Below are 72089 nucleotides of genomic sequence, written 5' to 3' on the forward strand. Positions count from 1 at the left end.
AATTACCTTTCCATTCCAGAAGATGTCACACTGGCCCACTTCATTGATGACCCTACACTGATTGGACCTAGCATGGAAAAAGTGCAAATGACCCAGGACTTACTGGTAAAACACTTGCGTGCTAGAAGGTGGGAAATAAATCCCATAAAAATTCAGGCTCCTTCCACCTCAGTGAAATTTCTAGGAGTCCAGTGTTGTGGAGTAGTGGTTTGGCTCAGGCAGGAAGAACCATCCTTGTCGGTAGTCCCCAAGTATCTGTTGACATTCACTGGGCTGTGAGGGAGCCTCACATGTTTTCTACCCCCGTGCCTGACCCTCTCTGCATGTCTCTTCTCTTTTATGAAACAGCACTCAGAAGGGATTAGGACTAGGACCCACCCTTCTCTGGTATTACTTAACTGGTACTCCATTCAAAGAGTGGGAGAAAGATGTGGTAGTCGGCTTCTACTCTGTCGTATACAGTCACTGTGAGTCAGAGTTGTGTCTACCCACTGTGGATTTATTTTCAAAGAAATACTCTATTACCCCATAGAAAGTAACATTCACAGGTATAGGGGTTCAGACTTTGATATTTCCCTTTGGGGGACATGATTCAATCCCTAACACTAGAGGCAGAGAGAATACCATGGCTGATGCCCCTCTTAATGTCGGGGCAAAATCCTGTTTTCATAGCCTGAAGATCCCGAAACAAGTTCTAGTTGAAAAGAAAGTATTTCTTCCAGGGCTCTTAGTGCCCCCATCAGTTTTATCTGATTTTTCTTCAAATGTATTGGTGCCAAGTGTCTTGTCTTTGGTCTGACTATTTCTGACTTCCATTTCCTGAATTCTACTCCTCTGACTTTCTATTGAGTTGTCTAATTCTGAAATTTTATTGTTAATCTTCTGAATTTCTGATTGCTGTCTCTCTATGAATTCTTGCAGCCTATTTGTCATGATGCTCTTCAATAACCTTCTTAATTTTCTTTACTGTGTTATCTGTGTGATACTTGGCTTGTTCTACATTTTGTCTGATCTCCTTCCTGATCTCTTGAAGAGTTCTGTGTATTAATCTATTGTATTCAATCTCTGCTAATTCCAGGAATATATCTTCGTCCAGAAGACTCCTTCATTCTTTGTTTTGGGAGCTTGTTGAAGTGATCATGTTCTGCTTCTTTATGTGACTTGATATTGACTATTGTTTTTGAGCCATCTATAAGTTATTGTCTTAATTTACTGTTTTGTTCTTGAATAGCCACTGGCGCTCTGCTTTTGTCCCACTTCTTGAGGTCTCTGGGCTTCTCCCTCCCCATTGTGCTACACAATAGAAACCATTCTCTCCTCCCCAGCACCTCATCGGAGTCTCTGCAGGGGCCTCCTGGAGATTGCCTTCTCGCCCATGCCTCCCTGCTTTCCTCCCCTCTTCTTCACCATTCCCCATTCCCCACTTATTTTCCACAGTCCCACCCCACAGACCACAACCAGGGCAAGCCTGGAGCCTCCATGGCACTGGCGGGTGGGCAAAGGTGGAGCAGCTGTGTCGTGGGCCCCCTTGGGCAAGGTTGCAGACCTGAGGGTCTCTGGGGTTCGCTGGCACCTGAGGCGGACAAGGAGCAAGGAGGGGTGAAGGCCATTCAGCTGCCCCCCTAGCTTCAGACTCAACCAACGCACTGATTTTAAGGCCATGAACAACATGATGAGTGGTGTCAAATGTCAAAAACCTGCCTCTCCACTGCACAGCTGAAACAGTTGAAGTCAGACCTGGGGCACATACACCCAAGCCGAGCACCAACAAGGGCCTAATCTGCTGAAATGGGCCCACACAGGTCCATGCAGGGGTTAAAGGCATTCAAAGTCCATAGACTGCTTGTGCCTGGATAGGAGCTTCTTCTGCCCTGAGTTCCCAGCATAGGGGAGCCGGCAGATTATTTTTCCCCCATTTGCTAATTTGTTCCTTCTCCAAGTCTGAGAGAATGGTTTGGAGTGCACAGCAGGACCTGTCTCAGGCCCAGGGAAAACAAATTCTACTGAAGCCAGCTTGAGGCCTGGGGCAGAGGAAGGAAGGATCAGATAAAGGGGAATGTTCTTTCGAAAGGGGTGCCTTTTTTAAAAAACTTTTTATTGTGCTTTAAGTGAAAGTTTACAAATCAGGTCAGTCTTTCATACAAAAATTTATACACACCTTGTTATATACTCCTAGTTGCTCTTCCCCTCATGAGACTGCACACTCCTCTCTACTGTCTATTTTTGTGTCCATTGGGCCGATTTATGACCCCTCTGCCCTCTCATCTCCCATCCAGACAGGAGCTGCCCACATAGTCTCATGCCTCTACTTGATAAAAGAAGCTCACTCCTCACCAGTATCATTTTCTATCCCATAGTCCAATCCAATCCCTGTCTGAAGAGTTGGCTTTGGGAATGGTTCCTGTCTTAGGCTAACAGAAGGTCTGGGGACCATGACCTCCAGGGTCCTTCTAGTCTCAGTCAGACCATTCAGTCTGGTCTTTTTATGAGAATTTGAGGTCTGCATTCCAGTGCTGTCCTGCTCCCTCAGGGTTTCTCTGTTGTGTTCCCTGTCCGGGCAGTCATCGGTTGTAGCCAGGCACCATCTAGTTCTTCAGGTCTCAGGCTGATGTAATCTCTGGTTTATGTGGCCCTTTCTGTCTCTGGGGCTCATAATTACCTTGTATCTTTTGTGTTCTTCATTCTCCTTTGCTCTAGTTTGGTTGAGACCAATTGATGCATCTCAGACGGCCGCTTGCTAGTGTTTAAGACCCCAGATGCCACTCTTCAAGGTGGGATGCAGAATATTTTCTTAATAAATATTAGTATGCCAATTGACCTACATTTCCCCTGAAACCATGGCCCAAACTCCTACCCCTGTTATGCTGGCCTTCAAAGTGTTCAGTTTGTTCAGGAAACTTCTTTGCTTTTGGTTTAATGCAGTCGTGCTGACCTCTTGTGTGTTGTGTTTGTCTTTCTCTTCACATAAAATAGTTCTTGTCTACTATCTACTTAGTGAGTACCCCTCTCCCTCCCTCCCTCCCCACTATTCTAACAAGCAAAGAATATTTTCTTGCGTGTTTAAACTTTTTCTTGAGTTCTCATAATATTGGACTCATACAATATTTTCCTTTTGCAACTGACTAATTTCAGTCAGCATAATGTCTTCCTGATTCCTCCACATTATGAAATGTTTCACAGATTCATCATTGTTCTTTGTGGATGCATAGTATTCTATTGTGCGAATGTACCATAATTTATTAATCAATTCATCCGTTGATGGGCATCTTGGTTGCTTTCATCTTTCTTCTATTGTAAACAGTGCTGCAATGAACGTGGGTGTGCACATATCTGTACATATAAAGGCTCTTTATTTCTCTAGATATATTCCAAGGAGTGGGATTGTTGGATCGTATAGTAGTTTTATTTCTTGCCTTTTAAGGAAGTGCCAAGCCGATTTCCAAAGTGGTAGAACCATTTTCCATTCCCACCAGTAGTGTATAAGTGTTCCAGTCTCTCCACAACCTCTCCAACATTTATTATTGTGTGTTTTTTAGATTAATGCCAGCCTTGTTGGGGTCAGATGGAATCTCATTATAATTTCGAATTGCATTTCTCTTTTGGTTTTGGGTAATGCCTAATGATCGTGAGTATTTCCTCATGTATCTGTTAGCTACCTGAATGTCTACTTTAGTGAAGTGCCTGTTTGTATCCTTTGCTCATTTTTTAATTGGGTTATTTGTCTTTTTGTAGTTCAGTTTTTGCAGTATCGTGTAGATTTTAGAGATCAGATGCTGATCAGGAATGTCATAGCTAAAAACTTTTTCCATGTCTGTAGGTAATCTTTTTACTTTTTTTAGTGAAGTCTTTGGATGAGCATAGATGTTTGATTTTTAGGGGCTCCCGGTTATCTACTTTCCCTTCTGGTGTTTGTACATTGTTAATAATGTTTTGTATACTGTTTATGCCATGTATTAGGACTCCTAGCATAGTCCCTACTTTTTCTTCCATGATCTTTATTGTTTTAGATTTTATAGTTTGGTCTTTGATCCACTTTGAGTTCATTTTTGTGCATGGTGTGAGGTATGGGTTTCGTTTCAATTTTTTTAGCAGGTGCGTATCCAGTTATGCCAGCACCATTTGTTAAAGAGACTGTCTTTTCCACATTTAACTGACTTTGGACCTTTGTCAAACATCAGCTGCTCATAGGTGGATGGAATTATGTCTGGATTCTCAATTCTGTTCCATTGGTCTATGTGTCTGTTGTTGTACCAGTAGCAGTCTGTTTTGACTACTGTGGTGGTATAATAGTTTCTGAAATTGGGTAGAATGAGGCCTCCCACTTTGTTCTTCTTTTTCAGCAATGCATTACTTATCCAGGGCGTCTTTGTCTTCCATATGAGTTTGGTGATTTGTTTCTCCATCTCATTAAAAAATGACTTTGGAATTTGGATTAGAAATATTGTAGCTATACATTGCTTTTGGTAGAATGGACATTTTTACAATGCTAAGTCTTTCTATCCATGAGCAAGGTATTTTTTTCCAATTCTGTAGGTGTCTTTTGGTTTCTTGCAGTAGTGTCTTGTAGTTTTCTTTGTACAGGTCTTTTACCTCTCTGGTAAGATTTATTCTTAAGTATTTTATCTTCTTGGGGGCTACTATAAATGGTATTGGTTTGGTGATTTCCTCTTCGATGTTCTTTTTGTTGGTATAGAGGAATCCAACTGATTTGTATATGTTTATCTTGTATTCCAATACTCTGCTGAACTATTAGTTTCAGTAGTTTTGTTGAGGATTCTTTAGGGTTTTCTGTGTATACGATCATGTCATCTGCAAATAGAGATACTTTTTTCTTCCTTACCAATCTAGGTGCCCTTTATTTCTTTATCTAGAGTAATTGCTCTGGCTAGGACCTCCAGGACAACGTTGAATAAGAGTGGTGATAAAGGGAACCATCACTGTCTGATTCCCAGCGTCAAGGGGAATGTTTTTAGACTCCATTTAGGATGATGTTGGCTGTTGGCTTTGTATAAATGCCCTTTATTATGTTGAGAAATATTCATTCTATTCCTGTTTTGCTGAGAGTTTGTATCATGAATGGGTGTTGGACTTTGTCAAATGCCTTTTCTGCATCAATTTATAAGATGATGTGGTTTTTGTCTTTTGTTTTTTTATGTGATGGATTACTTTAATTGTTTTTCTGATGTTGAACCACCCCTGCATACCTGGTATAAATCTCACTTGGTCATGGTGAATTATTTTTTGATATGTTGTTGAATTGCCCTGGCTAGAATTTTGTTGAGGGATTTTCATCTAAGTTAAATAGGTCTATAATTTTCTTTTTTGTGTGGTGTCTTTACCTGGTTTTGGTATCAGGGATATGTGGGCTTCATAGAATAAGTCTGAGAGTTTTCCATCCTTCTCTATGCTCTGAAATACCTTCAGTAGTACTGTGTTAACTCTTCTCTGAAAATTCGGGAGAACTCTGCAGTGACGCTGTCAGGGCCAGGGCTTTTTTTTTTTTGCTATTGTTGTTCACGGTTTTTTAATTACCTTTTCTGTCTCTTGTTATGTGTTTATTTAGTTGTTCTACGTCTGTTTGTGTTAGTTTAGGTAGGTCGTGTGTTTCTAGAAATTCACCCATTTCTTCTAGGTTTTCAGATTTGTTAGAGTACAATTTTTCGTAGTAATCCGATATGATCCTTTTAATTCCATTTGGGTCTGTTATGATATTGCCCATCTCATTTCTTATTCAGGTTCCTTGCTTCCTCTCCAGTTTTTCTTTTTTCAGTTTGACCAATGGCTTATCAATTTTGTTAATTTTTTCAGAGAGCCAGCTTTTGGTCTTGTTAACTCTTTCAATTGTTTTTCTGTTCTCTATTTCATATTATTCTGCTGTAATCTTTACTATTTGCTTTCTTCTGGTGCCTGAGGGTTTCTTTTGTTTCTCTCTTTCTATTTGTTCAAGTTGTAGGGATAATTCCTTCATTTTGGCTCTTTCTACTTTTTGTATGTGTGCATTTATTGATAGAAATTGACCTCCAAGCACTGCTTTTGCTGTGTCCCAGAGGTTCTGATAGGAAGTGTTTCCATTCTCATTGGACTTTATGAATTTCTTTATTCCATTCTTAACGTCTTCTATAACCCAGTCTTTTTTGAGCAGAGTATTTTTCAGATTCCAAGTGTTTGATTTCTCTGCTTTTTCTGTTATTGTTTTCTACTTTTATGGCCTTATGGTCAGAGAAGATGCTTTGTAATATTTCGATGTTTTGTACTCTTCTAAGGCTTGCTTTATGTGGTCTGTTCTAGGGAATGCTCTGTGTGCACTGGGAAAGAACATATACTTGGCTGCCGTTTGGTGGAGTGTTTTCTATATGTCCATGAGTTCAAGTTGGTTGATTGTGGCATTTAGATCTTCCGTGTCTTCAATGAGCTTCTTTCTGGATGTTCTGTCCTTCACCAAAAGTGGTGTGTTGAAGTCTCCTACTATAATTGTGGAGCTGTCTTTCTCACTTTTCAATGCTGTTAGAGTTTATTTTATGTATCTTGCAACACTGTCATTGGGTGCATAAATATTTAACATGGTTATTTCCTCCTGGTATATTATCCCTTTAATGCTTATATAGTGTCCTTCCTTATCCTTTTTGGTGGATTAAACTTGAAAGTCTATATTGTCAGAAATTGATATTGCCATACTGCTCTTTTTTGATTACTGTTTGCTTGATGTATTTCTTTCCATCCTTTGAGTTTTAGTTTGTTTATGTGTCTAATTCTAAGGTGTTTCTCTCGTAGGCAGCATATAGATGGATCGTGTTTTTTTTTTTTTTTTAATCCATTCTCCCACCCTCTTTATTGGTGCATTTAGTCCATTTACATTCTGCATAATTATGAATAGGTATAAGATTTAAAAAAAATTTTTTTTTTATAAGATTAGTGCTGTCATTTTATTCTTGTGTGTGTGTTATTGACAGTTTCTTTTTCCCACGGAAGTTATTGTGCTGAGTAGTTTATATACTGTCTTTTTCTCTCATTCGTTGTTGATTTTGTTTCTGCTGACTCTCTTTTTTTAAATTTTATTTTGATGAGTAAGATTGTTAGTCTCCTTTGTGGTTACCTTATATTTACTCCTATTTTTCTGAGTTTCAACCCAACTTTTATTTCTTTATATCACCTTGTTTTCCTCTCCATATGAAAGATCTATGACTATATTTCTTTAGTCCCCCTTTATTGTTTTAAAGGTGTCTTCTTTTACATAATGACATTGCTGTTTCCCTGTTTTGAGCATTTTTTTTAATCTTGATTTTTTTTGTGATTTCCCTATCTGGATTGACATCTGATCTGTCCAGTGTCTTGGGTTGATATCTGATATTATTGATTTTCTAACCAAAGAACTCCCTTTCATATTTCTTGTGGTTTTGGTTTGGTTTTAATGAGTTCCCTAACCTTCTGTTTTTCTGGAAATGTCCTAATTTTGCCTTCATAGTTGAGAGACAGTTTTGCTGGATATATGATTCTTGGCTGGCATTTTTTTTTCCATCAATGCTTTATATAAGTGATACCATTGCCTTCCTGTCTGCATGGATTCTGCCAAGTAGTCCAGGCTTATTCTTTTTGACTCTCTTTTGTAGGTGACTTTTCATTTATCCCTAGCTGCTTTTAAAATTCTCTTTATCTTTGGTTTTGTCTAGTTTGATTAGTATGTCTTGGTGACTTCCTTTTAAGATCTGCCTTACATGGAGTTCGATGAGCATCTTGGATAGATATCATGTCATCTTTCACTATATCCGGGAAGTTTTCTGCCAACAAATCTTCAACGATTCTCTCTGTATTTTCTGTTATCCCTCCCTGTTCTGGTACTCCAATCACTGGTAGGTTATTTCTCTTGATAGAGTCCCACATGATTCTTACGGTTTCTTCATTTTTTTAAATTCTTTTATCTGATTTTTCTTCAGATATATTGATGTTTAGTGTTTTATCTTCAATCTCATTAATTCTGGCTTCCACTTCCACAATTCTGCTCCTCTGACTTTCTATTGAGTTGTCTAATCCTGTAATTTTATTGTTCATCTTCTAAATTTCTGATTGCTGTCTCTCTATGGATTCTTGCAGCTTATTAAATTTTTTGTTATGTTCCTGAATAGCCTTTTTAATCTTCAGCTGCTTCATGTGTGGGTTCCTTGGCTTGGTCTGCATTTTGCCTGATCTCCTTCCTGATCTCGTTCCTGATGTCTTGAAGAGTTCTGTATATTAATCCTTTGTATTCTGCATCTGCTAATTCCAGGAAGGCACCGTCATCCAGAAGATCCTTTGGTCCTTTGTTTTGAGACCTTGTTGGAGCGATCATGGTCTGCTTCTTTATATGGTTTGATATTGAATCTTGTCTCCGAGACATCTTTAAGTTATTGTATTAGCTTATTTTTTGTTGGCTTACTTTATCCTAGCTTCTTGCTTTGTTTTGTTTTGATATGCCCAGATGGGTTGCTTGAGTGAACTAGCTGAATTATTTTTGCCTTTGAAGCTCTGACATCCTACCACAAGAGGGGTAGAGCTGTTATCAGGTACATCAGCCTAGGAGTCCATTCACTTTTCTTGTAGGGATTCAGCTGAGGTATCCAGGTAGTTGGCCATCAAGTGTGGGGTACAGGCTCAGTCCTACAGTCTTAGAGGTTCAGGGGTAATTGGTGTAGGTACTGGTATCTGGTTGCAGCAGGGGGTCACGCTCTGAACAAAGCATGGGGCTGACAACTGCCCCTCCGAGTGTCTGTGAGGAAAGCTTGTCCCTGTTCCCTAGAGCACACAGGTGGATGGGTTCTGTAGATGGACCATGCTTTTGGTTGTAAGGACCGGGACGTACCAGTTATTCTTGACCCCTGTTGAGGGTGGCTGGGTGACATGGGTGGAGCCACCAGTCCTTAGGCCCCTGATGTGTGTAGGTGAGGACCCTGTTTAATAGGCAAAGCAGTGTCAAACATCAAACACCCACCTCTCCACCACACAGCTCAAACACTTGCAGTCTGCCAATGAGGGCCTATTCTCCTGAAATAGGCCCACACGCGTCCATGCAGGGGGGGATGGTATTCAAAGTCCACAGACAGTTTATGCCTGGACGGGAGCTGCTTCTGTCCTCAGCTCCCCCAGGTTAGTGGAGCTGGCAGGTTATCTTTTTCACCAATTGTGTATTTATTCCTTCTTCAGTGTTGGGAGAATGGCTCAGGAATCTCAGCAGGCCCTATCTCAGGCCCAGAGAAATTGACAGCCACTGAAGCCAGCTTGGGAGCTGGGGGCATGGTAAAATATACGCAAGTACTTAGCTTTTGCCGAAAGCGCAATTCTTCTCTGGTTGTGGAGGTGTGAGTAGGCAGTGTGGCTGGCTGTTTCTCCCTGAGGAAACTGTAGCTGAATGCTACCACCAGCCCACCGCAGTCACTTCCAGGACTGGTTTCTGAGGCTTCCAGGCAATTCAGGTCTGGCAACTTCTCTCCGCTTCTGAATCATCTCTCCCCCTGCCACTCAGTCTGATTTCATAACTTTGACTTTGATGTTCAGGGCTGCTAGCTTGTCATAAATATAAGTGTTTCACTTGTTTTTTCAGGTCTTTGTTGTAAGAGGGATCGCCGGAATGGTCTGAATACTCCGCGCCATCTTGGTCCCACCTCCAAGGTGTGCTTTTTGATCCACAGGGTAAATTAGACAAAAGCGCTTATCTTTTGCTGAGAGCGCTGTTCTTCGCTGATTTTGGAGGCGTGAGTAGACTCTCTGCCAGTTGCGCTCTCTCTCTCTCACTGTGGAAAACGTATCTCAGATGTTACCACCAACCCGCTGCGGTCCTACCAGGGGATCACGGTTGAGGGGTGCTGGTGTCCACTGAGTCATGTCTGGCAACTCCTCACTGCTTCTGAACTGTCGCTCTTTCTCCATGTTGCTCAGTCTGATTTCTTAACTTTGCCTTTGATGTTCAGGGCTCTTAGCTTGTCATATATATTATTGACTCACTTGTTTTTTGGGGTCTTTGTTGTAAGAGGGACCACCAGAAGCATCTGACTACTCCACCATCCTGGCCTCGCCTCCCCCTTTCAGTTTTAGACATACCTTTTGCAGGGGAATGGCTCTGCCATGGTGTTCCGGCCATCTCCTACATATCTGCATAGGCCATGCGGGTCAGAACCCATGTCTTGGTGGAATACCCTGCCCTACGCCCAGGAATATAAGATAGATGGTCTTGTGAGGAGCTTGACACTTTTACATCTGCTTCTCTTTCTTGTGGGAGGCTGCCACTAGACAGTTTTTACGTCCACCTCCCTGTTTCTAGTGACGTGTGGAATTTTTCACCTAGCTCTCCTTAGGGCACTGCCACAGGATATAAAACAGCTTAGCTGAAGCAAGGCATTGACTCCTCTGCAAGAGTGACCAAATAATTGCGTTACACTCATCTGGCCCACTTTTAGTGTCGTCTGATGAGACAGTCATGAGGGGTTGGCACCTTTGACAATTTTTCCTTTTACTGCTTGTGTAAGTAATAAAGTATCTAAATCCAAAAAAGAATTTTTTTTAACCGTCTGAATCTGTTATGCTTTGACTTTACTTTCCCTTGTGCTTGTCATCTTCTACTCACTTTGATTCTTGCTGAACCTCCATGCATTGTCAGTTTACTTTAATTCTGCGCTCATGGGGTTATCAAGAATGTGGTATGCAACAAGCCAGCAAGGAACTGCAGCAGACACATGTATTGTGCACATTTCCTCTTCTTGCATGCACGCTTCCTTTTCCCATTGAATTTCACTTACGAAACATATGTTCAAAGTTAAAATCATAAATAATTCCAAGATGATGACAGCAGAACATTAAATCGAGTGTGATAATTCTGAGCGTAGGGCCATCTGTGTGTGCACAGGTCACATGCCTATGAAGTTGGCCCTGCATAGGGTCCAAGGCCAATTGTAAATAAGAGTTCAAACACCCTCAGGGAGTAGAGAAGCCACCACACAGCACAACTATCCAGAGAAGAACCAGAGCCTATGGGAGATGACAGGTTGATAATACCTTCGCATACAGCTTTCACTCTCTTTCAGAGTTCTCATTCACTACTAATTGAGACATGTGGTCTCTGACTTTATCCATTATTTCAATCCACACTTAGTCCGTGACTTTGGGGCTTCTATTTTTTTAATTAACCTGGGACCACAGTCCTCAGTAGTAGGAAGAGATTCATTCTTCATAAGATTTCTAGCCTCAATAACTCTAGCTCCTGTTGACTTAAATTCCAGACCCCCAAGTCACATGAAGACACCCAGAGATTGGTGGTCAGTTTCTTGACAGTCGAAGCATTTTGTTTTCTTGTGAGACTTCTATTCCATTAAAGTCCTGCAATTTATGCCCATTTCTAGATTGCTTAGCTATTCTTTTCCACAGAGAAATTGATATTGATATTGCTATGGAGTTGCAGCCTACCCAAAAAACCCTGTCACCATCGATTCGATTCCAATTCATAGTGACCCTATAGGACAGAGTAGAACTGCTCCCTAGAGTTTCCAAAGAGCTCCTGGGAGATTCAAACTGCCGACCTTCTGGTTAGCAGCTGTATCACTTAACCGTTATGCCACCAGGGTTTCAGCCTACAGTCAGGCAAAAAGATACAGAAAGAAAAGAAAAGAATGTGGATCCCAACCAGCCTGTGAAGACATCAGCTGAATTCAATCGATGTAGAAGTAAATTAGCTGCACTCCCTTTATGCTTGAGAATTTCACATACCAAAATCAGCTTAAAAACCTAATGAAAGAGGTGTGAGGTAGGAAAAATGCCAGGATTTGGAGATTGGAATACCAAACTTAGTAAAAGGATAAAGACCTGGAATTCCTCATTGACCTAAGAGTATAACAATGGACTTTCTGGTAGGATCACTCTGGAAATACATAGCCCTGGGCTTCATTCACATGTCCCACCAGTAGGCTATCATGTTGTGGCCTTGTCCTGAGTGTATTCATGTGCCTCTGAGCTACATCTTCCCAGACTCTGGGGGACCAAGAACCTGCTCCATCTGCGTCACCCTTGACACATGTCTTGGGGTAGAGTTGGACCTCAACTCAGAGCCATGTTCTCTGTCTGTAAATAAGAGGGTGTCTGCCATAGTTTCTAGAGATTCCTCAGGCTCTCTAATAATTCTCTGAAGAACTATGATTGGCTGTGTTTCCTTGGGACTTAGTGTGTTTTTGTGCCCTTGGCCTGAGAGATTGCATTAGGAGATTCCATCACAACAAATAAGTTTTTACCCCCAGGTGGGGCTCCTTTTTTACTTTTCAATAGGCAGTTTCCCTGTATGTGGTATGGGTAGCACTGGTAGTACTTGAGATAATTTTAGGTGGTACAACGATGAGTGATGAGTATTTTAATATGAATAAGTATGTATCTAATTCCATACTCATACCCAACATGCATAACAAGCACATCAAGCCCACTTTGATGCCTTGTTTGTAGAGATGAGAAAGAGCGTTGGTATCACAAGCCTGGTGGCAACACTTCATCAGATGCCCTTTCCACATCTAAACTCTCCTCAGACTTCTTTCCTTGGATGACAGCTGTCCTGCTTGTTGTCTTACTCCCGAGTCCTACATCTATTGCCATACAACTTCCCCAGATACCACCCCAACACACCTGTGCTGACATGAGATCCTTTAAGTGACCTTTTGCCTTGGTTCTTTGGTAAAAGAGCTTGGGAGATTTTTTCCCCCTAAAGCCTGAGGCATTATCCCCAAAGGGTTTGTTACTTTTTTTCAGGCTGATTGACATTTCCTGAGTAAGCTGTAAACAAGTTGATGTTTGATACTTTTTGTCTGGCCCTGACCTGCTTGCAGTCTGCCCTGTAATTAGTATGCACCTTGCTGGATTGGTCAATACACCAGGCAAATGCAGTGACTATAGGCTATGCAAATAGAATATCTGTATGTTACTATGCAAATGGAGTAGCTGTAGGCTACTATGCAAATGAAGTGTCTGTGGCCTACCAAGAGGGGATTGTTCAATTCATGGCCTTGGTGGGAGGGCCACGCCTTGAAACTGATGAAGAATTTGTATATATACATATATATATATACAGTAGACCCCCCAGAGGTTTTTTGGACAGGAAGAAGCAGAAGGAAGAAAGAAGAGAGAAGGAGCAGAGAGAGAGAGAGAAGAGGTAAAGAAGTTCTTAAAAGAGCTGTAACACAGGTCAAGGGTTGTAACACTGAAGGTGGTGACAGGCCTGGAAGGGGCCCAGTGGCAGAATCAGTGGTGATACACAGCAGAGCCAAGAGGAGCCTGTCCTGAGGGGGCCGAGAGGATCCTTGAATGGCTGAGAGGAGCTGAGAGAGATCTCCTACACTGAAGAAGGGAGACTTGCCTACATGGTTCCTGATCTTGACCCTGAATTGCAGCCTGTTGATCCTGATCCTGAGTTGTACCCTGTTACTTCCTTAATAAACCACTAAAGTGTAAGTGTGGTTCTATGCGGCCATGGGAACAGATCACTGACCCCAGAAGAGAAGTAGAGCGTGCCGTGGGAGGGATGGCTGGTGTCAGAATTGGTGAAAAGTTTGGAGGGTGGAGGTATATCTGCCTGCCACTTCATGGGAATCAGCTTTGGGCTGCTCCTGCTCATTATCCCCCTGGAATTCTGAAAAGTTCTGATGCTGATGCTAGTATTCCCACCTTTTTACAACATCCGTGGCCCCTAAAACAGCCTCTTTTTTTTTTCTGGCTCCAGTTTTGAAACAGGCAGTCATGGAAGGGTTATTAAGGGTTATTAACCATCCCATAATAGTTGTTTTTCAGAAACGCCTACCTTTGCTACATTTTTGTTAAAACTTTTACAGCACTTCACCATGATTAGTCAAATTCCCAGATTTCTTGTCTTCTTTTGGCAGGAGACCAAGGTGCAGGCGCACTGACTCTGAATCTATCCACTATATGACCTTCCCGGGGTGGCAGTAGCCAGCCATTGCCATTTTTTCAGGGCTATGCGCAGTATTTTTAGAGCCCTGTGCAAAAACCAATTCACTAAAATTATGTGGACTGAGCATGCATGGAAAGACTGAGGATCCTCCCCTCACTGTTCGTACATATGTATGTCACTCCCTATAAGAGGAACAAATCTGCCCTGGGTCAGGGAGCTGGCAGCCTTAGGTCAGGAGACTCTGCCTATCTCCCAGTTTGCAACTGTGAAGAAAACTTTCTGTTCTTTCAACCCTGTGTCTGGCTGACTTCAATTCGCTAGTCTGCTTGACAAGAAGCTATGAATTGGTGGCTTCAGTTTCCTCTTCCCCCACCCCTTTCCTCAAGGCCTCCCTTACCTCCTTCATGGGCAGACAGCATTAGCTCTCTCTCTGCCTTGGATTTGCACCTGACATGCATGAGGAGATTGGAAAATTAGGAAGATCCCTTCAGCTGCCCTCTCTTTCAATGCTGGTGGAGACTGTAAATGCTGTTGTTGCTAGTTGCTGTCAAGTCGATTCCTACTCATCACGACCCCCTGTGTGCAGAGTGGAACTGCTCCATAGAGTTTTCAAAGCTGTGATCTTTAGGAAGCAGGTGGCCAGGTGTGTCTTCCAAGATGCCTCTGGGTGGATTTGAAACACCAACTTTTGGGCTAGTAGTCAAGCGTTTAACTGCTTTTGCCACCCAGGGCCTCGGGGAATTTAAATAAATAGGACATTATCTTCTCACTGTCAGAAATAAGTTTAGATTTTTTACTTCTCTGAAAATGCTGAATATTAAACTATAGAAGAAAACCCTAGGTCTTGTGTTGGCAGGTGTGGGCGGTTTGCCACCACTTCCCAGGGTGTGTCCTCACCTCACTCTCCTTCTGAGCCACAGTGTCCTAGTAAATTGAAATACCCTGGAATCCTTCTTCACAGACTAAACTGAGAAAAGGAAAGAGGGGCCATGGCGCCCCCTGGTGGCTACTGCGGGCACAGCACAGAGAGATCTGCAAGACCCCAGTAGATGCTAGGGAGTGTAGGGCTGGGAGACAGGGGAGAAGACAAGGGCAGGGTCAAAGAAAACCAGCTAAAACGTGAAGGATGCCAAGTGATTGTTCACGACATTGAACTACAAGCCGTGCATCCTACAGAGTGATACAGCTCGATGAAGAAGAGCTGTGAACTTTTCTCCCCAGAGCAATAGTTTTCCTTGCCCAAATATAAAATACCTGAATTAAGACCGAAGTCCATTTTCTGTGCCATTCCAATGAAAAAAAAAAAAAGGCTTTGCAGAGAGTTTAAGGGCTTTCCTGAGTCAGAGCTTAAGGTCTAAGTTATGCTGTGGCTCCCTGAGGGAGGAGTTTCCAACCAAAAGGAGTCTATCGACACAGTGGCTAGGAGCTCCTTGGATACTGGATTCCAGGCATATCAGATATTCCAAGGTTATTACAAAGATCTTTGATCTGGTCTGTGGCTAGGGGCACTATCTCTGGGAAGGCCTCCCTTCCAGTCCTGGCACCACTACTTGCCTTCTGTTTGACCTTGGGCCAGCTCCTTCAATGTTTCAAGTCTCATATGAAAATAATAGTATTAACTGTCTCGTAGAGTTATTGTATAGATTAATGGGATGATATAATAATACACATAACATAGTGTATGGCACATACTAGGTATACCAAAGAAAATCCAAACCTATTGCCATCAAGTCGATTCCAGCTCATAGTGACCCTATAGGACAGAGTAGAACTTTTGCATAAAGTTCCTAGGGAACACCTGGTGGATTTGAACTGTGGACCCTTTTGTGAGGAGCCTTAGCACTTCAGCACTACGCCACCACACTTTGAATATCAGGTATGGGAGATAGGAAATAACATCGAAGATAAGTTTTTCCCCCTTAATTGTTCAAATATAAGAAAAAAGTACATGTTTCTGCTTTGGGCCATAATGGAGTAACAGAGATGGTATTTACTTTTCTACCTTAAACCACTATAAGACCAGATAAAATATATGTGAAAGAGCTCTCTGGAGAAACTGAACCACAGGAAGTGTAGGACAGAGCTCAGACTGAGCCTCTAGGAGTGTGTGCTCCCACCAGCCTGAATGGAAAGAGCATCTAACACATGTGGTATGAAGGAGAGTCTTCAGAGGGTTAATACCTCAACACTGTGTCCACATTAGCCTTAGACTAAGGATTTTCTGACCCCACCAAACAAAGCTTAAAAACAGCCTGGAAAGAATCAAACTGTTTCCAAGCAACTTAATGGCATCCTAGAGCAGAGTCCAAAAATATTTAAAGGATTATACAAAAATATTTTTTTAATACTTAACATAAAATTCACAATGTCTGGCATCTAATAAAAATTTTTAGGTATGCCAATACTGGAGTCCTTGTGCCAGATGATACGATCCATAACCATGAGAAAAGCCAACAGAAACAGACACAGAAATAACCTTGTTGATAGAATCAATAGACAAAATATTTAAAAAGCTATTGTGAACAGACTGTATTCATTCAGAAAAACGGAGGAAAGCATGAGCTTGATGAGGAGAGAAATGAAAGACATACATATATATATATATATATATGACTCAAATAGAACTTCTAGAATTGAAAAATACACTAAATGACTTTATCAGTTAATTGGACATTGTAGACCATAAATTATCTGAAATGAAACCCAAAGGGAAAAAAGAACTAACAATGAAAAGAACAGAGCATCACTGACCTGCGAGAAAACATCAAGTGGTCTAATGTCCATGTAACTAGAGTCCTCCCAACAGAGCAGCTGGAGTGACAGAAAAAGAGTTTGAAGAGATTACAATAGTCCCAAGGGGAAAGGTCCTGGCCCCTCCTTGTGGCCGCTGTGGAGACAGCAGGTAAGGATCTATCAGTACAACCTGAGGGGCCACCCCATACCAAAGAGGATAGCAAAGAGGTGGATCAAGGGTAGATAGAAAGAAAACGAGGCAATGTGCAGGACCTTAAAATGAGAAGTTTGCAATGCCTATGGCCTGAGCTACTTCATGATTAAGAGCTGAGAGCTTCTCTTCTCCTTAGCATGGAATATTGCCCAGTTACAGCTGAGCCAACACTGAAGGCAACGTTTGGTGTGTTGCTGATGAGGAAGCTGAGATTTGCAGAGGTTAATGGATTTCCTTGGTCTCAGGACTGTTTAGCACTAAATCACGTCCAGTCCTCTCAGTTGCTGATGCTTCAGAGCATGAGCCATAGAGACGGTTACACGTGGGAGGATCTTCAAGTCTGTTAGTCCATCTGCTCAGCTCATGAAAAGGGGAACAATGGTTGGTCATTTGCTTCAAAATTGCCCCAATAACATTTTTATAATCTTACAGTGAAAGGACTGTAGAATGTGACTCAAACTCCAGAATCTTTAAAGAGTGATGGTAGAGAGGAGTACCTCAAAATTTAAATTCAAATAAAAAACATTCTACATAACAAAGAAGTTATTTTTATTTTGTATGTATTTTTTAGCAAAGTACTCTACTATATGCCCAATAGTTTGTTCTGAAAAACAGTAGTGCCCTGATCATTTTCTACATTCTCTGTTTTCCAGAGATAACCAGCTTCAACCCATATAACCAATTATCTGTCTCGATCTCTCTTTACCTCTAAAGAAACATTGTTAAGCCTTGATATTCCAGTTTTCCACTCCAGGCCCTGCAGACAGCCTGCAAAGGGAAAAACGCTGTGCATATGGGTGCACCCAAGGAAGTCCACAAGGCCCTTCACTTGGCTTCCACTCACTTGCCAATCAACTTAATCCACTTCACCAGTCCACACAGTGAAAGGAAACTTAGCAAGAACAAATGCCAGGCAAGCAGCTTTGAGGTTTATCGGTGGAACCGGCTTCTCGGGTGGGACAGGAAGCGATGGGAGCGCTCCTGAGTGAGGAGCAGCGGTGGTCCACACACAGCAACTGAAACCGCTGCTGTGAACGCCCAGTTCCTCTGCCTACCATTCCGTACTTCCTCCCTGTTTCTTTCCAGTTCTCTTCTCTGTTCTTTCCAGTCTCTCCTCCTTCCTCAGGTATTTTCTGAGGGTTTCTGGGACCTCAGTTCCTGAGGAGGAGACGTGAGGAAAAGGGTGCCGGGCCGCGAGGGCCTTTAGAGCAGGAGGAGAGCAGGGATCTGCAGCAGCTCAGGATTCCTCCTTGGGGGCCTGAAACCTTTCTAGCTCCTAAATGAGGATCAGAGGCGGGACACAGAAAGGGGAGTAACAAGTTTCATTCACAATTTAAGGTGTTTTTCCAATCCTTCACTTAAAGGAAACACTAAGATTCCACGGAGACTTGAACTCGGATCGTTGGATTCAGAGTCCAGAGTGCTCACCATTACACCATGGGACCACAAGCCTTTGCAATGGTATGGCGGTAGGAATCCCCAAATCCACTGCCCTGGGGCAGTAGATTCTGACTCATATCTATGATCATTTGTGTTAAAAAGAAGAAAAAACCTCTTGCTGTCCAATGGATTCTGACTTCTAGGGACCCTGTATGAGCATCTCAATAGAGGTGTGTGAATACTCATGTAGCATCCATAGTTTCCACGACTAATCTCAAGGCAGTCCTCTATCAGACGGGACTTGATGACCATTGACCTGTGTGAGTGGACTCATCCATCTTGCTTTCTCTCTGCACCTCTCTTTTTATTACTTCTATCGTTTCATTTGTATCTTAGGAAACTGAGGTAAAATCCACTTTGGGTTTAGAGCTATAGCACAGCTCTTTAAGTCTGTGTCATAAATCACACAGTGGCCTCATTTACCAGCATTTTCTGCCCCAAGGTGAAATTTCTGCAAACAACAGTGTTATTTTCCTTTTCATTGCCTTCACCCATTACTCATTGCCCAAGGAGGGCAGATAATTGTCAGGACACGTCTTGGGACTTCCGGGGTATCTTGTCCAAATAGCATCTACTACACTCCAAAGCCACCACGGCTTCCCATGTATAATGTAGAAAGGTGTCTCAGCAGTGTTTTATCTGGGGAGTGAGTTCTGCAGGCAGGAGAATTCTCATTTTCTTCTTTATAGATTTCTTTTTTTGGTAAGCTTTTCTTACGAAAATCATGTATTTGTTAGATAAATATACAACAAAAAACAATTAACCTTGTTTAACATTTATACACTCTGACAAACCAGACTAACGTCATCTGCTGTGACTCAAAATCGACCACGTGCTGTTGAGGCTATAAGACAGGGCTCTGACACTTATTCAGCCCCAGTCTGTTTTCTGAGAGCTTGGCCATGTCCATTACATTCCAATTTCTATATATATCATGACCTAGAAACTTCACAGTTTTTTATTTGTTTTTTGAAGTGCAGTAAAGATTTAACTCCATCCAAAGAAATTCATCTTTGTCCTTTGTTTCTCAGAGATAACTCAGAAAAAAAAAAAAAAAAAAACCAAAACACTAAGCCCCTTGGCTCTCAGGTTGATTCTGACTCCTAGTATCTATAGGACAGGGTAGAACAGCCCAGTAGGGCTTCCAAGGATGAAATCTTTACGGACACCCATTCCTACATCTTTCTCCCTTGGAGTGGCTGGTGGGTCAAAGCATCAAGCTTTTGCTTTGAAGCCTAGCACTTAAAAACCCTGTCTCCAGTCCTCCTTGAGATAAATCTAAATGCTTGGAACTTGCTGAGTAATAGAGGTGCCTTTGTTTTCTATAGGCCTCCAGACCACACTTGAGGGTTTATGCTAATAAGATGACTCAAGTGGGGGCTGGCAAGGCTAGAAAGAGGACCTTCTGATGTAGGCCAACCTAGGGCGAGAGGTACAGAGGTTGGGGAAAACTTCATTCAGTCATGCCTAAGAAATGAGGCTCAGAAAAAGGCTCTGAACAGAAGAGCTCCACAGGCTTCCTTGTTCTTGGAGACAACTATGCACATGGAAGGGTAATTCAGCCCTTTTTGAGACAAGGACTCGCCATGTTTAGAACCTTCCCAGTCCTTGCCCTATGTGTCTCCTCATTTGTATTCTTTATGCTTTAAAACTGTAATTGTAAGTATAGGACTTTCTGTGAGTCACTCCAGTCAATTATGAAACCCAAGGGACTAGTGAGAACCAGCAGTGAGGGGAATGAGCATCTCCGAGCTTATGGCTGGTATCCTGAAGGGGTAGAGGGAACTTCTGAGTATGTAGCCAGCAGCTCAGAAGTGAGTGGGTCACAAGGACTCCCAAGGTTGCAGCTGGTGTCTGTGCCCTTTACTTGTGAGGTCTGCTCTAACTCCAGAAGTTTAGGGTCAGTGGAAGATGCTGCATGTGCACCTGGTGTCAGAACAAGAGTGGAAGAGAATTGGATCGATGTAGGTAGATTTGGGTTGATCAATAAATATTTGGTGTTAGAGAAGTTGGAATTGATTTGGGCTTTTCCATCATGTAAATATATCAAGATATCCAGGGACACCCATTTCTGTCACAGGGTAGGTGTATCCAAGTTGCCTTATAGTATTGTCTCATTATTTCATTTATGTGCACAAAATACCACAACACTAAATATGTGTATAATAGATGTAAACTTAGTCTTTAAATTATACACATAGTTTCCTACCTTACGAAGAGATTATTATCATACATTCCTTTGGCACTCAAAATTACCTCTTCTTCCTAAGGCTAGTTTGTGCCTTTGAAAAGTGAGTTGAATCACTTGGGCTAATGATTTCAAAATGGTTAGACTGCATATAAGACATTAAAGAATGACCTGGTCATGCATACACATAATGGAGTTCTACGTGGCCAAAATGTGAGGGTCTCTATGGACTGCTGCTGAGGTATTGATAGGATAGTTTACGTGAAAAAAAGGAAAGCAAGAAGTGAAAAAATGTATACAGTATTCTACCTTTTCTCTAAGAAAGGAGAGGATAGACGTGTTTGTACTCATTATTAATACTTGCTGATTTTCAGGAAGGATAAGCCAGAAGGTAATAAAAATGTTTTCATCTAGGGAATGTGGTTTAAGCGATAGAAATGATGGTGAGACTTTGCTAAGTATTACCTTTTTTATATAGTTTTGATTTTAAACAATGTGATGTTTTGCATTTTCCAAAAAAGAAGAAAAAGAAAACACTACAATTGATGAAAAGAAGTAGAAAATTTTAAATTGAACCATATGTCAAAATGATAATACAATCACACAGAAAATATTCATATGAATTTTAAATGCAGTCCTCTGTGATCCATAGAGGGGTATGTTCTTATGTCAGAAGCATCTGCAAAGAAATTTTGAACTTAACTTTGTAGATTTGTTGTTGGTAGTCATATTGATGGAATAATTCGGAAACAATTCTGTATTATAAAATAGAGCACATGAGTAAATGTATTAAAAATTGTTTGGAATCAGGGTTATCAACACGAGAGAGAAGAGATAAAAATATGGACTAGGGGAAGTGGAAGAAGAACCTCTTGGTGTTGGATTGGGATTGAAAGTGTCAGTATAAGCTCATGAATTAAAAATGAATATCTGCTCACTATGTCCATTTACAGAGCCTAGAAGCAATGCTACCTAGTGGCTACATCTTTGTTGCGAATGCCATTCTCCACCAAAAGAACCAGATTCCTAGGAGAAATGACTGATTTTGGAAAAGGAAATCACAAGTTGAGCTTGGAACTTCTTGTGCCAGAAAGGAAGAATGTGCTTCTTGATTCTTGGAAGCAAGTCAAAAGATCATAGGAACCAACTTGAACAGATCCAAACTGGTCCAAATTGAGACAATTTGAGCATCAAAAACAATAACGGTAATGGATAACAACACATTGAAGTAAAAAAAAGAAAGCACGAGTTCAGAGAATCTAAGATTGGGGAGGGAAGTGCTATAATAAAATAAGAATGCGGACGGAAGCTCTAAATAAAAAGCCCTGCCTAGAGAAAAATGCACTTCCACTGATGAAAACTAGTTCCTCATCCTCTCAGATCGTGGCAGTGTATTCAGATATTCCGGTGGCTTGCACTAGTGTGTGGAGAAGACTAGCCAGAGAAGGAAGTAGGAGGAGCAGCAGGGAGGAAAGAAGAAAAGAAAGAGAGAAACCAGGAAAAGTTTAAGAACGATGTAGTGGGGAGAGAGGCAGCTGGACCCACTCACTTAGCAGTTTATGTCTATCGTTCCATTAACATATGATAACTGAAGTCTCATTCAAGTCAGTGTTTGAATACCTGAAGGTATAGGGTTAAAGGGGAGTCCATCTATAACTAAGGTATTAGTTTGCTGATAGACTTATTTCTATGTATTTGATGGGTTTTCTTTTTATTCTTTGAATTTTTTGGCTTTTCTATGACTGTATCTAGGAAAGACTTAGGGAGTAGTAGCTTTATTTTGGAGCCCTGGTGGTGCAGAGGTTCAGAGCTCGGCTGCTAAACAGAGGATGGCACTTCAAGTCCACCTGCTGCTCCTTGGAAACCCCTCTGGGCAGTTCTACTCTGTCCTACAGAGTAGTTATGAGTCGGAATTGACTCGACAGAAACATGTTTTGTTTTTTTTATTTTATATTTATTTCTAGAAGGCAAAAACATGGTTAATTTTCCTCAAACAATATTATTGTCTATTATGCAATTTTCAATAAAAGCAGCTTCTCAATTTAATTAAAAAAATAATTATTATATTTAGTCACACATGAATCAATTGCCTAAAGCACTGTTTTTTCAAACTCCTCTGCTGTCTACATGCATCACAATCACCAGATAGCTTGGTAAAAAGTAAAGATTCCAGGCAGAAGGATTGGTCTTTATTTGTCTGCAGCAACAAAGGAAAAAGGAGAGTTAGGAATAAGAGGACAAAACAGAATGTGTTGCTAATTCCCTCCATGAATATACTGCCTCCTTTGTACTGAGACCAGAAGAAAAGGATTGTGCCTATGTATACTGTACATTTTGATCAAAGATTGTATAAAAGAATTCTGATCAAAGGGGAAAAATGCATGTCATGGATTGAATTATGTCCCCACAAAAATGTGTGTATCAATTTGGATGGGCCATGATTCCCAGTATTCTGTGGTTGTCCTCCATTTTGTGATTGTACTTTTATGTTGAGAGGAATAGGATGGGATTATAACACTCCCCTTACCCAGGACTCACCCCTGATCCAGTGCAAAGGGAGTTTCCCTGGGGTGTGGTCCGCACCACCTTTTATCTCTCAAGAGAGAAAAGGAAAGGGAAGCAAGCGGAGAGTTGGGGACCTCATACCACCAAGAAAGCAGCACCAAGAGAAGAGCACGTCCTTTGGGCACCGGGTCCCTGTGTCTGAGAAGCTTCTTGACCAGGGGAAGATTGAGGACAAGGACCTTCCTCCAGAACCAACAATGAGAGAAAGCCTCCCCCTGGAGCCGAGGCCTTGAATTTGAACTTGGAACCTACTAGACTGTGAGAAAATTAATTTCTTTTTGTTAAAGCCATCCACTTGTGATATTTCTATTATGGTAGCACTAGATGACTGAGAGAACGAGGAACAGAATTTCAGATTCTCATGGGTCAGATTTTCTGGAACCGAGGAGACTAGATAAACCCCTGAAACTATTGCCCACAGATCATCTTTAAAACTTGGATAAAAATATCCCCTGAAGACTTCTTAAAACCAAAAAATAGTTTAGCTTAACCAGTAAGAATGTCTGCCTTGAGCATTATGCTCTTTTAAGATCCATTTCTACAGAAACAAATTGACAACAGCAACTTAAAAGATTAGATAGGAAACTTGGCAGGCAGTGAGTTAACGTTAATGAGGAAGGAACGACTCCTAAAGGAGGGCTGCACACCTGAAAGAATGTAACCCGTTTCACTAAATTGTACATGTAGAAACTGTGGAATTGGTATATGTTTGGCTGTATATATTCTCACCACCAAGAAATTAAATTAAAAGAAAATGCAGATTCTATGGCCTCACAGCTATGAAATCACTGGAAGTGGAGCCCAGGAATTTCTCCAAAAAACACTCTGGTAATTCCAGAGCACACATGAATTAAAGAATCGTGTGGAGTTTTGTATAATAAATGGTTTAGGGAACAAAGATCACATTCTTCAACTTACAGCTCAATCACTAGAGTGTGACCTTTTTGAAGGCACAGATTGTAGTGTCATCTTTGTACCCTCAGACCAGAATCTGGCTCAGAACTAGAAAACTAGATGGCGGGTGGTGGAAAAAAACACAATTACTTACTTACAAATAGTTTTCCTTAAAGCCAGTGAAAGGGCTAAACTATTTACCTAGTTCCGTTCCATGTTGAACATATCACTAAAGCGATAAGTGCAATAACCACCCCTGCAGCATGTCTTACAAGCTGGGAAGTAAGTTCTGCTGTGTTACAGTGGTATGGAACATTTAGAAATAATATTCTTGTCACACTTCCCTATTTTTCTGGCATATGTGAGGAGCCCAGGCAAAGAATCATAACATCACTGTTGATCTGTGATATGCATGCTGGGCCTTGGACTGGGCACTGTGCTCACCACACAGTGGGGAATCAAGCAACTGAACCTGCAGGAAAAAGAGTAGCTCTGAGGTGGTATAGATACCCAGTGGTGGTAAAGATGTTAGCGACCATGGCCTTAGGGTCCCGGGAAGGGTGAGGATTGTGGGTAATAATCCAAATGGAGTTGGCAGGAAGCAGTCAGTAGGACCCTTAGGCCAGAGCCTGGATAAATCAAGATCCTGTGATCTTCAACTACACCAGCTTCGTGTGCTCAGCTGCCCTCAGCAGCGTCATTTGATGCCAGAGAGGAGTGGGACATCCAAGTAGGTGTGAAGCTGAGCAAAGCAATGGCAGCTGCAGTGGCCGGGATCTAGACAGAAATAAGAATGTACAGAGACAAAGCGGGAGAGAAGGGTGGACAGAAGCAGTGAGAATCTGCCTTGATCCGTACACCACATACCATAAATGCATTATTTAAATTGTCAGTTCATGTTTGTAGGTAGAAATCTAAATTAGGCTTTTAATGGGAGTAAATGTAAATATTGACTTTAAGTACGGTGTTTATTAGTTGCTGTGGAGTTGATTATGACTCGTGGCGACCCCATGTGTGCAGAGCAGAACAGCTCCATAGGGTTTTCAATGCTGTGACCTTTGGGAAGCAGATCACCTGTGTTCTGAGGTGCTTCTGGCTGGGTTCAAACTGCCTAGTTGAACACTTAGCTCTTTGCTCCAACCGAGGAGTCCTTTAAAAAAGAATAAAATGATGGAGGTAGATCAAAGAGACACAGGAGTCAATTGAAAGAGCTCCTAATGTCCAAACTAACATAATTTTAGCAACAATATGAACACAGTAATATTAGATTAACCCAAAGTACAAAATACACATTCACAGGTTCATATTAATATAAAAAAATGATTGAATAAATGAATATAAATGCCCCCTGTTGTCATAAGAATAGATTAACGTCCCTTGCAGAAGAATCCCAAATAATTTTGGTACTCCGGGCTCAAAGAGGTGTGGTAAAAAACCCACTACTTAAATGTGGCTACTCATACTGACTTCCTTCCAAAGAAACAGCCTGGAAGGGGAGGGTGGCGGAAGAGCACCTTTACAACAAAGACCTGAGGAACACTACCTCAACCAGGTGACCAAGATTAACATCAACAGTGCTAAGTCCCGATGATATCATTTTACCTCCCCAAACCCATACCCCAGTCTAATCATGAGAAAAACATCAGACAAATCCCATTGGAGGGACATTCTTCAAAATACCTGACCAGTACTCCTCAGAATTGCCAAGCCATCACACACAAGGGAAGTTTGAGGAATTGTCACAGTTAAGAGGCGCTTAAGGAGACATGACAACTAAATACGACGATGTATCCTGGAAGAGAAAAACGATATCAAGCAAAAGCTAAGGATACCTGAATAAAATATGTACTTGAGTTAATAATAAAGTATCCACATCAGTTCATTCATTGCGTCAAATGTACCATCTAAGATATTAATAATAGGGGAAAATAGTTGTGAAATTTAAGTGAAATTTCAGTGGTATCATCTCAACTTTTCTGTACATATAAATGTATTGTAAGATAAAATGTTTATTTAAAAAGTTAAAAAAATAAAAGTTAAGTCAATTAAAATTGAAGAGGCTCTCTTTACAAAAGAGGATTTTTTTTTTTTATGAGATGAGAAATTTATTCTTTCACAGTTCTGGAGCCTAAGAGCCCAAATTCAGAATGTCAGCAGAGCCAAGCTCTCTGAAGGCTCTAGTAAAAAATCATCTTTGTCTCTCTTTCAGTTTCGGGTAGCCCTAAGTATTTATTGATATTCCTTGGCTTCTGGATGCGTCTTCACATGACCTTCTTCCCAAAAGAGGATTTTTTGATACCCCCCCCAAAAAAAAACCCAAAAGGCATAAGAAAAAATCTCCAACATCATTACTCATAACGGAAACAAAAATTTAGGTCACCATGTGTCTTAGTCATCTAGTGCTGCCATAAAAGAAATACTACAAGTGGATGGCTTTCACAAAGAGAAATTTATTTTCTCACAGTCTAGTAGATTATAAGTCCAAGTTCAGGGCATCGGCTCCAGGGGAAGGCTTTCTCTTTCTCTCTCAGCTCTGGAGGAAGGTCCACGTCCTCAATCTTCCCCTCCTCGAGGAGCTTCTCAGGCGAAGGGACTCCCTGACCAAAGGATGCGCTCTGCTCCCGGTGCTGCTTTCCTGGTGGTATGAGGTCCCCAGCTGTCTGCTTGCTTCGCTTTCCTTTTATCTCTTGAGAGATGAAAGATGGTGCAGGCCTCACCCCAGGGAAAGTCCCTTTACCTTGGATCAGGGAGGTGACCTGAGTAAGGGTGGTGTTACAATCCCACCCTAATCCTCTCAACATAAAATTACAATCACAAAATGAAGGACAACCACACAATACTGGGAATCATGACCTAACCAAGTTGACATAAATACTTTTTGGGGGGACACAATTCAATCCATGACATTCCACCCTTTGAGCCCCTAAAAATCACATTGTTGCAGCAAACAAATCATATCTATTCCAACATATCATAGCAAAAGTCTTAACTCCAAGTCTAAAATCCAAACATTCCTTTTCATCTGTGAAATCTAGAATACTAATTATCTGCTTCCAAAGGTACAAGGGCAGAACAGGCACAAGCTAGACATTTCCATTACAAATGGAGGAAACTGGAGGAAAGAAGGGATAACAGGCACCAAGTAAGTCGCAGAAACACTACATTAGCCCTCAAAGCTTTGAAAATGATCCTCCATTCTCCAAGACAATTTCCACAATAACCGTGCCCTCCTGCCTCTAGGTATTGGCCACACTCTCCGGATTCTGAATGGAGACCCCTCGACCCTGGTCTTCAACTCTGCCTTCCAGGCCCACTGGGACAGCAACTCTGCTCCCTCGGCTGTAGGCGCACACTTTTCCTCAACCATCTGAGTGGCAACTCTACCCTTAAAAAACACCAGAGGCCATGGGTCCACCCTTTGAAACCTCTGAGGTCATGGCCATACCTTTTGAGACTGAGGCAGTTCAAATTCTTGTGTTGTCTCTTCAGCTTCTGCTTCTTAGTTTCTTGGCCTCTTGGCTCCTGGGCCTCACATTCGCATCTGCCCTGCTGGGGCAAGTGTTCCAAAGCTCTGTAGCTTCACCTATAAGTGCCTGGAGGCACCCCACTCCACCAGGAAGCCTCCTGTTCCCAGGCGCTCAGCTCTCTGGCTCCGTGGGTTGGCTCCAGCACCCTCTCGTGCTGGTCTCCAGGTTCTGCTGCTGTTGGTTCTCTGCTGTTGCCCCTTCCTGCTGCTGCAGGTTCTCTGCTGTCCTGGTCCTCTGCTGCTTTCACAACTTGATCTATTCACAGTTTCAAAACCGCTTCCACATTTTCGGTATCTGAAAGAGCTGCATCCCACTCTCTCAGTACAAAATTCTGTCTTAGTTATCTAGTGCTGCCATAACAGAAATACCACAAGTGGATGGCTTTAACAAAGAGAAGTGCATTCTCTCACAGTCTAGCAGGTTACAAGTCCCAATCCAGGGTATCAGCTCCAGGAGGTGGCTTTCACTCTCTGTGGGCTCTGGAGGAAGATTCCTTGTCCTCAACCTTCCCCTGGTCGAGGAGCTTCTCGGGCAACGAGACCCTGTGTCCATAGGACGCGTTCTATACCTAGTGCTGCTTTGTTGGTGGTATGAGGTCCCCAACTCTCTGCTTGCTTCCCTTTCCTTTTATCTCTTGAATGATAAAAGGTGGTGGAGATCACACCCCAGGGAAACTCCCTTTACCTTTGGTCAGGGAGGTGACCTGAGTAACGGTGGTGTTACAATCCCACCCTAATCCTCTCAACATAAAATTACAATCACAAAATAGAGGACACCCACACAATACTGCGAATCATGGCCTAATCAAGTTGATACACACATTTAAAAAAAAAAGGATACAATTCAACCTATGACACCGTGGTATACCATCATACACCCATCAGAATGGGTAAAACGTAAAACACAGAAAGAAATAGAGAAAATATATTTCCTTTGGAGTTTTAGTATTGGAATAGAGAAAATATATTTTTCTAGTGTCTTAGTATAGCTGTATAAACTGTGATTAATTTCTAGTTTTTGAAACATAATTCCTTCTTCTAAAGTCTGTTTCATGATTGGTCCTTTAAACAAAAATAAGGTAATCAATTTTTAGCTGCTGATTAAGCTATGTTCCTCTCCCAAGGAAAAAAATACCCAAAACCGAGGTAGCTGAACAAAGCTTACATCATCTTGTAAGAGAAACCAGGACGGCATGAAGAGACTTGCAGGACTCCAGGATGGCATGAAGAGACTTGCAGAACTTCAATAATAGATCACTTTATCATCGTGTCTACATAAAAGAAAAACCAGCATTCCTGAAAACCTCTAAACCCTGACCTTCCCCCTATAAAAACCCTCCAATTAGTTGTCTAGGCTTAGACAGAATTTGAGAGAAATTTAATCCCCTCTTTCTCTCGTATGCCAGTGTTCATTAAAGGCCTCTTGCTGCTTACCTCCACCTGTCTCAGTATTGGCTTTGGGGCCGCCGGCTCGAATCCACGATTTACGGTAACAAAACCACCAACTGCTGACAAGAATGTAGATCGATGTATCTCTCGTTCACGTTGAGGCAGTAAAATAGCTCAACCATTCTGGAAAACTCCAAAACCCAGTGATTCCAATAATAAGGACATACCTGAAAGAAATGAATTCACATATCCACAAAAAGACTTGTACAAGAATTTTCATACTAGTCTTAGTCACAGTAGCCAAAACTAGAAATGACCCAATTCTTCGTCAACTGTCTCTTGTTCACACATTGAAATTACACTCATCAATAACACCAAAACAACACACACACACGCATGCAGTGATATATCTCAAAAAACTTAGGTTGAATTAAAAAAAAAAGACAAACACAAAAAAGTGTAGTCATTTATAAGTCAAAACTTATCTATGGACAGAGAAAACAGAATGGTGATTGCCTAAGAGGGAGTGAGGTAGGGATTGACTGGAAAAGTGTTCAAAGGATCTTTGTGAGTTGATGGAAACCTTCTATAACTTGATTGAGGTAATGGTTATGTTTATCAAAATTCATTGGACTGTGTACATAAGATTTGTGCATTTTACTAAGCTCATACCTATCCATAATAATACTAAATGTAAATGGATTAATGTACCAATAAAGAGACAGAGAGTGAAAGAATGGATTAAAAAGTAACATGAGTCTCTATGCTGCATATAAGAGACACACCTTAGACTTAGAGACACAAACAAACTAAAATTCAAAGGATGGAAAAAAATATATGGAGCAAACAACAATCAAAAGAGAGCAGGTGTGGCAGTATTAATTTCTGAAACAATAGACTTTGAAGTTAAATCTACCACAAAGAATGAGGAAGGACACTATATCATTATTAAAAGGACAATATACCAGGAGGATATAGCCATATTACATATTTATGCACCCAATGACAGGGCTGCAAGATACATAAAACTCGCTCCAACGGCGTTGAAAAGTGAGATAGACAGCTCCACAATTATAGTAGGAGACTTCAACACGCCACTCTCGGTGAAGGACAGAACATCCAGAAAGAAGCTCAATAAAGACACAAAAGATCTAAATGCCACAATCAACCGATCTGACCTCATAGACACATACAGAACACTCCACTAAACAGCAGCCAAGTATACTTTTCTTTCTACTGCACATGGAACATTCTCTAGAATACGCCACATATTAGGTCATAAAGCAAGCCTTAGCAGAATCCAAAATATCGAAATATTACAAAGCATCTTCTCTGACCATAAGGCCATAAAAGTAGACATCAATAACAGAAAAAGCAAGGAAAAGAAATCAAACACTTGCAAACTGAACAATACCCAGCTCAAAAACAACTGGGTTATAGAAGACGTTACGGATGGAATAAAGAAATTTATGGAATCCAATGAGAATGAAAATATTTCCTATCAGAAACTTTGGGACACAGCAAAAGAAGTGCTCAGAGGTCAATTTATATCAATAAAGGCACACATACAAAAAAAGATGAAAGAGCTGAAGTCAAGGAACTGTCCCTACAACTTGAATAAATAGAAAGAGAGAAGCAAAAGAAACTCTCAGGCAGCAGAAGAAAGCAAATAATAAAACTTAGAGCAGAATTAAATGAAATAGACAACAGAAAAACAATTGAAAGGGTTAACAAGACCAAAATATGGTTCTTTGAAAAAAATCAACAAAATTGATAAACCACTGGCCAGACTCACAAAAGAAAAACAGGAGAGGAAGGAAATAACCCGAATAAGACATGAGATCGGCGATATTACAATAGACCCAACTGAAATTAAAAGAATGATATCAAATTACTTCAAAAAATTGTACTCTAGGAAATTTGAAAACCTCGAAGAGATGGATTAATTTCTGGAAATATACTACCTACCGAAACTAATACAACCAGAGGTTGAACAATTAAATAAACCCATAACAAAAGAAGAGATTGAAAAGGTAAAAAAAAAAAAAACTCCCAAAGAATAAAAGCCCTGGCCCGAACGGCTTCACTACAGAGTTCTACCAAACTTTCAGAGAAGAGTTAACACCACTACTACTCAAGGTATTTCAGAGCATAAAGAAGGACGGTATACTCCCAAGCTCATTCTATAGAGCCAGCATATCCTTGATACCAAAACCAAGGAAAGACACACACACACACACGCACACACACGCACACACACAAAATTACACACCTATATCCCTCATGAACTTAGATGCAAAAATCCTCAACAAATTCTAGCCAACAGAATTCAGCCACATATTAGAAAAATAATTCACCATGACCACGTGAGATTCATACAAGGTGTGCAGGGATGGTTCAACAGAAGAAAAACAATTAATGCAAAGAATCATACCAAAAAAAAGAAAAAGAATCATACAAATAAAACAAAAGAGAAGAACCACATGATCTTATCAATTAATGCAGATGCATTTGACAAAGTCCAACACCCATTCATGATACAAACTCTCAGAAAAATAGGAATAAAAGAAAACTTCCTCAACATAATAAAGAGCATTTATACAAACCCAACACCCAACATCACCCTAAATGCAGAGAGTCTGTAGCATTCCCCTTGCAACTGGGAACCAGACAAGGATGCCCTTTATCACCAGTCTTATTCAACAGTGTGCTGCAGGTCCTAGCCAGAGCAATTAGGCTAGCTACAGAAATAAAGGCATCCAGATTGGTAAGGAAGAAGAAAAAGTATCTCTATTTGCAGATGGCATGATCTTATACACAGAAAACCCTAAAGAATCCTCAAGAAAACTACTGAAGCTGAGAGTTCAGCAGATTGTCAGGATACAAGATAAACATACAAGAATTAGGTGGATTCCTTTACACCAACAAAAAGAACATCCAACAGAAAATCACCAAATCAATACCATTTAAAGTAGCCTCCAAAAAGATAAAATGCTTAGGAATAAATCATACCAGAGACGTAAAAGACCTATACCAAGAAAAGTTCTAGACGCTACTGCAAGACGAAAAGAGATCTACAAGTGGAAAAACATACCACGATCATGGATAGGAAGGCTTAACATTGTACAATTATCTATTCTACCAAAAGCGATGTATACACACAATGCAATTCCCATCCAAATTCCAATGAAGTTTTTTAATGAGATGGAGAAGCAAATCACCAGCTTCATATGGAAGGGAAAGAGGCCCTGGATAAGGAAAGCATTACTGAAAAAAAAAGAGCAAAGTGAGAGGCCTTACTCTACCTGATTTTAGAAACTATTTAACCGCCACAATGGTCAAAACAGCCTGCTACTGGTACAACAGATACACAGACCAATGGAACAGAATTGAGATTCCGAACAGAAATTCAACCACGTATGAGCACCTGATATTTGACAACGGCCCAAGATCAGTTAAATGGGGGAAAGACAGTCTCTTTAACAGTCATGCTGGCATAACTGGATATCCACCTGCAAAAAATGAAACAAGACCCATACCTCACACCATGCACAAAAACTAACTACAAATGGATCAAAGACGTAAATGTAAAATCTACAACGATAAAGATCATGGAAGAATAAAATAGGGACAGCACTAGGAGTTCTAATACACAGCATAAACAGTATACAAAACATTACTAACAATGCACAAAGCCCAGAAAAGAAATTAGATAACTGGGAGCTCCTAAAACTCAAACACCTATGCTCATACAAAGACTTCAACAAAAGTGTAAAAAGATTACATAAAGATTGGGAAAAAGTTTTTAGCTATGGCATTCCCAATCATCATCTGATCTCTAAAATCTACATGATACTGCAAAAATTCAACTACAAACAGACAAATAACTCTATTAAAAAATGGACAAATGATATGAACAGGCACATCTGTAAAGAAGACATTCAGGTAGCTAACAGATACATGAGGAAATGCTCACAATCATTAGCCATTTGAGAAATGCAAATCAAAACTACAGTGAGATTACCACTCCAACAAGGCTGGTATTAATAAAAAAAAACACAAAATAATGAATGTTGGAGAGGTTGTGGAGAGACTGGGATACTTGTACACTGCTGGTGGGAATGGAAAATGGTACAACCATGTAGGAAATCCTTTTGGCGTTTCCTTAAAAAGCTAGAAATAGAATTGGACATATAGAAATGATTGAGGTAGTGTTTATTTTGTTATGTACATTTTCATCACAATAAAATAAAAAAAATCCTCAACTGAAAAACCAAAAAAAAAAAAAGCTAGAAATAGAACTACTGTATGATCCAGCAATCCCATACCTTGAAATATAGCCTAGAGAAATAAGACCCTTTATATGAACAGATATATGCACACCCATGTTCGTTGCACCACTGTTTACAATAGCAAAAAGATGGAATCAACCAAGGTGCCCATCAACGGATGAATGGATAAATAAATTATGGTATATTCACATAGTGGAATACTATGCATTGGTCAGAACCATGATGAATCTGTGAAACATTTCATAACATGGAGGAATCTGGAAGGCATTATGCTGAGTGAAAGTATTCAGTTGCAAAGGGACAAATATTGTATGAGACCACTATTACAGGAGCTCAAGAAAAAGTTTACATACAGAAGAGGATATTCTTTGATGCTTATGAGAGTGTGGAGGGAGAGGGGTATTCACTAATTAGACAATAGACAAGAACTATTTTAGGTGAAAGAAAAGATACTACGCAACAGGAGAGGTCAGCACAATAAGATTAAACCAAAAGCAAAGAAGTTTCCTGAATAAAGTGAATGCTTCGAAGGCCAGTGTAGCAGGGGAGGGGGTTTGGGGACCATGGCTTCAGAGGACATCTAGGTCAATTGGCCTAATAAAATCTATTCAGAAAGCATTCGGCATCCCACTTCGGAAAGTGGCATCTGGGGTCTTAAATGGTAGCACAGGGCCATCAAAGATGCATCAATCGGTCTCAACCAACCTAGAGCAAAGGAGAATGAAGAACACCAAACACAGAAGGTAATTATGAGCCCCACAAACAGACCGGGCTACATAAACCAGGGACTACATCAGCCTGACACCAGAAGAACTAGATGGTGCCTGGTTATAACCAATGACTGCCCTGACAGGGAACAGAGCAGAGAACCCCTGAAGGGGCAGGAGAGCAGTGGCATTTAGACCTCTAACTCACGTAAAAAGGCCAGACTTAACAGTCCGACTGAGACTAGAGGGACCCCAGGGGTAATGGTCCCCAGACCTTCTGTTAACCCAAGTCAGGAACCATTCCCAAAGCCAACTCTTCAGACAGGGATTGGATTGGATTATAGAATAGAAAATGATACTTGTGAGGAGTGAGCTTCTTGGATCAAGTAGACACGTGAGACTATGTGGGCAGCTCCTGTCTGGATGGGAAGTGAGAGGGCAGAGGGGGTCAGAAGCTGGCAGAATGGACACAAAAATAGGGAGTAGAAAGAAGGAGTGTGCTGTCTCATTACAAGGAGAGCAACTAGGAGGATATAGCAAGGTGTCTATAAATTTTTCTATGAGAGTGACTTGAATTGGTAAACTTTTACTTAAAACAGAATAAAATTTTTTAAAAAAGCACCCCTTTTGAAAGAAGCCTCTCCCATTTATCTAAACCCTCCCACCACTACCCCAGCCCTTGAGTCGGCTTCAGCGGTACCCGATTTCCCTGGGCCTGAGATAGGTCCTGCTGTGCACCATGAGCCATTCTCCTGGCCTTGGAGAAGGAATAAATTAACAAATGGAGGAAAAACAACCTGCCAGTTCCCCTAACCTGGGAACTCAGGGCAGAAGCAGCTCCTATCCAGGCACAAGCAGTCTATGGACTTTGAATACCTTACCCACTGGGTGGACCTGTGTGGGCCCATTTCAGCAGCTTAGGCCCTTGTTGGCATAGTGCAACAGTGTATGTGCCTGAGGTCTGATTTCAACTGTTTCAGCTGTGGGGCAGAGAGGCTGAATTTTGACATTTGACACCGCTCTGCCTATTAAGCAGGGTCCTCACCTACCCATATCAGGGGCCCAAGGATTGGTGGCTCACCCACATCACCTAGCCACCCACAACAGGAGCCCAAGGATAAGTGCTGCCTGCTAATCCTTACAGCCAAAAGCACTGGGTCCCCATTGTCCAGCTGCAGACCCCACCCACCTGTGAGCTCTAGGGCACAGAGACTCCCTTTCCTCACAGACACTCGGGGGACAGTTGTCAGCCCCTCCCTTGCTCAGAGTGTGACCCCCTGCTGCAACCAGATATCTGCACCTACACCAATCACCCCTGCTCCTCTGAGACTGTAGGTGAGAGCCTGCACCAACTACTTGAACACCTCAGCTGAAACCATACAAGAAAAAAAGTGAATGGACTCCTAGGCTTATATACCTGGTAACAGCTCTAGCCATCTGGTGACAGGACGTTAGCGCTTCAAAGGCACCAATAATCAAGCTAGCTCACTTGAGCAGCCTATTTTGGCATATCAAAACAAAACAAAGCAAGAAGGTAAGACACAGTAAGCTAACATAAAATAAATTAAGACAATAATTTATACATGACTCAGAAACAATAGTCAAAATTAAATGACATAAAGAAGGAGAACATGTTCGCTTCAACAAGCTCCCAAAACAAAGAATCAAGGAATCATCTGGACAAAGATATATTCCTGGAAAAACCAGAGTTAGAATACAAAAGATTAATATAGAGACCTCTTCAAGAGATCAGGAAGGAGAGCAGGCAAAATGCAGAACAATCCAAGGATCCCACAGATAACGCGCTCGAGGAAATTAAGAAGGTTATTGAAGAGTATAATGACAAATTTAACAGGCTGCAAGAATCCATAGAGAGACAGCAATCAGAAATTCAGAACATTAACAATAAAATTTTGGAATCAGACAACTCAATAGAAAATCAGAGGAGCAGAATTGAGGAAATGGAGGTCAGAATTAGTGATATCAAAGATAAAACTCTTGGCACCAATATATTTTATGAAAAATCAGATAAATCAGGGGCACTCACAGCCGGGGAAGAAATGCTTTCTTATCAACTAGAAGTTGTCTCAGGATCTTCTGGCTGTGAAAACAGGATTTTTTTTTTTTTTTTTGACAACATTAAGAAGATCATCAAAAGTGGTCATGAAAAGAGAGTTGAAGGAGGGAGCGGGCTGTCTCACGGGGGAGTGGGGAGAGTAATTGGGAATATGTAGCAAGGTATATAGAGGTTTTTATGTGAGAGACTGACTTGATTTGTAAACTTTCACTTAAGGCACAATAAAAATTAATTAAAAAAAAAAAAAAAAGGAATCAGCCATGGAATTCTCTCTCCCTCTAGTGTTAGGCATTGACTTGTGTCCCCCGAAGGGAAAGATCACACTCCTAACCGCTGTACCTGTGAATGTGACCTTTTTTGGGGTAATAGAGTTTTTCATTGAAGATAAATCCACTGTGGGTGGACTCAATTTTTACTCACAGCGGCCGTATAGGACAGAGTAGAAGCCAACTGCCACATCTTTCTCCTGCTCTTTGAAGAGAGTATCAGTTAAGTAATACTGGAGGAGGGTGGGTCCTAGTCCTAATCCTTCCTGAGTGCTGTTTCATAAAAGAGAAGAGACGTGTAGTGAGGGTCAGGCATGGGACGTAGACAACATGTGAGGGTCTCTCACAGACCAATGAACGCCAGGAGATACCCGGGGACTACTGACAAGGACAGTTCTTCGTGCATGAGCCACACCACTGCCCCACACCACTAAACTCCTAGAAATTTCACTGAGGTGGAAGGAGCCTGAATTTTTGTGGGATTTATTTCCCAACTCCTAGCACGCAAGTATTCTACCAATAAGTCCAGAGTCTTTGACACTTCGTCCTTACTATGTTCAATCAGCATAGGGTCATCAATGCAATGGACCAGTATGATGGCCTGAGGAATGGAAATGCAATCAATGTCCCTGAGGTCTAAATTAAATATAGGGCTGGAGAGCTGATACATCACTGAGGTAGGACAGTGGAGGTGTATTGATTGCCTTTCCAGCTGAGGAAAAGCTGTTTCTGATGTTTCTTCAAAACTGAAAATAGGAAAACAACATTGGTCAGACCAATAGCTGGGTACCAGGTACCAGGAGATACATTAATTTGCTCAAGCAGTGCAACCACATCTGGAACGGCAGCTACAATTAGAGTCACCACTTGGTTAAGTTTCCGGTAATCCGCTGCCATTCAACGAGATCCATCTGTTTTCTGCACAGGCCCAATAGGCGAGTAGAATGGGGATGTGGTGGGAATCACTACCCCTGCATTCTTCAAGCCCTTGATGGTGGCAGTACTCTCTGCAATTCCTCCAAGAATGCAGTATTGCTTCTGGTTTACTATTTTCCTAGATAGGGGCATTTCTAATGGCTTCGTCTTGGCTTTTCGTACCCTGAGAGCCCTGATTCCTCTTGTCACGTATCCAGTGTGGAGGTTCTGGGAGTTACTGAGTAAATGTATTCTGATTATGTATTTTGGAACTGGGGAAATCACTACAGGATGGGTTTGGGGACACACCAGACCCACTGTGAGACGAATCTGAGCTAAAGGTGTAATAAGAATCTTACCTTCATATGCCCCTACTCTGACTGGTGGGCCTCGGTGATGTTTTGGGTCTCCTGGAATTAGTATGTGTTTATACCCAGTATCCAGTAATGCCAGAAAATTCTGATTATTTCCTTTCCCCAGTGAACAGTCACTCTCATAAAAGCCTGTAGATCACTTTGGGGGAGGCTGGGAGAAATTTCACAGCATAAATTTTTGGCAGTGTAGGGGGTCTTTCCTCAAGGGGACCTGGCTTCCCCTTCATTCAAGGGGTTGTGGGTCAGTAAACTAGCTCTAGGCTGGGAATTGATTGAGAGGCTGCAACTCTCTGTTCTGGTGATTCAAGATAGATTACCGTTCACTTGACCTTGAATTCTTCTGCTTCTAGAGATCAAGTAAACATTTAGTACATGTCTTGCCTATTTCACCCCTAGGACACTTGACTCATTAGCCAACAACATAATTCCATACAAGTCAGACTATTCTGATTACTGTTTTGACTCTGCTGTGGATTGTAGTAACCGCTAACCACTCCCACCTTGTCTTTGTAAATTGAGTGCTGCCACTTGGCTCCTAACAGCACGGGCCAATCAGCCCCATTGAGGTTAGGTGTTTTAATTCAGTTAGGGCAGTTCTCACTGTCAAGCCTTACTCACATAAAAGGGCAATCACAGCACTCTTCAAGAATGCTGTGACCCCCTTAGCAAATTTGTTTCTCACTATTGTGGCAGGTGGTGTGTCCTCTGGTACCCCATGTGTGGGCATGTGGGTCTAACCTGATAAATACACTCTAATGTACCAATTTCCCTAAGTCTTTCAATACCTTATCCTACAGTATACCAGGGCAGGTCTTATACTTCAACCTGATTTACTCTAGGCCACCATGTAATCTGTACTTCATTGAAACAACCAAATAAACTATTAGATCTTTTCCTAACCTCTTGAGCAGAAACACTGAATGAAGAAACTGTGCTTAGTGGACCCGTATTGGTAAACTGAGACTGATCCATGTTTATGTTCCTTGCACCATCATTCCACACCCTCAATAGCCATTCTCACACATATTCTCCAGGTTTCTGTTCGCACATATTAGGAAAGTCAAGCAATTCCTTTGGAGTGTGGTGTGCCTCCTCCTTGTTCACACTTTGTACTTCACCTTTTGGGACTTAAGTCTAGTTATAGACCTAGAAGAAAAATGGGTAGTGGGGGTGAGTCTTGGGAACATTCAGAAATGTCTTGAAAGGTATCTACATAAGGGGATGCCTCAGGCAAAGCACCAGCTACCTCCGCAGGTAATATCTCAAAGACTCTTCAGACACAGTGGGTTAATCTCATCAAATGGGGGTGGAAGTGTATAACGGTTTTACTGGAGGGCAGTGGCTTTGTCGAAACCCTGGTGCCATAGCAGTTAAGAGCTGGCTGCTAACCAATAGACCATTAGTTCAAATCTACCCGAAGCTCCTTGAAAACCCTATGGGGTAGTTCTATTCTGTTGTATGGGGTCACTATGAGTTGGAATCACCTTCTATTAGCCAGAAATTGGTTTTGTTTGTTTGTTTGTTTTGGTGGCTTGCAGAAGAAGATGGAGTAATCTCTTCAGATGGGAGTAAGAGTGCTGATTCTCCTGGCAGCAATGACTCAACAGAATTTAGAGCCTCGGTGTCCCCAGGTCCCTGATTATCTGCCCATATGTTCCCATTCCAAGTTTCAGGGTCTCATTTCACCTCAATCAATGGCCTCGCTTTAACTTCAGACACCATTCGAGGTTGGGAGGTTAATTACATTGTTATTCAGCCACTCTTACAATAAGAATCTGTGTTAGATTTTCAGCAATATCAGCTCTGTTGCTACAAGAAATAAGGCTTTCCTTCAGGGCACAAGTTGCAACTTTGAGGTATTTTATAAGGCGCTTGTACTGTGACTCTGAAGCCCTGAGCTCATCTCTCTCACCACTTTGTCCAATGAAAGTAGGACCAACCAACCACCTTCCTTACTTCCTGACAAAATTGTGAAAATTTTTCAAACGTGATCACCCAAGGACTCGCTTCTCACCAGTACTTGATCTGTTTCTGATGATACTTGGCATATTAAAACTGCCACTTCTTGCCATGGATTTAGCAGCACTCTTTTTACTACTGGTGGTAGAGTCGTCAGCACTTCTAGGACTAGTCAAACTTGAGAACCAGTTGAGAAAACTCATCCTTATGATTCTGTTTCTCTGGAACCACTCTCGGTACCAAGTGTCTTGGGCCAGGTTCTCAAGAGAAGCAAAACTAGTGGAGCAAATGTATGGGTGTGTGTGTGTGTTTGGGTGTGTGTGTATGTATGTACATATAACTATATACATGTGTAGAGAGGGAGAGAGGGCTTTATCTCAAGTAAATTGCTCATATGGTTGTAGAGCTAGCAAGTCCCAAGTCCATGGGTCAGATATCAGGTTGGAGAGTTCTCCCGTCTCACGTATTTGCAGGGGCAGAGAAACGAAAGTTCGCCAGGAAAGGAAGCAGGCTGCTGGCTCAAGTCCAGAGAACTGTATGTCAGATGATAACCAGTTGGAAGGAGGATCCAGAGCAATCGAGTACGCTTTGCCAAAACTTCTATACATATATTGGATGCAGACCACACCCCCGAGGAAAATCCCCTTACAACTGATTGGCTGATCATATCAGATCACATCATGCAGGATGACTACATCACTATATAACTGCCAAACCAGCCAGAATCATGGCCCAGCCAAGCTGACACACAACGTTAACCACCACACGTTACAAGCCCAGTGATTACCTTAATCATTTTCCCCACTGATAGCTAAAACATCCTGTAAATAATTTTATCTACTCCCCTAAAGGTGTTAAGTCCTGTTAAAACATACATTTATCTACTCTACTTTTGCTTCCTAGGAAAGTAAATTTCATGACAGTCGAAGTCAAATAGATGTTCCCATTCTAAATTTGCCTCATTCTGGTTTCACTGATGATCAACCCTGATAACAACCCTTCTGAAATATTTTTTGATTATGAAAATGAGCTAATAACACACCTAAGTGTTTATACTATTATGGTGTAAATTCCAAATATTCTGGTATTAAATGATATTTACTAAGAGGTCATTTTACTCAGGTAACTTTGGTGGGAGAACACCATTTGGCTAAAGGCCTAAGACAATTTCTTTCTGACTGTATAAACAGGTTCTTCCTTGAGGGGATCTACCTCTTTTTCATTCGAAGACCTCTGTGCTTGTGAATTTGTTGAGGGTCTGAGACTGTCTATTGCTGTGATTCAAGTCAGACTATGTTCACCAGACCAAGAGTGTTTCTGCTTATACAAATCAAGTAAGACTTTAATAGGTTGCCCATCTATTGTATTTATAGAGATACTGACCAAGGGGTTCATGCCAAAGACGTTTGATGGACAGACCATTCTGATTACTGCTTCAGCTCTGTATTCAATGTAGGAAGTAAGGTCACCTTGTCTTTTAGGCTTAAATGTTGTGACTTGACCCTTCCAGTGCCTTCTTTCCATCATCCCCATTCATTTCAATGATCCCAGTTCCATGGTAGCAGTTCCCACTGTCTTTCATAAAATAGCCACCACAGAGTTCTTTGAGGATGTGAAAATAGTTCTGTAGGATCTATTTCTCACAGCCTTGCTGAAGGTAGTCTCTTCTAGACCTTTCCAGGGGATAAAAGTAGGGGCGAGTGAGCATGTCTGTGGAGTGTACAATTAATTTTTACTCAGAGGATTTGGACTTTTTCCCTGGTTCCTGAGAGGTAATCTCTAAACACCTGAGATTTTCCCAGAGACTAGAGTCTTTGTAATTTCTGGAGGAGCTCCAGGTCACACCTGAGGGTTTATGCTGAAGGGACAACGGGGGCCTCATTGAGAGAACAAAGAGGAAAAGTCCCTAAGAGGCTGGTTTAGAGGGATATTGGCAAAAGAAAGGAGTAACCAAAGGATCTTGAGATATCAGCAAGTTACTCTGAAATGGGGTAGCAGATACATATATATGGAGGGTTGGACAAAGCAAATGTACAAAATGTTCATTGGTAAATGGACATGAAGAATATATAAAGTCATTACTCTTCCAACTTTTTTATGTTTCTAACTCTTTTGAAAAGGAAGATTGGGAGCTCTTGTCCCAGGTTTTACTTTGTTCTCTTGAGATGAACATTCTGAAAGATGAGAACCACAGGAGTGGTGACGGTTCCTCGTGGCCCAGAGCAGGATACAGCTGTTGGGGGCTCCAAGCCGCTGAAGAGCTGCTCATCCCCTCTCACCTCTCCAAGCCTGGGCCATGCTGGGACTCTTCTGCATCAAACAATGCTAAAGAAGATTCCTGCGGAGGAGAGGCTGCACAAAACAGCTTTCCCTGACCGGGAATCGAACCCGGGCCGCGACGGTGAAAGCGCCGAATCCTAGCCACTAGACCACCAGGGACTTACCCAAAGACCTGTCATCTGCATCCTTCAGAGGGTACGCCTCTTTCCACCCAACTCGGGGAAGCCTGGACGCCTACCTTCCTGCACGCTGCCCTCTCCTCCAGCGAACCCCCCCCCACGGCCCTTTCCTCCTCGCCTTCTCCAAAACGCGAAACAGCCTGCCACACGCCGAGCGCTGTCAGGTCTTCCCAAGTTTCGGAGCCAGGTGGCTCTGCCCCGCCGCACCTCAGACCTGACCTAGAGATGCGCCTTTGCGCGCGGCAGCGTGTGGAGAGACGGTGGCCCGGTCCAGCGCAGGGGACAAGCCTTCAGGGAGGAGGCGCCCAGGGTGGGAAGGGGGCCGAGCACGAGCCCCCGAGAACTCCACCATCAAAAAGGGCTCAGACGGATGCAGAAACGGAGGCAGCCTGGATGAATAACTCTTGGAACCAGGGCCCCGGGTCCCCAAATTGAACTCCGGATTTTCCCCCTTAAAGTCCCCTGCCCTGCCGTTTCCCCATCTTTGTGGATGGCCACTCCATCCTTCCCTATGCTCAGGCAAAAAACTGCGAGTTCTCCTTAGCGACGGTCTTTTCCTCAGACTCCACATCTAATTACTCAGGGATTTACTTGTTCTTCTTGGTGGCACAATGGTGAAGAGTCCGTAGCTCGAATCCACCAGCCGCTCCGTGGAAACCCTATGGGGCTGTTCTACTGTGCTCGCTTTAAGTCCTAATAGACTCCTCCGCGACGCATCTTTTGGCTTTCGTCCGTCAAATGTGGACTTTGGTCTACGCAGTCCCTCCCTTTCCTGAGCTCTGAATTTGCACTGACGGCTTTCCTGACAAAGGCGGGAGGTCAATTTAAGGCGTAGCCCTCGGCTCGCTCAGACCTTAGGGTTCGAGACCCTTAATTTCAGGGCGTGGGGTTCGGCTGCATTTGCCCCTTTTCTTTGGCTCTGTCCCTCAAAATCAGCCTGTTTCTGGACTGTCTTGGAGAGTTGCGGACATGCCTGGGACCCTTCTGCTCCTCTCCTCTCTCCAGGTTAGGAAACCAACCCCCTTCGGGTTCCTCCTGCAGAGAAGCTTCCGAAGGCCCTTTTTTTTATCCTGTCTTGAAGTGCGCGCACCCCAGGTGTGCGATACGCAGGGGCGCACGCGATGAGTTTGTGGTTCTCCAGTAGCCTTCTCTTCTGTCCCCCTGTGTAAGGGAAGGGCAACCTCCCCCTTTGTCCAATTCAGGAGGGATCCAAAAAGGGTCGTGACCCGACAGAAAGGCGGTGAACCCTCTCCTCTGGGTGGGCTGGGAGGCGGGAGATTGATCCAGAAGGGAAGGGTAAATACACGGTATGAAATTTCCTGATCTAAAGCTACCTGGAAGGCAGCCTCGTCTGGAACAGGGTCCTAGGTCGCTGAAGAGCGTAAGGTAGTCCAGTTGTGTCCCCGTCTCCACTTTGAGCCAAAAAACAAAGTCAAGCACCGAGTCCTGGTTTCCAGTGAGCAAGGAACCTGCGCCCTCCCCAGGCTGAGGGAGCACTTGAACTTTGGGTGTGAAGGCAGTGCGGTAACCTAAGCACCTAGAGCAGCAACTGCAGGAGAAAAGGGCACATTCTTGCCCCCAAACTTTTTTTCTTTTTTAAAATCTTGATTTCCAAAGGAAATCCTATGGAGAATAACATTAAAGCCTGTGAGCTACAGAAACTCTTTGCCTATTGGCGGTTGTCCTGAGGCGAAGGTGAAAAACCTGCGCAAACCGCCTCCGTTAACTTTCGCACTCCATGATCTGTTGAGCAGAAAAATGAAAAAGGCAAACCAAGATGAGTTTCCAGTATTGAAATAAAACTTCCCTTCAAGAAGAATCTCCAAGAGTGAGGAGGGAGAAATCAAGTGATTGTGAATTCTGCGTGAGCTTACCCTGGGTCCTGCGGTTTATACTGGGCTTCTGGGTCTGGTGTCCAAAAGAATCCAGTGCAGGCCTTCAAGGCTGACTTGGCCTGTGTTGGTTGTTCGATATTTTCAAAGAGCCAAATGTCCTAAGACGCATGTTTCAGCCTTTGCTCAGGTACGGCTAAAACATGAATGCGTGATTAGAGTAGTGGACTGAAATCTAGTCGCACAGTGGAGAGGTGCTGAGGCAAAAGGGCTTGAGAGGAGAGAGCGCAGGTCAGGCCCCAGGTAGAGCGCACGGTAGGGCCTGCAGGGAGGGTTCTACTGTTCCTGAGTGGACCGGAAGTGTGGATCATTTTGAGTGTGTGTGATAAAATAGGAAACAAAACACTTGCCATTTCAACCTTCAGTGACAGTGCTTAGGTTCACCATGTTGTGGAACCATCACCACTATCCGTTCCCGAAGGTTTTCATTACCGTTAACAGAAATCCAGTGCCCCTTTAGCAGTCATTCCTGCCTTTTCCCTCCCACCTGCCCCTGGTAACCATTAGTAAACTTTGGCCTCTATGTATTTGCTGTTCTAGAGATTCCGGGTAGGTGGGATCATATAATATTTGTCCTTTTGAGTCTGGCTTATTTCATTCAGCATAATTTTTATAGGTTCATCCATGTCTTAACATATATCAGAATCTCCTTTCTCTTTATGGCTGAATAACATTCCATTGTCTGGATATACCACATTTTGTTTATCCACTCCTCTGTTGATGGACACTTGGGTTGTTTACACCTTTTGGCTATTGTGAATAATGCTGCAATGAGCATTGGTGTACAAGGATCTGTTTGCATTTCTGCTTTCAATTCTTTGGGGGTATATACCTAGTAATGTAGGTGTTGGGTCATTTGGGAATTCTATGGTTAACTTTTTTGAGGAACCATCAAGCGGATTTCCACAGAGGCTGTACCATTTTACAATCCCACCAGCAATGGGTGAGGGTTCCAATTTCCCACATCCTCAGCAATGCTTGTTTTCCGGTTTTGTGCCAAAAGGTTGAGCATTCGACTACTAACTAAAAGGTTTGTGGTTGGAACCCACGCAGAGGCGTCTCGGAAGGCAAGTCTGGTGATCTGCTCCTGAAAGGTCCAAAACTCCAAGCCGGTGCCATCTAGTCAATTCTGACTCATAGCGACCCTACAGGACAGAGTAGAGCTGCCCCATAGGGTTTCTGAGGCTGTGATCTTTACAGAAGCAGGCTGCCACATCTTTCTCCCACACAGGGTCTGGGAATTCAAACTGTTGACCTTTCAGTTAGCAGCCGAGTGCTTTAGCCAGTGCACCACCAAGTCACAGCCTTCAGAACCTTATGGAGCAATAGTTCTCCACTGCACTCATGAGATGGTCATGAGTCCTAATCGACTCCATAGCAACTAACACCAAGTGGGGGAATGAATAAGGAGTAATGACATTGAACATCTTTTCATGGAAACAGGGATCATTTGTCTGGAACACCAGCGCCTTTAAAGGGGCCACCGAGGCGCTGGTCCGAAGCCCCAGGATGAGAGCCTTCACAGCTCCTGGGCTGTGGGGAGCTGGAGAGCCAGAGAGGAGCTTGGGTCTGAAAATGGAAACTCTAGGGAACTTAGAAGCCCGGCGGAGCACCCCACACCACCACCCCTCCCGAAGTCCTAGCTTCCGGGATAGGCGCAGAAAACTAAGGCCTAAGGGAAGCCACAGACTCCTTTGCCTGAAGGGATTGTCGGTGTTTTCCCCGAGGGCTTTCTCCAGCGCTTTGCTGCAGGCAGTCGAATTTCAAATGTAGTTGAATTTCGTGTGTTCCAAGCTAAAGTACTTGGAGACTGCAGGGTTTACGATTTTCCTGGACAAATTCTTAGGCTAGCTCAGTCACGTGGTTTCCGTAGGGTAGTAGTTATCACGTTCAGCTCAGGCGGGAAGGGTCCCTGTTTAGAAGGCGGGCTAAAACAGGTTTCATTCCTGAAGGGTTAAGCGTTTGCCAATAGCCTTTAAGGAGAAAAAAAAAAAAAAAAAAAGACAGACGACTTCATTACGGAGTACCTAAGCCAGACCTCATCTCTCTGCGCTAAGTCAGATGGGAGACCAGGACACAATTCTCATCTGGTTCTTGGGAGGCGGGGCACCAAACGAGACATGCTTTATGTTAGTTTTAGTTCCAGAGAGTTGTAAAGGTTCTCTTTGTTCTCTTCTATCACCTGAACCTTCTCCACAGGCTGACACTGAAGAAGAAAAGAGTCTCAGAAAGCACCGAGCGAACCCTTCAGGCAAAGGAGACTGAGACTACCGATATGCCCTGGCTTAGGGTTCCTCGCCCACCCTGGAAACAAGGACCATGGGGACCCACACACTGGATTTGAGATCTCACATCAAAAGCAAACTAAAATGACAGGAACAAGAGAAAGAGATAGCAAAGAGGCGTTAAAGCTAAGTCTTGAGAGAAATGACCAGTCAAGGCAAATGCAGTGAGCCTTGGTTCCCTTGGTGCTTACTGAGGCCCTTTCCAGGACTTTGCTGCTGCCAATCGAATTTCGAAATGGGATTGAATTTGGTACACTGAAAGCCACGAAAGTTCATGAAGGCCGCCATAAAGTTTTCACGGATGTTCCTTAAGTTATGTGAACCTCATGGTTTCGGTAGTGTACTGGTGACGACGTTCGCCTCACACGCGAAAGATTCCCGGTTGGAAATCCAGCGGAAGTAGTTGCTTTTTTTACTCCTCAGAGCCCATTGCTACTTTTTCCCATTGCTTTAGATCTAGAATCAGACACGAGTCCCGAAAAGTCCCAGAGGGAAATGCACAAACTGTGATGACCCATAGGAAGGTGCAATACCACCAGAAGTACTGCAAGATTTTTGCCTCTTTATATGAACCTAAATCCTAGGGTTAATCTATGGAAATGGATCCTAAGGGAGTAGAAGCAGGGTGGAAGGAATGTAGTGATGGATACGGCTAGGTTTACCGATTGATACAGGTGCACTAGGTAGAAATTCTGGAGCCACTGTATTAGTTTGAGCAGCTGTCAGCAATTCTACATTGTTCACTTGAAGCAGTTCACTGAAAACTTGCACCCAAAGGTGGCCTACAGGAAATGAACTTGAAATGGCACAACGTCTTTGATACATTTCTTGTAGTGGGAAATATCTAAAGCCTCAGGGGGATTAGAAAGCTACAGTAAATTTACCATGTAAGACATGTTCATTCACCCACATCTATAGCCCCAGGTATTATCAGGAAGACATAACCTTCAACAAGTCTGTGAGAAATAGACTTATAGGAACTGTCCTTGCATCCTCCAAGCATTCTGTGGTGGTGATTTTATGAAGGACAGTGGGAACCGCTGCCATTTCCTGGGATTTCTGAAATTAATGGGAGTGTCTTAGTCAGGGTTGCTAAAAGACACAGAACGAGCGATTATAAATAGATAGCTAGATAGCTAAAGGTGATTACAACTTTTTTTGTATTCGTAAAACCATAGGCCCAACTTGATTTCCAAAGTATATGGAAAGCGTTAAATAAACAATACCAAAACCAAACCTGTTGCTGTCCAGTCGATTCCGACTCAAAGCGACCCTATAGGACACAGTAGAACTGCCACACAGGGTTTCCAAAAAGCGCCTGGTGGATTCAAACTGCCGACCTTTTGGTTAGCAGCTGTAGCACTTAACCACTACACCACCAGAGTTTAAAGAAATAATAGTACCAGTAAACGAAGTGGAAAAAATTAAAAAAAAAAAAACTTGTTAGTCAAAAGCAACTCCGATGATTCCTTTCTTTCAATCATTACTGAGTTCTCAGTTTCCAAGCAAAGAGGATAGAAGGCTAAGTTGCTCTCTGTCTTTATATAGTAAGATGTAAGGGGCAGAAGCTCTGGGGACATCTTAACATTTATAAAATCTCAGGCGCGTCCCGGGGTGGGCTCAGAACCGCCAAACTTTCAGTTAACAGCCCAACGCGCTAACCGATTGCGCCACAGATAAACGTTTTCTTTTCAACAAGGGGTGAACGCCTGTGAAGCGCTAGGCGGTGCCTGACGCTTTCTGCGGAGCCAACAGCGCAAAACCTCGGAAAATCCGGCAGGTTGGGGTGACAAATCCTGGTGTTCTTCGCGTTGAAACCAGTGCGATTGGGTGAGTCCGAAGCTAGGAGGGCAGCCTAATGGCCTTCGCCGCTCCTTGCCCCTCGTCCGCCTCAGATGCCAGCGACCCCCGGAGACCCCCGGGTCTGCAACCCCCGCCTGAGCCCAGTGGGGTCCACGACAGGGCTGCCCGCCTTCGCCCGCCGGCCCGCGCCGTGGACGCCCCCCGGTCGCCTTGGTTGCGGTCGGTGTGGAGGGAGCGCGGAAAATAAACGGGGAAAGGGGATTGGTGAAGAGGAGCGAAGGAAAGCTGGGAGGCGTAGGGGAGAACCAGACCTCCAGGAGGCCTGTGCAGAGACTCGGGCGAGGTCCTGAGGAGGAGAGAATGGTTTTTAAGGTGTAGCACAATGGGGAAGGAGGAGGTGAGAGACGGCAGGAAATGGGAGAAAAGCGGCGCACCTGTGGCTGTTCCAGAACAAAACAGTGTGAATGTTTTTCTGTCAATAAAGTTTAAGAAGACCAGCGAGCGCTGGTAGGTTTGTGGTGCGCCATGATCGTATAGTGGTGAGTACTCTGCGTTGTGGCCTCAGCAACCTCGGTTCGAATCTGAGTTACGGCACGTACCGGCGCGCTTCATATGGCTTGGTTTGCATTTCATTCCCGCACTGCATCGCTCCCCACCTGCAGCTAGAAGGCAGCAAGCCTTCCAGCTAGGGGTCAGAAGGACAGGAACCCTAACAGTGAGCATACCTGGAACCTGGTCTAAGGGAAACCTTGCGTGCGCCCCATATCCGGGCAAAAGGTGAAATGCCTCTCACTCAGCCTTAGAAGCACCTTCCACTGTTGAGATGATGATGTGGTCATAACCGCTTTCCTGGTAAAGGTATTTCAAATACAAGTCTGGCTTTTTTACACGAAACCAGAATTTACTTTTTTTTTTTAAATAGTTTTTATTGTGGTTTAAGTGAAAGTTTACAAATCAAGTCAGTATCTGACACATAAACCCATATACACCTTGCTACACACTCCCAGTTACTCTCGCCATAATGAGACAGCCCAGTCTCTCCCTTCACTTTCTTTTCCTGTCCATTTGGCCAGGTTCTAACCACCTCCACCCTCTCATCTCCCCTCCAGGCAGGAGATGCCAACAGAGTCTCAAGTATCCACCTGATCCAAGAAGCTCACTCCTCAGCAGCATCCCTCTCCAACCCATTGTCCAGTCCAATCCCTGTCTGAAGAGTTGTCGTCAGAAATGGTTCCTGTCTTGGGCTAACAGAAGGTCTGGGGACCATGAACTCTGGGGTCCTTCTAGTCTCAGTCAGACCATTAAGTCTGGTGTTTTTACAAGAATTTGGGGTCTGCATCGCACTGCTCTCCTAGTCCCTAAGGGTCTCTCTGTTGTGTTCCCTGTCAGGGCAGTCATCCATTGAAGCCAGGCACCACCTAGTTCTTCTGGTCTCAGGCTGATGTAGTCTCTGGCTTGTGCGGCTCTTTCTGTCTCTTGGGCTCATAATTACCTTGTGTCCTTGGTATTCTTCATTGTCCTTTGGTCCAGGTCGGTTGAGACCAATTGATGAATCTTAGAAGGCTGCTTGCTAGCGTTTAAGACGCCAGAAGCTGCTCTCCAAAGTAGGACACAGAATGTTTTAATAGACTTTATTACGCCAGTTGCCTTAGATGTCCCCTGAAACCATGGTTTCCAAACTCTTACCCCTGCTACGCTGGCCTTCAAAGCATTCCGTTTATTCAGGAAACTTCTTTGCTTTTGGTTTAGTTCAGTTGTGCTGACCTCGCCTGTATTGTGTGTTGTCTTTCCCTTCAACTAAAGTAGTTCTTATCTACTATCTAGTGAATACCCCTCTCCCTCCCTCCCTCGCTTCCTCCCTGCTCCTATAGTAAGCATCAAAGGATATTTTTCTCTGTTCTTATAATAGTTTTTATAATAGTGCTCTTATACAATATTTGTCCTCTTGCAACTGACTAATGTCACTCAGCAAAATGGCTTCCAGATTCGTCCATGTTATGAAATGTTTCACAGATACATCGCTGTTCTTTGTGGATACGTAGTATTCCACTGTGTAAATATACCGTAATTTATTTATCCATTCATCCATTTATGGGCACCTTGGTTGCTTCCAGTGCTGCAGTGAACATGGGTGTTCGTGTAAAGGTTTTATTTCTCTAGGATATATTCCAAGGACTGGGATTGTTGGATCCTGTGGTCGTTCTATTTCTAGTTTTTTAAGGAAACACCAAATTGATTTCCAAAGTGCTTGTACCATTTTCCATTCCCACCAGCAGTTTTTAAGGGTTCCAGTCTCTCCACAACCTCTCCAACATTTATTATTTTGTGTATTTTGGATGAATGTCAGCCTAGTTGGAGTGCGATGGAATCTGACTGTAGTTTTGATTTGCATTTCTCTACTGGCTAATGATCCTGAGCATTTCTTCATGTATCTGTTAGCTACCCGAATGTCTTCTTTAGTGATGCCTGTTCATATTTTTTGCCCATTTTTTCTTTGGGTTATTTGTCTTTCTGTAGTTGAGTTTTCGCAGTATCACGAAGATTTTAGACATCAGAAATGTCACAGCTAAAAACTTTTTCCCAGTCTGTAGGTAATCATTTTAGTCTTTTGGTGAAGTCTTTGGATGAGCATAGGTGTTTGATTTTTAGGAGCTCCCACTTATCTTGCCTTGGCGATCTGGAACCCCCACACCGTTCTGGTTCAACCTGCAGAGAAGCTTAAGGCTGAGCTGTATTCTGAATCCTGCCAAGCACACATATGTGATGCGAAAGGGTGCACTGGGTGAGCTGTGGTTCCCCTGGGGCCGGCTGCTCTTTCTGCTCCTGTAGGGGAAGGACAACTGGCCCCTTCATCCTGTCCAAAAGAACATCAAAGGGACACCAGGATAGAACAGCAGTGAATCCTTTCCTCTGGGTGGGCAGGGGAAGAGGTGCAGGAGACAGATCAAAGAAGGAAAGGAAAGGGAAAAAAACATGTTATGAAATTTCCTGATCTAAAGCTACGGTGCAGTCAGAGTCCTCTGGAACTGAGCCCTCAGTAGCTGGGGGCAGGGGGAGAGGTGATCTAGTCCACTTGTATCCCTGTCTCCAGTTTGAACCAAAGCAGAACAAGGCCAAGCACCGCGTCCTGGTTTCCAGTGAGCAGGCAGGTCCTCACCTTTCCCAGAGTGAGAACACTTGAACTCTGGGTGTGAATGCAACATGGTAAGCACTGCACCAAGGACAGCGACTGCTGGAAGAAAGGGCACGATTTTCCCAACCAGTGGTTTTTGTTCGTTTGTTTGTTTTTGCTTTTTCTTTGTTAAAACTTAACTTTCAAAGGATGAAAATGCTGAGGCACATGAAGTTTAACACACCTATCCAGGCCATACAAGGGCTGAATCAGATTCCTAACCCAGAGCCTGCATTCTTGAACACAGATTAGACTAGGCCTCTCCAATTCTGTTTCAGTTTTTTCGGGGTTTCTCAGCTACAGAAAAGGAGAGAGAGAATGTCAGAGATGGAGGGGTAATAAGGGGGAGATGGAGGGACACATGGCTCCTGTAGCTGTCAGAGAGCAAAGCGGGTAACTATTGTGAATGTTTTGCAATATAGAGAAGATTCCTGTGAGGCCAAGACAAGTTTATTGTGATCAGGAGAGGAATCTGAGATGTCAGAGATTCAAAAATTACAACAATGGTAAAGTCCCTAGAAGAAAATTGGGGAGAATACATTCACCATCCTGGGGTAAAAAGATTTTTCTTAGAGAACACAATAGGCCTTATATATAAAGAAAACAAAATTTTAAGATACATTAGATTTCATTGAAATTAAAAGCTTCTGTTCATGAAAAACCACCTAAGAAAGTGAAAAGGCAAGCCACGGACTGGGAGAAAATATTTACAACATGATTATCTGCAAAATGACTCAAATCTTGTATTCAGAACTTTTAGAGATCAGCAATAAAAAGTCAACTCAAATAACAGTGTGCAAAATATTGAATAAACTTTCTCCACAAAGGAGGATTTCTAAATGGCCAGAAGGCTGAGGAAAACAAGACCCATGTCATTACTCATTAGAAAACACAGATTTAAACCATGAAAAGGTACCCTTACAAACCCACCAGAATGGTGCATTTAAAAGGCAGAGAACACCAAGTGCTGACAAGAATGTGGAACAACTGCAACTGGCTTTGCTGGTGAGAAACCATCCTAGGGGACCTTTTGGCAGCTTCTATCAAGGTTAAACTGGCACCTATCCTTTGATCCAGCAATTCCAGTACTTTAAGGGAAATGGATGCACATGTCCACACAAAGACTCAGGCGAGCATACTCATAGGAGCGTTTTCACAATAGCCGAAACTGGAAATAGCCCAAATGTCCATCGACTGTGGTTCACTCACACATTGGAATAACATCAACAATACTACAATGAAGAAGTGATAGACGAACAACATAGACATATCTTGAAAACATAATGTTGTGTGGAAAAAAAGAAATAGAGCCAGACACAAAAAATGTGCGTTCATTCATGTGCATTTCAAGAATAAGCAAAACTAATCTCTGGTGAGAGACTTCAGAAGAGTGATTAATTAAACCAGGAGGAGGTAGGGGATGGGGATTACCCAGAAAGGAGCTCCTTGGACCTTGGTGGGATGATGGAAACTTTCTGTAACTTGATTACATTTGTCAAAATTCAGTAATTGTTCACTAAAGATTTCTGTATTATTGTTGTTAGGTGCTGTCGAGTTGGCTCTGACTCGTACTGACCCTATGCACAACAGAAGGATACACTGCCCGGTCCTGCACAATCCGTATGCTTGAGCCCATTGTTGCAGGCAGTGTGTCAATCCACCTTGTTTAGGGTCTTCCTCTTTTCTGCTGACCCTGTACTTTGCCAAGCATGATGTCCTTCTCGAGAGACTGATCCCTCCTGATAACATGTCCAAAGTATGTAAGATGCAGTCACGCCATCCTTACTTCTAAGGAGCATTCCGGTTGTACTTTTTCCAAGACAGAGTTATTCGTTCTTCTGGCAGTCCCTGGTATATTCAATATTCTTCACCAACACCACAATTCAAAGGCATCAATTCTTTGGTCTTCCTTATGCATTGTCCAGCTGTCACATGCATATGATGCGATTGAAAATACCATGGCTTGGGTCAGGCGCACCTTAGTCTTCAAGGTGACATCTTTGCTCTTCAACACTTTAAAGAGGTCCTTTGCAGCAGATGTACCCAATCAATGCAGCATGTCTTTTGATTTCTTGACTGCTGCTTCCATGGCTGTTGATTGTGGAGCCAAGGAAAATGAAATCCTTGACAACTTCAATCTTTTCTCTGTTTATCATGATGTTGCTCATTGGTCCAGTTGTAAGGATTTTTGTTTTCTTTATGTTCAGGTGCAATCCATACTGAAGGCTGTGGTCTTTGATTTTCATTAATAAGTGATACTCATACACTTCAATAATGTACTGTTAGCATAAAAACTGAGGGACTAGCGGTGAGGGACATGGCCCGCAAACGGACTATGGCAAGAAGTTTGGATTTTACTGTAAACGCATTAAAAGTTTATTCTGGTTTCATGTACAAAAGCCCAGCTGGTATTTGAAATACCTTTACCAGGAAAACGGTTATGACCACATCATCTCAACAGTGGAAGGTACTTGTTAGGCTGAGTGAGAGGCATTTCACCTTTTGCCCGGATGTGGGGCGCACTCAAAGTTTCCCTTAGACCTGGCTCCAGGTATGCACGCTGTCGGGGTTCCTTCCCTTCTGACCTCTAGCTGTAAGGCCCCCTGCCTTCTAGGCGCAGATGGGGAGCGATGCCCGTGCGGGAATGAACTGCAAACCTAACGAAGCGCGCCAGTGAGTGACAAAATTAGCGCCAGACACTGCCGTGACTCGGATTCGAACCGAGGTTGCTGCGGCCACAACGCAGAGTACTAACCACTATACGATCACGGCGCACCACAAACTTGTCAGCGCTCACTGGTCTTTAAAATTTATTGACATAAAAACATTCACACTGTTTTGTTCTTGAACAGCCACAGGTGCTCTGCTTTTCTCTCACTTCTTGCCGTCTCTCAGCTCCTCCCTCCCCGTTGTGCTGCAGGATAGAAACCTTTCTCTCCTCCCCAGCACCTGGCCCGAGTTTCTGCACCTGCCTCCTGGAGGTCTTGTTCTCGCCCACGCCTCCCTGCTTTCCTTCGCCCCTCTTCACCGCTCCCCTTTCCGCACTTATTTTCCGCGCTCCAGCCCCACCTACCGCAAAAGAGGCGAATGGGGGGCTTCCTTGGTGCGGGCGGGCGGGCGAAGGCGGAGCAGCAGTGTCTTGGACCCTACTGGGGTCAGGCAGGGGTTGCAGACCCGGGGTCTCCGGGGGTCCCAGGCATCTGAGGCGGAGGAGGAGCAAGGAGGGGCGAAGGCCATTCGGCTGCCCTCCTAGCTTCAGACTCACCCAACGCACTGACTTTAATGCGATGAACAACACCATTTGTCACCCCAACCTGCCGGATTTTCCGAGGGTTTGTGCAGGTCGTACTGCAGAAAGCCGCTGGCACCGTCCAGTGGTTCAAAGGCGTTCACTCCGTGTACAAACAAGCGGGGTTACCTGTGGTCTCTGTGGCACAATCGGTTAGCGCGTTTGGCTGTTAACCGAAAGGTTGGTGGTTCGAGCCCACCCAAGGACGGTCCCCAGGTTTTGCACGTGTTAAGATATTCCCAGCGTTTCTGCTGTATGAACCTTACTAGGGAAAGGCAGAGAGAAATGGTAGTCACCCTTCTATCCTCTTTGCTTGGAAACTGAGAACTGGGAAATGACTGAAAGAGTCATGGGAGTTGTTTTTCACTAAGTTTTTTTTCCCCCCATATTATTTATTTGTAGTGTTATTTATTTAAGCCCCAGTGGAGTAGTGGTTGGAATCCCTGGTGGCGTCGTGGTTAAGTGCTGCGGCTGCTAACAAAAGAGTCGGCAGTTCGAATCCGCCAGGTGCGCCTTGGAAACTCTATGGGGCAGCTCTACTCTGCCCTATAGGGTCACTATGAGTCGGAATCGACTTGACGGCCCCGGGTTTTTGGTTTGGGTTGGTGTAGTGGATAAGTGCTACGGCTGCTAACCAAAAAAAGGTCAGCAGTTTGAATCCACCAGGCGCTCTTTGGAAACCCTGTGGGGCAGTTCTGTGTCCTATAGGTTCGCTATGTGTCCGAATCGACTCGACAGCAACGGGTTTGATTTTAGCATTATTTATTTAACCCTCGCCATATACTTTGGAAATTAAGTTGGTTCTATGGTTTTATAATTACAAAAGAAGTTGTAATCACCAAAAAAATAGTTATCTAGCTATCTATTTATAATCCCTCGTTCTGTTTCTTTAGCAACCCTCACTAAGACTCCCATTAATTTGAGAAATCCCAGGTCAATGGCAGTGGTTCCCACTATCCTTCATAAAATCGCCACCACAGAATGCTTTGAGGATGCAAGGACAGGTCCTTTAAATGTATTTCTCACATACTTGTTAAAGGTAATGTCTTCCTGACCCTACCTGGGGCTGTTGATGTGGGTGAATGAACATGTCTTACGTGATAAATTTCCTGTAGCTTTCTAATCCCCCTAAGGCTTTCGGTATTTTCCTCTACAATAAATGCATCAAAGACGCTCTGGCATTTCAAGTTCATTTACTGTAGGCCACCTTTGGGTGCAAGTTTTCAGTCAACTGCTTCAAGTGAACAATTTAGAATTGCTGGCAGCTGCTCAAAACACGGTGGCTCCAGAATTTCTATCTAGTGCACCTGTGTCAGTAAGTAAACCTAGCCGTATCCAACATTATGTTCCTTCCGCCCTGCTTCTACCCCCTTAGGATCCATTTCCATAGATACACCGCAGGATTTAGGTTCATATAAAGTGGCATCAATCTTGCAGTACTTCTGGTTGTATTGCACCTTCCTATGGGTCATCACAGTTTGTGCATTTCCCTCTGGGACTTTCTGGGACTCGAGTCTGATTCTAGATCTAAAGCAGTGAGAAAAAGTAGCACTCCGCTTTGAGGAGTAAAAAGCAACTGCTTCCGCCCGGTTTCGAACCGGGGAACTTTCCCGTATAAGGCGAACGTGATAACCATTACACTACACAAACACCCATGAACACTCTCTGCTGCTCTTCTTTAACTTTTGTGGCTTTCAGTGGACGAAATTCAATCCCAGTTCGAAATTCCACTGCCAGCAGCAAAGTCCTGGAAAGGGCCTCAATAAGCACTGAGTGAACCAAGGCTCACTGCATTTGCCTTGACTGGTCATTTCTCTCAAGGCTTAGCTTTAATGCCTCTTTGTCATCTCTTTCTCTTGTTCCTGCCACTTTCGTTTGCTTTTGGTGTGAGAACTCAAGGCAAACGTGTGGGGCCCCACTGTCCTTGTTTCGAGGGTAGGCGAGGAACCCTAAGCCAGGGAATATCGGGAGGCTCAGTCTCCTTTGCCCGAAGGGGTCGCTCGGTGTTTCCTGAGGCCCTTTTCTTTTTCAGTGTCAGCCTGTGGAGAAGGTTCAGGTGATAGAAAAGAACAAAGAGAACCTTTAGAACTCTCAGGAACTAAAACTGACATGTAGCATGTCTCGTTTGGTGCCCCGCCTCCCAAGAACCAGATGAGAATTGTGTCCTGGTCTGAAATCTGATTTAGAGCAGAGAAATGAGGTCTGGCTCAAGATGCTGAGTAATTGGAAGTCTTCTTGCAATGTTTTTCTTCTTCTTCTTCTTCTTTCTTCTCCTTACAAGGCTATTGGCGAACACTTGTCTATCCGCAAAAGAAAACCTGTTTCCGCCCGGTTTCTAAACAGGGACCTTTCGCGCATAAGGTGAAGGTGATAAGCACTGCACTACGGGAACTAGGCGAGTGAGCTAACCTAAGAATTTGTCCATGAAAATTGTACGACCTGCAGTTTTCAAGTACTTTGGCTTCCAGCACAGGAAATTCAACTACATTTGAAATTCGACTGCCAGCAGCAAAGTGCTGGAGAAAGCCCTCGGGAAAAGCACCAACAATCCCTCAGGCAAAGGAGTCTGAGGCTTCAGTTAGGACATAATGTAGTTTTCTGCGCCTATCCGTTAAGCTAGGACTTGGAGGAGGGCCCTGCCCCGAATTCGAGATCCCGCAGCTCATTAGAGTTTCCATTTTCAGAACTAAGCTCTCGGGCTCTCCAGCTCCCCACAGCCCAGGAGCTGTGAAGGCTCTCACCCCGGGGCTTAGGACCAGCGCCTCGGTGGCCCCTTTAATGGCGCTGGTTCCATGAAAAGATGTGCAATGTTATTCATCCCCCGACTTGCTGGTAGTTGCCATGGAGTTGGTTAGGACTCATGGCGACCACATGAGTGCAGTGCGGAACTGCCCCACAGGATTTCAAGGCTGTAATTTGGTGCTGCCCTGGTTAAAGCGCTTGACTGCTAACTGAAAGGTCAGCAATTCGAATCCAGGAGCCGCTGTGCGGGAGAAAGATGTGGCAGCTTGTTTCTGTAAAGATCACAGCCTTGGGTACCCTATGGGGCAGTTCTACTCTGTCCTATAGGGTCGCTATGAGTCAGAATCAACTGGATGGCAACGAAGCGCCTCTCGTGGGTTCTAAACACAAACCTTTCAGTTAGTAGCGGAGACCTGACAGCCCTCGGCGTGCTGCAGGCTGACTGGCGTTTTCGAGAAGACAAGGAGGAAAGGGCCTTGGGGGACGATCGCAGGAGTAGAGGGTAGGCGTCCTGGCTTGCCGAGTTTGGTGAGAAGAGATGTACTATCTGGAGGCGGGGGATTACACCAGCCCCGGCAGGTCCCGGGTGGTCTAGTGGCTAGGATTCGGCGCTTTCACCATTGCGGCCTGAGTTCGATTCCCAGTCAGGGAAAGCTGTTTTGCGCCCTCTCTCCTCCACCTGTTTGATGCAGAAGAGTCCCAGAATTGCCCAGGCTTGGAGAGGTGAGAGGCGATAAGCAACTGTTCAGCGGCTTCGGGCTCCCAACAGCTGTACCTTGCCCTTGGGCACCAGGAACCTTCACCACTACTGTGGTCCTCATCTTAGAAACCTAACCTTTAGCTTTCAGAATGTTCATCTCCAGAGAACAAAGTAGAACCTGTGACAAGAGCTCCAAATCTCCTTTTTCAAAACAATTGCAAACATAAAGTTGAAAGAGTAGTGACTTCATGCTTCACGCACTTACCAATGAACATTTTCCACATTAGCTTTGTCCATCTCTCCATATGTATGTATTTTCTACCCCATTTCAAAGTAACTTGCAGATATCTCAGGATCCTTTGGTTTTTTTTTTTTTTTTTTTTTTTTTGGTTACTCCTTTCCTTTGGCAATACCCCTCTAAACCAGCCTCTTGGGGACTTTATCCTCTCAAAGAGGTCCCTCTTGCTCCTTGAATATAAAGTCTCAGGTGTGAGCTGGAGCCCCTCCAGGAATTACAAAGACTCCAATCACTGGGAAAATCTCAGGTGTTTAGAGATTCTCTCTCAGAAACCAGGGAAAAAGTCCAAATCCTTTGAGTAAAAATTAATTGTACACTCCACAGACATGCTCATTCGCCCCTACTTTTATCCCCTGGAAAGGTCAGAAGACACTACCTTCAACAAGGCTGTGAGAAATAGATCCTACAGAACTGTTTTCACATCCTCAAAGAACTCTGTGGTGGTCATTTGATAAAAGACAGTGGGAACTGCTACCATGGAACTGGGATGATGGGAAGATGGGATTGGAAGGGTCAAGTCACAACATTTAACCTTAAAGGACAAGGTGACCTCAGTTACTACGTCGAGTACAGAGCTGAAGCAGTAATCAGAATGGTCTGTCCCTCAAAGCTCTTTGGCATTAACTCCTTGGTGGGTGTGTCTAGAAATGCAACAGATGGGCAACCTATTAACGTCTTACTTGATTTGCATAAGCAGAAACACACTAAGTCTGGTGAACATAGTCTGACTTGAATCACAGCAATAGACAGTCACAGACCCTCAACACATTCACAAGCACAGAGCTCTTTGAACGAAAGAGAGATAGATCCCCTCAAGGAAGAACCTGTTTATACAGTCAAAAATCCATTCTCTTAGGGTTTTACCTAAATGGCATATTCCCACCAAAGTTATCTGAGTAGGATGACCTCTTAGTAAATATTATTTTATAGCAGAATATTTGGAATTTACACCATAATAGTATAAGTACTTAGGTGTATTATTAGTTCATTTTCATAAGCAAAAAATATTTTAGAAGGGTTGTCATCAGGGTTGATCATCAGTGAAACTAGAGTGAGGCAAGTTTGGAATGTGAACATCTATTTGACTTTGACTATTATGAGATTTACCTTTCCTAGGAAGGAAAAGTAGATTAATGTGTATTGAAACAGGTCTTAACATTTTTAGAGGAGTAGATAAAATTATTTATAGGTTGTTTTAGTTACGAATTGGGAAAATTCTTAAGGTAATCACTGGGTTGGTAATGTGTGGTGGTTAAGGTTGTGTGTCAACTTGGCTGGGCCATGATTCTCAATGGTTTGGTGCCGGGGGCCAGCCTCAGCAATGAACAGGGTTACCAGAGGAGGGGTAGAGTTCGGCGAAAAAGAATGCGAGGTAGTATGTCTTATATTTTCATTTTGCAGAAGAAGAAGCCTCTCTTTATTTTTTACATGGTCTTTTATATCATAAGCTTACAAAAGCATAACATCGCATGATCAACAAAGGGGCAGTACAAGATATAATCATAAACATCATTTCCCAGAGACATAATTTTCCAAGTGACACATAGTACAGTTCTGCATACACACACAAGTACAATGAGTTTTTGTTTAATTGAAGAGAATATTTTGTTGATATATTTTTACACAAAGTAACAATTGACTTCATACTGCTTTACACTTTATGCTTAATCTTGCAATTCCTTCCACAGTTTTTATAATAATTAATCTTTTTGCAAAAACCATTGCCACATAGGCTTTGTCCATTTTGTCCAGGGTGGCCAAATTCTTGTAGTCCAGCCACTTTGGGTTACGTCATATTGTCCACGATTATGCCAAGGACAATTAGCCCAATCTCTATACCCAAAGACCAGTCAAGCGCAGCAGTGAGCGGGGTAGACGAGAAGGTTGACCTATAATTGGCTGAGAAATTGGCTGAGAGAACTCACTGCCTTTTGTTTTTCCACTTTTATGGGATCATGTGTGGGTGGTGGTTTAATCACAAAAGGGCCTCGGTAAATACCAGGATTCCACCATCCTGTTTTTGTTTTCCATAGTCGAGCTATTTGTTTTTCCCCTAAGACAACTTCATGTTGATCCCCAAGTAATACACGGGCTGTCCCTACCCGGGATTTCACCAGGGGATTATGAGTAGGACGCCCCCCGTCCAAAGGTCCCTAAATCTATAATGGAATTTTATGCTTATACATTCTGCTATACACAGGCTGAAAATGAAACAGAAACATAACACAGATGACAGAGATATTCCTGACTTTTCAGGAATTCTTCAATGTCTATGCTAGGGGCAGTGGGTGCAGAGGGGCCGCCCTTGCAGCCTGGCTCTTCCTGACTTTTCAGGAATTCTTCAATGTTTATGCTGGGGGCAGTGGGTGCAGAGGGGCCGCCCTTGCAGCCTGGCTCCCAGCAGTTTGGCATTCATGTAATGAAGTAATCTGGCAGTTATATAGTGATGTAGTCATCCTGCATGATGTGATCTGACATGATAAGCCAATCAGTGGTAAGGGGATTTTCTTCAGAGGTGTGGCCTGCATCCAGTATATGTATAGATGTTTTGCCAAACCCTGCTTGCTTGCTCTGGATCCTGCATCTAGCTGGTCATCGTCTGACGTCCAATTCTTGGGACTTTAGCTAGAAGCCTGCCACCTTACCTGCCAGTCTTGGGTTCATGAGCCCTTGCAGGTACATGAGATGGGAGAAGCCTCCAGCCTGATGTCTGACCCCTGGACTTGGGACTTGCTATCCCGTACAACCATGTGAGCAATTTCCTTGAGATAAAGTTCTCTCTTTATGCCCATATATAGCTATATATATATATATATATACACACACACACACACACACACACAGTTATGTATGCATACACTCACACACACCCCCATACACATGCTTCGCTGGTTTTGCTTCTCTTGGGTATCCGGCCTAAGACATTTGGTGCTGAGAGTGGCTCCAGGGGAACAGAATCATAAGGATGAGTTTTCTAAACTGGTTCTCAAGTCTGACTTGTCCTAAAAGTGCTGACGACTCTATCTCCAGTAATAAAGAGGGTGCTGCTAATCCATGGCATGAGGTGGCAATTTTAATATGCCAAATATCAACAGAAATAGATCATATTGGTGAGAGGCGAGGCTGTGGGTGATCACACGTTTCAAAATTTTCCACAGTTTTGTCAGAATGAGAAGCACGGAAGCTGGTTGGTTGGTCCTCCTTTCATTAGACAAAGTGATAAGAGAGAGGAGCTCAGGGCTTCAGAGTTACAGTTCAAGCGCCATATAAAACACCTCAAAGTTGCAACTTGCTTCCTGAAAGAAAGCCTTATTTCTTGTAGTAACAGAGCTTATATTGCCGAAAATCTAACACAGAATCTTATTGTAAGAGTGGCTGAATTACAATGCCAATGAATTCCCAACTATGAATGGTGTCTGAAGTTAAAGTGAGGGCATTGATTGAGAAGAAATGGGACCTTATAGGACAGAACAGAAGTGGTGCATAAAGTTTCCAGGGAGTGCCTGGTGGATTTGAACTGTGGACCTGTTTTGTGAGGAGACTTAGCACTTCAGCATTATGCCACCACACTTTGCATATTAGGTATGGGAGATAGGAAATAACTTCGAAGATAGGTTTTTTTCCCCCTTAATTGTGAAATATAATAAAAGTGTACAGGTTTCTGCTTTGAGCCATGTTGGTATTAGAGAAAATGGTATTTACTGTTCTACCTTAAACCACTAGAACACAAGACAAAATATGTGAAATAGCTCTTTGGAGGCACTGTACCACAGGAAGTATATGACAGAGCTCAGACTAAGGCAGTAACAGTGTGTGTTTCCACCAGGCTGAATGGAAAGAGCATCTAACACATGTGGCAGGAAGGAGAGTCTTCAGAAGGGTAATGCCTCAATACCCTGTCCACATTAGCCTAGAATGTTCTGAACTTGCCCCAACAAAGCTTAAAAGCAAGCCTAGAAAGAATAAAATTGTTTGCTAGTCACTTCACGGCATCCCAGAACAAAATCCTAAAATATTTAAAGGAGTATATGAAGAACAACTTTTTAGTAACCCTGATGTAGGAAAACATGATCCATAAGCATGAGAAAAATCAATTAACAGAAATAACAGATGACAGAATCAGTAGACAAGATATTAAAACAGCTATGATAAACACACTGTATAGGTTCAGAAAAATGGAGGAAAGCATGAGCTTCATGAGGAGAGAAATAAAAAATAGAGATTCAAATAAGTCTTGTTGGACTTCCTGACAGCCTTTGTGACAGACTCCGTCTTGATTCCAGCAACCTCTGTGAGGAAGTCCATCTTGAATTCTAACTTCCTGTGCATTTGATTTTCATAATCTCTCCCCTTCTCCTGGAAATCTCAACCCATCTAATGAATAAAAATAATGCCTTCTCCCCTCCCGCAAAAAACTTTTATAAGCCCCAGGGAATCCTTTCTTCATTGAGAGACTGGAGGCTATAAAAAAAAAATAAAAATTAAGGCTAGCTAGGTAGAAATCCCTCTCCCTCTCTCCTTCCGGAGCCTTTTACTTTCTTTCTGTCCCTAATAAACCTTTGCTCATGTGGAACCTCTGAGCCTCTCCTGGTCATTCCTGGTCACACAGGGCTTAGTCCCGAGCTGGGAAGCCTTGTCCTCTAACAATTTCTACAGATGACACAAACCCCAGAACCTTTAAAGAGTGATACATATGACTACATCAAAATTTCAATTCAAATACAAATGACGAACTTTAAAAACATTCTACATAACAACGAAATTATGTTTCTTTTCATTGTTGCTGTTGTTAGGTGCCACTGAGTCGGTTCTGACTCATAGCAACCCTACTTAAAACAGAATGAAACACTGCCCGGTTCTGTGCCATCTTCACAATCATTATGCTTGTGCCCATTCTTGTAGCCACTGTGTTAATCTGTCCTGTTGAGGGTCTTCCTCTTTTTCGATGACCTTTTTTTAGTATGTATTTTTATCAAAGTAATATATGCCCAAAGGTTTGTTAGGTAAAACTGTAGTCCCCTGATCCCTTTCTACATTTGCTGTTCTCCAGAGAAAACCACTTTCAACCCATATAACCAATTATCTGGCTATTTCTCTCTTTAAAGAAACATTGTTACGCCTTGATTGTCCAGTCTACCCCCTGCAGACAACCTGCAAGGTGAAAAAAGGAGTGCATCTGAGTTGGTGCCTGCATCAACTGCTAGTCAACACCAAGGGAGCCAACAAGACGCTTCACTTGACTTCCACTCAGTTGCCCACCGATTTAATCCACCTCACCCCTCCACACTGTGAAAGGAAACTTTGCAAGAACACATGCCAGGCAAGCTGCTTTGAGGTTTATCGGTGGAACCGGGTTTGGGTTTTCGGGTGGGTCAGGAAGGGATGGGATCGCTCCTGAGTGAGGAGCGCGGTGGTCCACACCCAGCAACTGAAACTGTTGCTGTGAACGCCCAGTTCCTCTGCCTTCCCTTCCCTACTTTCTCATTTTTTTCTTTCCTATTCTTCCTTTTGTTTTTTCCTGTCTCTTCTCCTTCCTCAGCTATTTTCTGAGGGTTTCTGGAATCTCAGTTTCTGAGGAGGAGAGAAGAGGATGAAGGGACAGGCTGCAAGGCCTAAAAGGCCACGGGGAGCAAGAGGGGGATCTGGAGCAGCTCAGTGCTCTGCGGAGCCTGGGGCTCCCCTCCAGCTTCTTCCCTTCCAGTCTGAAACCTTTCTGGCTCCTAAATGACCATCAGGAGGGGGACACGGAAAAGGGGGTAACGAGTTTTATTCACTAAAGAGTTAAAAAAAAAAAAAACTTTAATTAAACCCTCTGTATTCAGAGTCCAGAGTGCTCACCATTACACCATGGAACCCCCTCAGAAGTTGATGACTGCATCCCAACACCAGGCCTGATTTCCATTGCTGTCCAGTCGATTTTGACTCCTACCTATGAGTATTGCAGTGAAAACCTAGACCCAATAACACTACTGTCAAGTTGATTCCAACTTATATATATGACTATCTCAATAAAAACCAAAAACAACAAACCCGTTGCCATCAACTTGATTATGACTCATCTCGATAATCCAGACCCAGTGCCGTCGAGTGGATTCTGACTCATAGCACCTTATAGGACAGAGTAGAACTGCCCATAGAGTTTCCAAGGATTTCAATAGAGGTGTGTAAATACTAATTTAGCATCCATAGTTTCCACAGACTAATCTCAAGGCAGTCCTCTGTCAGACAGGACTTGAGTACGGTTGACCTGTGTGAGTGGGCTCACCGGTCTTGCTTTCTCTCTGCCTCTCTCCTTTTATTGACTTCCATCATTTCATTCAGAGTCCTGGTGCTTAAGAGTTTGGCTGGTAACTGAAAAGGCTGGAAGTTTGAATTCAACAGTCGCTCCTTGGAAACCTTATGGGAGCAGTTCTACTCTGTAATATAGGGTCACTTTCAGCTGGATGGATCGCAAAAAATCATTCACATCTCAGGAAATGAGGTAAAATTCACTTTGGGTTTAGGGCAATAGCACAGCTCTTTAAGTCTCCATCATAAACCACAAACTCTGCCTCATTTGCCAGAGTTTCCTGTCCCAAGGTGAAATTTCTGCAAACAATAGTGTTATTTCCTTTTCTCTGCCTTCACCCATTTCTCATTGCCCAGGGAGGGCAGGTGATTGTCAGGGCAGGACTTGGGACTTTGTGTGTCCCTTGGGCAAACAGCTCCCATTACACTCCAAAGCCACCACAGCTTCCTATGTAGAGTATAGAAAGGTGTGTCAGCAGTGGTTTATCTGGAAGTGGGTTCAGGAGGCAGGATAACTTTCATTTTCTTCTTTATACACTTCTTTTTTTTGGTAAGTTTTCTTACAACAAGCATCTATTTGTCAGATTTACAATAAAACAATTAACAATGCTTAACATTTACACACTTAGACAAACCAGACTAACCTCATCTGCTGTGACTCAAAATTCATCACATGCTCTTGAGGCTGTAAAGACAGAGGTCCGACACTTATACAGCCACAGTCTGTTTTCTAAGAGCTTGGCCACGTCCATCACATTGCAATTTCTCAATATGTCATTCATTGTTTTATTAGATGTTTTCTAAAATGTAGTGTAAAGAATTTAACTTTATCCAAGGAATTTTATCTTTGTCCTTGGTTTCTAAGAGATAATTCTAAACCAAAAACCAAAACAAAACAGCAAACTATGGCTGTCAAGTCAATTCCAACTCATACATACATTTATGTAGTACAGGGCAGACCTGCCCAATAGATTTTCCGAGGTTGTAAGTCCTTAGGGAAGCAGATTGACACAGCTTTCTCCAGTAGAGTGCTAGTGGATTGAAACCACTGACCTTTGGGTTAGCAGCCCAGCACTTACCCACTGTCCCACCAGGGCTCCTTGAGATAACTCTCAACTCTTGGAATTTGCTAAGTAATTGAGATTCCTTTGTTTACTATGAAGCCCTGGTGGTGTAGTGGTTAAGTGCTAAGGCTGCTAACCAAAAGGTCAGCAATTTGGATCCAGCAGGCACTCCTTGGAAAGTCTATGGGACAGTTCTACTGTGTCCTATAGGGTCGCTCTGAGTTGGAATGGACAATAGGTTTGTTTGCTATAGGCCTCCAGACCACACCTGAAGGTTTATGCTAATAAAGCAACTCAGATGGGGGCTGGCCAACCTAGAAAGACCATCTCCTGTTATTAGCCAATTTGGGGGGAGGTGGGTAAGTTTTGCTGGAACATCCATATGTAGTGGATACAGGCCACACCCCTCAGAAAACTCTTACAACTGATTGGCCAATCACATGAGATCACATCATGGAAGTGAATACACTATATTACATTATGAAAAAGCAGTACATCCAACATCTGCCAAACCAATATGCTTGTTCTGTGTATTGCCTCATTTCCTTCCTGATGTCTTGAAGGGTTCTGTATATTAAACTTTTTGTATTCTGCATCTGGTAATTCCAGGAATACACTTTCATGTAGAAGATCCCTGGATTCTTTGTTTTGAGAGCTTGTTGAGGTGATCATGCTCTGTTTCTTTATGTGACTTGATATTGACTGATGTCTCTGAGCCATCTGTAAGGTATTGTATTAGTTTATGCTTGCTTACTGTGTCGTAGCTGCTTGCTTTGTTTTGTTTTGGTATACCCCTATGGGTTGCTTGAGTGAGCTAGCTTGATTATTTTCGCCTTTGGAGCTCTGGTGTCCTGTCCCCAGCTGGCTAGAGCTGTTATCAGGTATATCAGTCTAGGTGTCCATTCAGTTTTCTTGTATGAATTCAGCTCAGGTTTCCAGTAGCTGATTATCAAGTGTGTGGTACAGGCTCTGTCCTACAGTCTTAGAGGGGCAGGGGTGATTGGCGTATATACCGGTATCTGATTGCAGCAGCAGGTCATGCTCTGAACAAGGTAGGGGACTGAGAACCGACCACCAAGTGTCTCTGAAGAAAATGTGTCCGTGTTCCCTAGAGTGTGCAGGTGGGTGGGTTCTGCAGATGGACCATAGGCACCCAAAGTTTTTGGTTGTAAGGACTGGGAGGTATCAGTTATCTTTGGACCCCTGTTTCGGGTGGCTGGGTGACCTGAGTGGAGCTACCAGTCCTTAGGTCCCTGATGTGGGTAGGTGAGGACCTTGTTTAATAGGCAAAGCAATGTCAAACATCAAACACCCACCTCTCCACCATACAGCTGAAATGGTTGGAGTTTGCCAACAAGGGCCTATTCTCCTGAAATAGGCCCACACAGGTCCATGCAGAAAGGAAAGGTGCTCAAGGTCCATGGATGGTTTATGCCTGGACAGGAGCCTCTTCTGTCCTGAGCTCCCCTAGTTAGTGGCGGTAGCAAATTATCGTTTCCCCCCACTGCAAATTTTTTCCTTCCCCAAGGCCGGGAGGGTAGCTCTTGGTGCTCAAGAGGGCCTATCTCAGGCCCAGGAATTTTGCCACTGAAGCCAGCTTGGGGGTGGGGGAGTGTGGTAAAATATAGGCAAATACTTAGGTTTCGCCTAGAGCACCATTCTTCTCAGGTTCTGGAGGTCTGAGTAGGCTGTGGGGCTGGCTACTTCTCCTTGAGGAAACTGCGGCCAAACGCTAGTACCAGCCCACCACCGCTGCCGCGGCTCCGGGAATGGTGCCTGAGGGCTCCCCGCGATTCAGGGCCAGTAACTCCTCTCCACTTCTGAACAGTCTCTTCCTCCCCCTGACCCTCAGTTCATTGTCTAAGCTTGCCTTTGATGCTCAGGGCTCCCAGCTTGTCACAAATATACTCATTTCACTTTTTTTTTCGGGTCTTTGTTGTAAAGAGAGCTCGCCAAAAGCGTCTATTCTGCCGTCTTGGCTCTGCCCCACATAATTTTTGGGAATGAGTTTTTGCACAGGGCTCTAAAAATACCGAGCACGGCCCTAAAAAAAAATGGTGACCACTGGCTACTGCCACCCCAGGAAGGTCATATAGCAGGTGAATTTGGAGTTGGTGTGCCTGTACCTCGGCCTCCTGCCAGGAGAAGAAAGGAAACGTGGGGAATCAACCAATCATGGTGAGGAGTTGTAAAAGTTGTAGCAAAAATGTAACAAGAGTAGACCTTTCTGAAAAATGGCTATTATGGGATGGCCAATAACCCTCTGTGTGCTTCAGAATGTTTACCAAAATATTGGTATGAGACAGAATTCTAGATCTATGCATGAGTCATAATATTTTCCAATCACCTATTAATATTTACCTGTTTATACAGGTTTTTCAAGATACCAAGCACACAAAGGTAAAAGCAAGCATAAAATTTGTTAACATAGCATTTTACATTTTAAGAATAATGAACACTAGGTCTATCTATGCAAAGTGATTTGGTGAACCTAGTAAACTATTTAGAAAATCCAGAAGGAGAAACTCTCCAACCAGACAAATTTAGAAAAATGAGGGAAAACTTTTAGAGCTTGGATCAAGCAGGTAATTTCTTATAAGGAAAGAGTAGGTTATATAAATGAGTACTTACTGATGAAATGAAAGAAAACCTGATAATGAGAGAGAAAATAATCAGCACCCAGGAGACACTGGCCCCACAGAGATTTCCTGTGCTGATCAGGGTGCAGTCTTTTCAAATGTAAGCAGAGTAAACTTTGAGTGCCCTGGCTTCCTGGTGGGTATGAAATTACAACACTGATCACTTTTCTAATTCCAAAACTCTTGGCCAAGATTAAACCAAAAAAAAAAAACCAAACCAGTTGCTGTGGAGCCAATTCCAACTCGTGGCAACCTCATGTGTTGTAGAGTGGATAGAGTTTTATGTGGTTGTGACCTTTCAGAAGCAGATCGTCAGGCCTTTCTTCCAAGATGCCTTTGGGTGGACTCGAACCACAAACTTTCAGTTAGCAGCCCAGCTTTCAACCATTTGCACCACTCAGGGACTCTTTGGCTGAGAATGCTCAGGCTCTAATTTGGGGCTATAAAATGGGAGTCTGAAAAGAAATAAGGTAGACAGGCCATGCCTTTCAGTGAGCAGTGCGTTTGCTTACTAGCCAGCAAAACAATTCCTGACGACCTCCCCCTCAGTTGCTTCCCCTGTGCAGAGGGCCAGGAATATGAAGCCACCACAGGACATAGGCAGCCTGGAATGTGAGCTTTGTGCCTTCCTTCCTCACCGTTTCACTGTGTGAACTGAAGAGTATTCTTTCCTTATTTATGAGTTTATTTCCCTTTGTATAGACCGAGATAATACCCACTTACTTTCCTTCAAAGGTCTCAGGGATGACTCACGAAAATGCTTGTTCGATATAGCCAGCGTGCTAACATGTTTTAAATAATAAATAATTTCTTTAAAGTCTGCAGAACCTTTCATCTGGCTATATATAACTACTACCTAGAATCTCAACTGACTTACCCTATTTCTTACTAACGCCTCTTAGATTTTCAGGAGTTTCAACTGTAGGTTGTCACAATGTCCTGACCTCTTTATAGCTGTAGATTTTCTAGCCATGTGGTCTTACAGTCAACTTAGTGCAGTGAAAGTAGCTCGTTATGGTGTCAAATGGCTCATGTTCAAATTTCAACTATGCCTTTCATTAACCCTGTAACCATGGCTAACTCAAGGCATCCCTCTGAGCCTCAGTATCTTTATCTATAAAAAGGGAAAATGATACCTGCCTGCACTTCATCACAGGATGGCTAGGAAGCTCAAGTTGAAAAGTATGCAAAAATGCACTGTAAATCATCATTATATATCTGTAGCAGGATTTTTAACAGTGCTTTAAGAGTTTCTTGTGGTCCTTTCTTACCTATTGGTCAGCTATAAGTACTGTTAAGATTTTCATTTATATTCTCCAAGTCTTTTTCCAGAGTGTGTGTACGCGTGTTTGTGTTTACGAGGGGGTTTACTTTTAAAAATATAATTATTTCATTATGGTATAAGTATGCATTATAGTAACTGTATATGTTATGGTATATATATGCATATCCAAAAAACCACACCTGTTGCTGTCAAGTCAATTCCAACTCATGGTGACCCCATGTGTGTCAGACTAGGGTTTTCAATGGCTGTAATTTTATGGAAGTAGATCACCAGGCCTTTCTTCTGCAGTGCCACTGAGTGGATTTGAACCACTAAAATTTCCATTAGTAGCCAAACAAACCATTTGCATTACCCAGGGACCAAAAATGTATTCATAAATACTTAGGTTAGTAAAAGTTCTTTCAAAACGTGGTTAATAACGGCTTAGCATAACAAGCCCATCATATACACATACATATATATAAAAAATATTATGTGTAAATGTTTGCATTTTCATGTTATTGAGAGTTGTTTCCAAATATGATTGATGGCTACAACAAAAATATTGTGGCTAATAATTCTACCATGTGAGTGAACAATAATTTATTTGATCATTTTCTATTTTTAACTCATTAGGAATATCTCTTTCCAGTTTTTTTGCTGTGGTTGTTTCAGGGCTTATTTTGTTTTTTTGTTGTCATTGATATGGTTGGGGTTTTTGCCACCGTAAACAAGGCTACAGTAAACAAATGCTTTTATGAACCTCTAATTCCATAGAGATTTCCAGACCCGAAATGTCTGGCTGAAAGGGTATGGACTTTTCTAAGGCCCTTGCTAACATACTGTCAGATTCTGTTCCTGAATTATACTATTTAAACAGTGTAAGAAAGAATAAATCTTATGGTAACCTTGCCAGAACTGTTACCTATTTTAATCATTACCAGCTTCATAGGCAAAAAATAGTATCTCTTTATTATTTGTTTATATAATTACTACTGCAGTTGAATTTTTTCATGTTTATTGATTTTAATTATGTCTGCTATGAATTATCCCTTCTCATCCTTGCTCCATTTTCAAGATTTTCCTTATTGATTGGTCAATGTTATTTACACATTCAGGAAACTAATTTTTCATTTGTCATAACTCATAAATATTTTCCAAATTTGTTGTCTGCATTTTAATTTCACTTAAGATTTTTGACATTGAAGTTTTTTACAATAAATTTGACAACCAGTGTCTTCTATTGTTTTCCTTTCGTATACATTGTAAACTAAGTAGAAGGAAAAACCGAAAAACCAAACCCACTGCCGTCAAGTCGATTCTGACTCACAGAAACCCTACAGGACAGAGTAGAACTGACCCATAGGGTTTCCACGGCTCTGATCTTTACGGAAGCAGACCGCCACATCTTTCTCCCACAGAGCAGCTGGTGGGTTCAAACCGCCAGCCTTTTAACACCGTAATCACTGCACCACCACCAGAGCTCCTTAAGTAGAAGCAAGGCATCCGTGTATCAATTCTCCCTTTTAATAATAACTAGCCCGTATATCAAAGACTTAGCGATCTAGAACAAAGTTACAAGTGTGATGATGCTGTTATTGTTGTTCTGTTAGGAAGCCATTTTGGACTCATCAGCAAAGAGATTGTTAAGTAGTTCTGGTGCAGGAGACCTTGGGCTCCATTTTGTGATGTGTTGTAAATCCTAGCCTCTGTGCCTGTGGGTATGATCCCGTTTCGGAGCCAGCTGTCTGCTATGTTAATAAGGCAGGATTAGATCATGTTAATGAGGATTAGCGTGGGATGAAACACCTTGACTCAGATCACAGCCCAGATCTGATGTAAGGCGAGTTTCCCTGGGGTGGGGCCTGTATTACCTTTTATCTTACAAGAGATAAAAGGACAGTGACTCAAGCAGAGAGAGAGAGGGACCTCCTACCACCAAAAAAAAAAGAGCCAGGAGCAGAACATGGTCTTTTGGACCCAGGGTCCCTGAACTGGGAACCTCCTAGACCCAAGGGAAGAAGGTTGATGCCAAGACACATGTAGATCTCCAAGGGATGCTGAGCTCACAGATGCTGAAAGGAGGCAAGGACCATTCCCCAGAGCTGACAGAGAAAGCCTTCTCCTAGAGCTTGTGCCCTGAATTCACACTTCTAGCCTCCTAAACTGTAAGAGAATTAATTTGTTTGTTAAAGCCATCCACTTGTGGTATTTGTTATAGCAGCACTAGATAACTAAAACAGTAGGCAAACTCAGCAGCATAAATATTAATAATGGTTAATAATAGTAATTAACCCTGATTAAACTTTTACTATGGAACAAAACCTGATTTTATGTTTATTTCATCCTTCAAAAACACTTCAAAGTAGTCAGAACTTATAATTTTTTCCATTTTATAATTGAAGAAATTAAGGCACAGAAAGGTAAATAACTCATCCAAATTCACACAACTAGCAAGAAAATTAGCCAGGATTTGAAACCAGGTAGCGTGGTTCCATAGTTAACATCCTTACACACTGTGATACTTAGCAGTTATTATTAAAAATTTCGAGAACAAATTTAATTTTTCTTTATGTATATGGAAAGGTATATATGTATGAAGTAGAGAAAATATATTTTTAGTGTTTTAGTGTTAAACTAGAGAGAATATATTTCCTAGTTTTTTATAGCTGTGGTTAATCTCTAGTCCTTGAAACACATTTACTTGCTCTAAAATGTGTCTCATGATTGTTCCTTTAAAGAAAAATGA

General features: G+C 42.8%; 3 non-coding genes across 3 annotated transcripts; 1 reads left to right on the forward strand and 2 right to left on the reverse strand.

The window, feature by feature from the left end:
- Nucleotides 1-41812: 41812 nt before the first annotated feature.
- TRNAE-UUC (transfer RNA glutamic acid (anticodon UUC)) lies at nucleotides 41813-41884 on the reverse strand. Its single transcript has one exon. It is a non-coding gene; the product is annotated as a tRNA-Glu (tRNA).
- An 11872-nt stretch (nucleotides 41885-53756) lies between these two features.
- On the reverse strand, nucleotides 53757-53828 carry TRNAH-GUG (transfer RNA histidin (anticodon GUG)). The gene has a single exon. It is a non-coding gene; the product is annotated as a tRNA-His (tRNA).
- A 651-nt stretch (nucleotides 53829-54479) lies between these two features.
- Nucleotides 54480-54553, forward strand: TRNAN-GUU (transfer RNA asparagine (anticodon GUU)). Its single transcript has one exon. It is a non-coding gene; the product is annotated as a tRNA-Asn (tRNA).
- Nucleotides 54554-72089: the final 17536 nt, after the last annotated feature.

Source organism: Loxodonta africana, chromosome 3, assembly GCF_030014295.1.
Source record: "Loxodonta africana isolate mLoxAfr1 chromosome 3, mLoxAfr1.hap2, whole genome shotgun sequence".
NCBI lineage: Eukaryota > Metazoa > Chordata > Mammalia > Proboscidea > Elephantidae > Loxodonta > Loxodonta africana.